Consider the following 72,089-nt stretch of genomic DNA (forward strand, 5'->3'; position numbering starts at 1 on the left):
ACAGAGGATAATTCAGAGCAGAAGTCTAATACTGGAAGTTTCAGTTGTCTGTTTGGAGTCTTCCTACTCCAGCATCTGTCCCAAAGACCCACACTCTCTGGGCAAAAGTTGACCTTTTTGGTGAATCTTCATTCTGTGGACATTTAGTATGAAGAGTATTCTTAATTTATGTTACTTACCCAACAGCATTTTGTTGCTTTAATTAGGTTATTGGAGTTTAATTATTGTTACCTGAAAGGATGAGTATAGTTGCTCCTGTGTGAGGACAAGCTTCTTATCATAAATTCTCTGTAACAAAATCTCTCTTCACCTTTCTGTTTTCTCTAACTCTGTAGATAGAAGAGCGGCAGTTATGGTTATTTAGGACCTAAGCCTGAAAACCCTTTATCATGTGGATATTCATTGCTCCCATGGTCTACCTATTTCATTGATTGTGCTAGTTTATTTTTTTGTAGGATCAAGTGAGCAATTATAATACAAGTAAAAATCACAGAAAAATGACAACAGTCGATTTAGAGTACAGAGAAGCGCTTATATCCCAAACCTCGTGGCACTTACCCCAAGTAAAGATACTCAATCAGAATCATTAAAAAGGGCTAGTCCTTCAGCAGCCTGAAATGGGTTCTTTTTACTTCAGAAACATTTCCTGCCATGCCTCACATGGACCTGTTTGCTCACTGTTTTGCTGGTGAGTGTTGAGGGGATGGATCCTGTTGGCAGTCACACAGGTGGCGACTGTGCAGCCACCCCGGAGATTTGTTAAATTAGTTTGGCTTACCAAGCATGTGGTTGGGCTCCTGCTGCTTAATTCCTGCCAGTGACTGATATTTTTTGTCCAGGAGTCATGCTCTTTACTCCGCGCACTTTTGTGCTCCTCCATATCAGCAAGGTGTTTTTCTGTTTTGGTTCCACTTGGCCCCTTTGGAGAGGGTGGAAAGCCCAGACACCTCTGTAGGATAGAGCCAGTAGCAGCTGCAGTGGAGGGATCCAATGTTTTACTAAACCACACGCAAGCCTGAAGCAGAGGAAGGGCTTTCCCCCATCAGAGCTGAGGGGAGCACAGGGCACCACACACCACCCTCAACCCTTCCCAGTACTACCCTTGTGCAGATGGGGAAGGCCGGGACCTCTCCTGGGCATTCCGACAGCTCCAGCCAAGGATGCAATGGCTCCAGCCCCTGTTCCACAGGAAGAAGGGGCCTGGCTGGTGGCCCAGTTTGCAGGGCTGCCAGTTCAATGTCCAGCTTTGTGGCTTTGTGCAAGATGAATGAAACAAGGTAGCACATCAGCGAGTAAACCAAGCAGAATTAGGAACGGGTCCCAGCCAGAAAAGTGTGGGTTTGAACCTAAATCACAAACCAAACTTTCCCAAAGGGAATGTTTAGATTCAGGGCCATCTCTTAAAATAAATAATGAATAAATAAGGTCCTGTATAGATTTCTAACTATGTCACTTTATTAACACTATAGATTTTTCAAACACGGAGGGGCTGTAAGAATTGCATATACATTTCATTAGCAGGGAATTTATGACTACAAGATTGCACTTAAGGTTTGCGCTGACGCTTTATGCACCCTTTTGACCCAGTCCCTTTACTATATTCTGCCCAGTATTATTTTTCATAAGTCAGGAAACGTTTTCCATATGTTTTGTAGCATTATCCAAAGGGAGTTTGCAGCTGTACTGTTCCTACTTTATCATGTTCGTACTGACTGAAGTGCAGACCCCTCCTAGTGACAGTACCCATCTGAAAGATCATAACAACGCATTTTTGGCACGTTATTGTTCTACTTTTGTGTCAAGCCTCCCCCACGGAACAAAATTGTTTCACAGTTTTTATTAAAATTTACTATAAATGAACAGCTGAAAAAATAAACAGAAAAGTCTGTGTGTATCTTATTTACTGTCATCACAAAAAGAATATCTCTGCTGGAACATTATAACATAACCTAACAGCCAAAACTAACTCACAGAAATAAGCAGAGACATTAGAAAGGTTGAAGGTCAGGAGAGTTCATTATTTTCAGTAAGCTTAAAAGGCAACAAAGGGGCTGGGGGAGAAGGGAAAAAAAAAGGGCAGGAGGAAAGTTATGGAGGTACATGGGAGCAGCAGATCTGCAGGAGGGGAAAACTGAATCAGGAACCTATGTGGCACAAGGCAACAAAAGGGATGAATGTACCAATATTTTAGCTATCACGTCTTTCTACAACAAAGAAAAGCCTCTATGTTTAGCTTTCCTTTGGAAAAACAAATACATTGACCTGAAAAGCCCTAAATAAAACCCCATCTGTGAGTTATTTGAATCAATTGTGGAACTCCACTGCTAGTTTGCAATATCTAAGGTCTGATCTCACAAGTTATTCTGTAGGCATGTGAGCTTTCTCCTGCAGGCTGACTTTCAGTAACTTTGTTTGGACTTAAAATATATTATTTGGGGAAAATTTTTACTGATGTGCCAAGGTCCAAGTCAAGATGTGGTGTAAGAATCTGCACTTTGGTTGATGGTTCCTGTGCCTCCCTGTACATGCTTTCACAAGATCTGAACTTGATCTCCTCGATATGCTTCAGTGGAAAGGAGTTTCTAATCGTAACTGGAAGCAGATATATCCAAAGAATCAGTTTTAGTAAATCCCACTGAACTCTATCATGGCAGAGAGACAGTATAAATGCTCCCCATGAGTCCACTAATGAAATGCCTGGCAAAGCCAAAAAGGGCAAAGAAAAAAATAGAAATCACAGCTGCAATATCAGCTTGAATAATAGAGCTAGGAACTGGAGAGTAATAAAAGATGAGCAAGAGGTCAGAAATAACACAATATGAAGGCAAAAGGAAGGAGATGAATGCTTTCCAAAAACTGAGGCAAAGAAGAATAAAAAGTGTTCTGGGTCATATGAAAAGCACACATAAAATGATTTAAAAGAGGAAAACTAAAAAGTACTGGGAAGACAAAAGTTAATTTATTTCATGAATTGTAATATTTAACACTTCACAGCTTCATGCTGGGATTATTCCCTGTAGAATCAGTACTAGGAGGCAGATCCCCAATGCCAAGTCCCTAAAATGAGCCTGAACAGACACTTCTTCGTGATTCCAAGTACTATTTTGAAGGATCTAATTTATTTTCCTTTTTTTCTTTTTTTCTTTTTTTTAACCTTATCCTGTTGGGGAATTTTGGTGCAAAACTTCTGATTTAATTGAGCCTTAACCTCTTCACTGAGAAATAATTGGTAAAGTTTATTTTAGGGGCTTTTTACTCATCACTGAATGTGCAGGCAAAGGAGAAGGCACTTCCATTCCCACTCCTAGGCTGAATCTGAAGGAGCCAAGGGGTACCCAGCAGAGGGCCCTTGGAAGTGCAAATGGTGTCTTTCAGGGGACAGCCTGAGTTATCTGGATCTTAGTCCTTCCTGTCATTTCTGCTTCTAAGCATTAAATCAGGCATCAGTTGTAGAGGTTTAATATTTGCTTTAAGATTTGTGGTATATTCCTGTAAAGGTATGTTCCAGACAAAGTAAAATGAAAGCTTTTATTTAACAATTTGTAGCTACAGTGATAATGATTTACTCTAATTAAAATAATAACAATTTTATTCTTCAAAAATAAAAACAGTATTTCTGGTTAAAGGAATAATGTTTAAAAAAATGTTAGCTATTGGATTGTATTTAATTGTATGTGATGAGCTCATCAATTCTTCACAATCAATCTACAATTATAGTTCAATTTTTGGTGTTTAGAAGAAAAAAACCACCGAACTTAATGTTTAAAAGTGTTAATTTAACCTTACAATGAGAAATTATAAGGATATTATTACTGAAACGTTCACTTTTTTAATGGGAATACACCAACACTGGCCATTACATAGAAGAATGAAAAAAAGCACTTTTAAAGGTAGAAACCTTCCGGACTTGAGGCTTAAAAGAAACACAAAATATTTTAAAATATGAATATTGAAATATATCTAATATTTCTAATATTATCTGACCGTGATTGCTATTCAAACACATTGCTTTGGCTTAACAAAACTTAGAGATTTTAACCCAAATTTAAAATTTCACCCACAGATAGCTTCAGCATAAGCAGAATACATAGGCACATCTCAGCCGGGAAATCTTCCACGTGTCACAGTTCTTGAATCAAAATATCCAAAGCACAGCCAGGGTGCTGCCTAAACATGTATGTGCATTTACAAACGAGTACACACCACGGCCATGGCCAGGGGTGCTGCCCACCCTCTTCTGCTTCAGCCCAGGAGTCAGGTCTGCTGCCCTTTGCTGCTCTGGGAGCCCTTGAAATGTTGGGCATCTTCTGCTGACACGTTGGTTTGCATTTCTCCATTTAAACACATTTTCACGCTTTCTCTTTGGACAGGATTGGCCATACAGCCCTGCTGGCAGGCTGCCTGTTACCTGCCTGTACCTCTGTCGAAATTAAAAACCCATCATGACATAGAGGCTGATGGTATTATCTCCTTAGCCTTGGGGAAACCACTGGAGAAGAAAAATGTCTTATTGAGATAGCTGTTTTTGGAAACAGTGGGGCAGGAGTGCTCCTGGTGTAGGTAAATGCCATTTCATTCCAGCACAGAGATGAAGAAAAACCTGTGACGTGATTGTTTCAGGTAACAGTATCTGACAGGACTTTCACACTGTACTACCCATCCTTTTCCACAGGAAATCTAATATTCTTTTTCCCCTTGCTGCCTGTTTATTTTCTTTTAATTCTAGACAGCAACAAACATACATTTAGGGAATTTTTTAAGGAAGACAAGATTTGTCCTTTAGGTATTTTTGTGTAGTATTTGTTATTTATTGTGGTGCAAATTACAGTGTCTTTGCACTGGATATCTAGGATAAATGTTTGCTACATAAATTATAAAGTGTATGAAGCTTTATTTTTCTCATCTAGCATTATTTGCACCTGAACATTTGTGATTGGTCTTTTTTCCTGGTTTGTTTCATTGTTTGTTTTTTTTTTGTAATAGTGAGAATTGATCTAGAAAGACTTGTTTTCCTTTTATGTGACATAACTGCAAAACTCATAGGTGCAAAGCCAAGCACATGCTGGTGTGTGTTCTGCTTTACATTATTATAGTTATCCTCTGCTTTCCTCTTTCAGCACAAATGTTTGTGCATATAAAAATGTTAACATACCTATAAAATACAAATACATTGCATGCAATTTTTAATGCTATCAAATTTAAAATCTCAACAAAGTGCTTTCAAATCAAATCATCATGCCTTTCAGGAAGTTTTGCCAAACCAGCTCCTGGTACTTTTTTTTCTTCCCTCCTAATAATAACCACACAGCTCTCAGTGGTCCTCTCTGCCTCCCAGGAGTGCTGGCTGCTCAGCACAGCAGGCGTGGTCCCACCGTGACCGTGGTACAGGAATTGTGATAACCTGGAAGTTATCAGAGAGCTGATTTGCCAGAATAGGTCCTTACAGCTCTCTACTTGTTTTTAAAGAGCCAAGTACACAGCCCTTAAAAATATTATTGCCAGAAATCTTGTTGGATATTAAGCGTGCCATGGAAATGCAATAAAAATGGAAAGGTAACATTGCCCAGAAAATCTTGAGCCAAAAAGGGAAGGGAAAAATTTGTTTACTTAGTGGTTATGAGTCAATGCATGGTGTAGAAATAAAAATGTTAGAGACCTTTCTTAGATAAGAGAAATCTGACATGGTTTTAAGGCTTAGACTCTAAATAATAATCTGAAAGCAAATAGAATTTTTGATCCAAGAAAAGCATTTTTCATTTCTTTGAGGTGAATAATTTTAAAATTAAGGACTGAAAACCTATCCTGTTCTTAGATAAATAAATGTCTGATCCATACCAATTATCAAAAAACTATTTGGATATTATATTATGTTTGCATGACTAGTGAGTACTATGAATGCTGTGAAAACTGTGATTTTTTTTCACAGTTTTAGATGCAGACTGGTTTCAACGGGTATTAAAGAGCAGTTTGTGTTTAGTAAAAAGGTATTTAAAAGTATTCAGTCACATCTGAAAACTTCAGACAGTAGCTTAAAAACTTACCTGAAAGTCCCAGGTTGCATGTTCTGTATGTTTACAAAACCAAGTAAAGAAGACAAAAAGATATTATTTTTTTTTCTTTACAATTTCATGTATTTATTTTAAGAAAGGGGAAAGCTGGAATACCATAGACCTCTTGGCCTCATTACATAGCCTGGAGGTCCATGACTCAGTGCCAGGGCCAACACATAAAAATGATTATTTGATAGATGAGAACCAGACTGAAAAAAAGATAAAAGATTCTTTTACATATGTAAGAGAATTGATCAACCTCTGATGCTCTCTGTCAGCTAATGGTGTGTCTCTGCCAGAGAAAGGTGAAGCCAGCATGAGAACAGAGGGAGGATGATGATAGCTGGAGAGCAGAACATCTTTGCTTTTTCACTAAATATGTTATCTCAACCATGGGATCATCAGAATCAGTTTCTTGGGGTTCTGGTCTAACCAGACCTTGAAAACACATTCCTTCTTCATCTGAATCACATATAGTGTAATTTCTTAAGGTTTTAGAGACTTTTTCTTGCCTACTGACAAAACAAAAAAAATTGAGCTGCATCTTTCTCAAATGCTTTTTTTTGCCTTTCAGTTATAAGACAGAACATAGGGAAGATCAGGACAGTAATTATTATTCATTGTGAAACAAATTTAGGATTAAATATTATTGTTTTTTCTTAGGTTTTCTTTCACAGGCAAGAGGGATATCTGTTCTACTCTGAAAAGTCTCCCTGCTATGATCCTGAGGATCCATCCAGTGTTCTGGATGTAGCATCATATCTGAAATCAAGCAATGTGCAAAGACACAGATTCCATTGTGTCAATTAACTCCTGAATCTTCATAGGAATCAAGACTCCTTTCTTAGGTAAGTTCAGTATTTGACACATAAAATGGAAAGTGATCTTTAGCTCTTGATTTAAACTCTTGTTTAAAGGAATCTGCCTTACTATTTATTGGGTTTGTAAAATCAAGAACATGCACATGGCTTTGGCTTCACAAAAGAGGACATGTGCTCTTGTAAAAAAAATTATGCTGTTGGAGAGAACAGCAAATCCCTTATTTACTTTTTATCACTGGAGGATGACTTGGGGAACTTAGGACTTTTATGCCCACAGGTCAGGTTTCATGTACATGGAGCTGTACAGTTTGCAGAAACTTTTTGCACAGCCAACAGATGAATTATTCCCACCATAGGGTGGAATAAGCCAGCAATAACCTACAATTGCTTTTGTTTTGGCTTTGCTTTCTCAAGCACTAGGCAGGGAAATGAAAGACAAATGGCCTCCTTTGGCATGTGCTGGCTGAAAGAAGTCTGGGAGGAATAACTGGGTATAGGCAGGTCTGGCAAGGAAATTTTTAGGTGCTTTAGGCTGCAGCTCCTATCTCCCAGCACTGACAGTCAATCACTCTTCTTTCCCTAACTTTAGTGATTGGAACCTACTGGATAAATCTGGATTTATTAAACAATAAATCCATTATTGTACGCACCAGTACTGCCGTAGAAGCTTATCAGTATGCACACTAAGTCAAGTTCAGTGGAGAGAACAGAAACTGTGACTTTTAAAGCTGTGTATATGTCTTCTAAGCCCATTGGAAAATGCCAATATTTCACTGAAACTTTTCAAGTGATTTTAACAGATAGCCTAAGATCATGAATGAAGCTAGGAATTAATTTACAGCATAAGTCTGTAAATTGATAAACCAGGAGAAGAACATTGTGATGTCATATTTTTGCCACAGATGCAAATATACCTGTGTATAATTTGTTGCATCTGCACACAGAATAAGTTTCTGCATCATTATTGGGATAACTCTTGCTCAATAGGAGTTAAAGGAACAGATTTCTATTTTTATAATTAAAGGATAAATAAGCCTGTTTAGAAATGTACTTCCACATCATGCAAAGAAAAGAAAACATTCCACAAAATGGACTGCAGCTCAGAGAATTTCCCCTGGCTAATTCAATTCCTGCAAAAGAGATGATTATTTGCTATCCACCTATATTAGGAGCTATAGTCATTCAGAAGGATGAAATGGTTACCACATGGTGTTGTAGACTAAGATGGTTTTACTAGATATTACACATTATAAAATAGCTGGGCCTTTTAACAAGCTGGTGATCCTTTAAGGGTGCAAAACCTTATATCAAAACTGTCAAAGAAAAAACACTCAACAAGAAGACCATTGGGATTATCTTCTGAGTACTTAACATGAATAACTAGACTTACAAATTGTTTATGGCTATAATAGCTGAAACTCTGGTGAAAAAACTGACTGCAATATTTTTTTATTATTATTATTTTTTTTAATATTTTTGCCACTGAGTGATCCTTATTTGTAATTGATGATGCAATCTTTTGGTAGCTCTTCTGGAACAGACACTACTACTATGCATCTTTGATTACTCAAACCTTCAAAAATGTGCTTTATTATAGGAAATTTTTATTATTAACTACTGTTACCATTTCTTTTTCAACTAAAGGTTAATGCTATAGAAACCTCAGATACCAAGCAAAAAAAAAAAAAGGGGAAAACCAGAGCAGCAAGCTCTTCAGCAGTTCTCAGGAAGAAAATCTTCTTCATTTGCAAACTGCAGTCTGTACATCCCTTGAGTTTTTTCAAGTGTGTGTTAAGAAATATACCTATACAGAAAAAAATACATCAAGGAATTGCTAACTAATTACAGGATAGTACATTGACTTAATCCCATGCTGTTTATACAGTCACTACATTGGGAGATATCTTTGCATAAAAGACATTGAATTAGGCCCATGATTTTGACTCAAATTCACAGACATAATTACTAGTTTCTGACACTAAATATCTGTGCTAATTTCCTAGCTTCGCATATGTTGCTGCTCCTATTGTGTCAGGGATTTCTTAGCATGAGAAAATACTGCAGAAGTCTTATTTTCTAACCTTAGATGTGGCAATTTTTATTAGAAATATATAAACCAAGTTTTTTCTTAACTAAATGTAGGAATCTGGTCCTGCTTCTATTTGTGCACTTCTCCTATCCTCTCCACTCAGCACATGAAGTCAGCAATACTTAATGGCTTATAAAATAAATAGCAAAAAGAATTTGACAGCTCACAAAAGCAATTAAATTAATTAAAACTTAGAGCTGTGGGCAGATGCCTTGGCTTGTATTATGTTACTTTGCTTAGTCAAAGCAGATTCCTAATGCAAAAAATCAGAAGGTACAGAAGATCAGCAAATAGCAGCATGAGCAATTTTCCTATGTTTTGCAAGAGACTTTTCTACTTCAACATGTTTGAAATGGTTTAATGAATTCAGAACAAGAAGGGGGCTGTTGCCAAGGACTTCTGGTACAATTTCATCTGGTCAATATCCAGGACAATAATATGTTACTGTGTACTTCTGTACATTTATTTTCCATAAATCACTACTACAACAACAGGACCAGCTTTGTTGACAAAGGGAATACATTGCATCCCACCAAAATAGTAAAACAGCAGCAACAACAATAGAAAGAAATTGCTGAAAATAAACTTCGGGCAAATAAACTTTGGGCAAATAAACCTGAGGCCCGTGCTGGTGTTTGCCTGCCCGGTCAGAGGCTGTTCCCAGGCTCCAGTTTGTACCTCACACTTTGGGAGCCTGTCATAAGCCAGTCTGAGCTCCCTGTAGCAGTCATAGCTTGAGCTGGGCTTTCATAAGACAGGATTTCATAATGCAGATTCATCCTTTGCCAATTATACTTAAAGCACAAGTCACTTCCTCATCTTCTCAAACAGTGCCCGTGCCTTCTTGCCATGGCCCACACAGGGAAGGATATTTTTGCTGTTTTCTGCTGATACCACCTGACCCCTAACACTGACAGAAAATGCTGTGGTCATTTTTGTGGTGCTCCCAGAAAGAGCTAAAGGAAAATACAGGCAAAGTTCCCAGCAGTCATATCAAAGGAATATTATTTCCACCCCTCAGCAGAGAATAGGAGCTTTTATTTAAACGGATAAAAGCTTAAAAATAATTATGTGAATCCAGAAGGAAAGCCAAGATGAGTATTACAACAACAAAATACAGGTTTTTTACTTCTGCCAAAGTCCTGTAATCAAAAATTTGATCCCAAATTTACTTTTTCAATGTCAAAAATACAGGTGACAGGCTGAGCAACCCTAAGTAAAAGGCATGTCCAGCTCAGACACTATCTATCAGTAGCAGTCTGACGACTGGCAGATGTGGGGAAGCCCATCCAAAGGAGTGAGCACAAATGGCTGCAGTGCCTGCCAGCATACAGATGCTCTTGTTGGGAAATATCTTGCAAAAGTTTGGCATCTCTGCTCTGAGGCAATTCACAGAGCAATGAGCTGAACAGGTGTCTCACATCACTTCTTATCACAGATTTTTAATTAAAGTTTAATTGTTTTATTATGTTGTCCTATTATTGGTCATATCTGGCTGTATCACTCATATTACTGAAAGACTCAGTACAATTACACACACAGCCAGATTGTCAGAAGTACAGAACTATTACTATCATATGGTATTATCTTATGTGCAGATTTTCAAAACATCTCATTATGGTAGGTGTGAAATTTTTAGAAATCTATGTGTCTTTCTAAGGTACTCAAGTAAGACCTGAAAATTTGAACTCAGCTATGATTACTGTATCATCCTAAAAACTCTCATTGTACTGTGCAGCAGCCTTGCAACCCCATTTGAACACATCTACTTTCCCTCCCAGTCCTTTCTAAGTCCCAATAATGTGAAATCTAACAATGTTTTATTTTCATATCAGCTAAAAATATGTCTCTGGGGAGGGTAAAACAGACCCATTGAATATTGCAATGCATATGTAGTATCTTGACAAGATCTGGCTTCTGATATTACTCTGGACTTGAGTTTCCTAACTCTCCAGTGCAATAATAATACAACTTGATTAGCCTAGCAGCTGCATTTAGAAAGATGATGTCAAGAAATAATCTATCCCAGTCTTCCAGATGCCTAATATGAACTTTTAGAAAGCTGTTTGGGTTTTCCACCGCAAGTGCACGTACAGAAGGTGTCAAAAATATCAATTGTAGACATACTTGACATATACTTTGTGTTTCCTTGAAGATACAGAGTTGAAAAAATAAGCTCTTTTCAGATAATTCATAGAGAATCAGTTTTGAATTTTGTAACATCTGTAGCTTTTCTTTTATGTCCTTCATCCCTCATTCTTCCTCTCCTTCTCTCTCTCTCTTCCTCTCTGTTACATCTTCATGAAAAAGAAAAGTCTGGCATAACAAGCAACCTCGATAACAAAGATTATTGTTGTTGCAATACATTAAAAGGTCCTAACCCTGCAGTCCTATGAAAACACAGCTACATTGAAGAGCTAAAGGGAAGGCTGAGCACTGGATCTCTATTAATATATCTTAACCTTTGGCAGAAGGTCTACCCCTGCTTGGGTGTATTAGTAAACACAGACTCTGCTTGATGAATAACAAGTCAGGATTCTCCATGTGCAATACATGGAAAAGCAATACAGTTTTATATATATATATATATATATACGTACGTGTAAATATATAGAGATGAGTGCATGAGCTACTCAACAGTTTGTTTTGTAAATGAGTACTAAAACTTCAAACAGCAGCTTAGTGTGATTTTAGACAGCAAGATGCATTAAGACAAGCACAATGCATTAAGTGTTTAAGTGTATTAAATGCCTTTTTTCCTGTTTACATAATGATATGCTGTGTTTATCTTAGAAGCGCCATAAAAAATTAGTTAGCAGGCATAAATAGAGTCCTGATAAAATGATACTACTTTCCAGAACTGCTAATCTGTCTTAATGCCACTTCAGTACAGGTCCTGTAACAGCTGTTAGAATTTTGTCCCCTGTAGGTCAGAGAGAGAAGATGGGAAAATCCTTAATAAAATGTTGTTAGAAGCTACAGGTGGGAAATAAAGAAGCTCTTGTGACCTGTAATCTTATTCCTTCATAAAGTCATGGAGTGCACAGCAGCTTCTGTGGCTGAAATTAGACAACACGCTAGCGGCTTTTCAATCTCAACTTTTGCAGTTCAGTTATATCATTTTCAGTGAAGAACAAATGAAGGATACAGCAAGCACTGCCCCTGACCTTCCTTGCTGTTTTTAATAAGCACATTCAACAGCATGAGCTTCTCTGTCTTAAATGAATTACTATATATCCATGTATTGGAAAGAAAATACAGTAGTGTTTATCTTCTGTATGCATTGTACTGTCAGATTTTAATTAGCACTCAGCTTCAGGTAAAGAAAATATGCTAATTTTAATAGTTTTATAATTATTGTGGGGCAGATTCCACTGTCCAAATGCAGAACAGTACCCAGTCTTGCACAGATTCTCCCCAGCTTCAGCCGTGCTAATGAGAGAGGAAGGAGTTACTGCCATGCCATTTTCCAAAAATGCAGGATAGAAAAATAGTAAGGAACAAGAAGCAGAAGTCAGGAATGAAACAGTGAATGGGTAATCTATTACCAAAACCAGATTATGTTATATGCTTGTGGAACAAGCACATTTCTATGTTTCAGAAACCCTACAATCAGCCTTCTATATGGATTTAATTTACCTCTTTTGACTATGGGTATATTCCACATGCCTTTATAAAAAACAATATATACTCTTTGGACATTATGACTCTTGCAGACTTCACCTTTGCATCCTTTCAGTCTTCCCTTTTGATATCTCCATTGCCTTGTCAGATGACAATACTGTGTAGTATGAAAATTAAATTTTTTTCCAGTGTATTTATTAAATAATTGAAAAAAAAAACCAAATTAAAAAAACCCCAAACCAACAGTACAGGATAATATACAGGATAATATACAGGATAATACACAGCTCTCTAAATTTCTATAGTAAATCTTATTCAGGTGAGAGAGAATTATCTCCTAATTTAAAATTTTAAGCTACCAGAATGAAATACAGCCACAGATAGCGTGAGCTTTCTTTTCACACTATTTTTATCAAAAGTATAAAATAACTTATTTAAAAATATTCAGCTAATATACTGTACTGCAATCAAATAGTTGCACCTTTCAAGTCACAATAATGTCCTTGACCATAATTATGTGCAATCACTTTTTAGTAAAATGGTGAAAGATTGTTGAAATATGATACAATGATAACTGATTGTCTCCTGATACAATGAGTTGTCATTTCTGAAAATTTAATGTCATCAAAGCTCTTTTTCCAATAGCACAAGGAGCACTATTGCTAATAGACTTCAGAGCTTGAAATAAATAAATCTTTGGAATCCTGTTGCATCTCTTGGGGTGTGACATTTGACAGTCTTTTATAGCGCAGAACGAAACAAGTTTGTGAGCTGGAATTCAATTGTGGTGTATTGATTCCTTGCATCAGTCATTATTCCCCGCTGATTGACAGCTGAAAATTGGTTACGTTAAGTATTTCATATGTTATATTGGCTGACATTTGCTTGCCTGCTCCTGTGTCAATATTGTTGTAAAGATCTCCAGCTCTATGAGATAGCAATATACACTGACTGTGGCTTTTGTGTGATGTTCCAGTGTTTTTCCTGACATAATTTAAGACATATTAAAAACCAGCAGCATCTTCCCTCTTGAGAAGCTTAATGCCAATATTATTGTCTTCCAAGGGAAGATCATGTATGCTCATAATCGGGTGCTAATTTTCACCCATACGCTCATGTTTAGGCATTAGGCACTATAACTGTAAAATTGAGCCTGCTTGATTGATTCATGTCAAGCCTCATCTCGGCTCCTGCAGTGGAAGTCATCCAGCTGACCCTTTTTACACTAAAAGAAGAGATTTGTGTTCCTTTCTTTCACCTGGAACCATCAAATTGACTGAATAATCTGTAATACATTAGTGCTGACATTTGTTAGGCAAGAATTAAACAAGACACAGTAATCATTCCCCTGAATAAAAATTGTGTTTGATTTCCAGCAGAGTTCTATTAAAAGGACGGCACAGCCCATCTCCTCCAAAGTGGGAAATGTTGAATATTTTCTATGTTAATGAATCAAATTAACACTTTAATGACAGATGGATGATCCCTAGCTGCTACTGACAAAAGCTGCTGAGGACTTTTGGAGGGGGATGTGGTTCCTGCGCCTGCCATGAGGACTACAATGAGCTCTATGGAAATCCTTCATGCTGAATATTTAAGGTAGTAAATGTAGTAAAGTTTGACCACTTACCTAAAAAGAGACAAAAGGAAGAATGGTGGTTCTCCTACAGCTAGAGCTGGATAGCCCCAAGAAAACCAGTGCTTAAAGTCAATAAGGCAAAATATCCTATTTACCTTCAACCTCAATAAATATGATGTTGCAAAAGGATCGAGTAGATGGTGCTGGTTTCCTTCTCCACCTGAAGTCAGAGGGAATACAACAGTGTACACCTGGCATGACCAGAGTCTGCCTTGGTGTCTTTGAAGTCCCAGCCTTACTACTGCATTTGTCAAGGTAAAACCACATTCCTGAAGGGATACCCACTGCTTGTCTGGTTGTGCTGTGCTCTCCACTCAGGGCCAGGCTGTAGTGGCATTATGGTTTTAATCTCAAGGTAACATGAAAAGTATCATCTGAAGAAACACCTGTTGGCTGTGTAGATGACTTGAGTGCACCCCAGAGGTGCATTTAGAAACATATTTTTTCCTTGTCCTGGTGTTGAGGCTAGATTTTTTTCCAGCTGGGTTCTTGGCTGCAAGCTGAAAGTGAAGATGGGTTCCAGAGGATGCATGGTCTGGAAATAGACTTTTGCTCTTGATTACAGTGTGTGGGAGAGTGTGGGAGCATCACAACTGTGCTGAAATGACTCTGGGCTGACCACATCAAAAATGGCAGTACTGGCTTGGCATAAAGGTGTATAAATTATATAAAGCAGGAAAAAAACAACAACAACAAAAAAACCAACCAAAACACACCTGACCAAAAAAAGGTCTGGAACAGTTTTCTCCTGCTGAAAAAGGGCAATTTCAGACAGGATCTTTCCAACTGCTACTTCATAACCATTGTGCCTTCTCGTTGCTTAGTGCTGAACAGCACTAGCTAACCCAAAACAGCAAACACTGATAGGGATTGCAATTCATTCAGAGCATAAGGCTTACCTGAAGCTTCACCTGAAGCCTTTTAAGGAGCAAGTAAAGAGGGACTGGTTTATGCAATCAGTCTTCCTAATGGCAGCTGCTGCCTATTGCATTAGGGCAGCTGCCCTGTGGGGGACAGAGAGGGGGTGGCTGGCTCTTAAAAACAACTTCTACTGCCTCAGGCTGCCTGGAGATGCTGCTTCCCTGGAAAACACTCCTGTGGGGGAATTTAAAACTTAAAGGTGCTTATAAAGAATCCCCTATAAAGGGGGATGTGATGTAAAAAGGAGCTTACTTCATTCTGGGTGGACATGCCAAGTCCTGAATGGTGTGAAGTCTGTGGGAATGTCCCTAACCCAGCCAGGAGGGCTGCAGCTGCTGGTGAGTGTTTTTGGAGTATTTCTGCTAGAAGATAGGGGAGGCTGCTGTGAGAAATGTGTCCTGATGTCTCTGTACTTGGTCTTGCTTGTCCCTCTGGAGAGAGGGTGGTTTATGGCCCAGCTACAGTGTTTCTGTTGGCTTTTGTTTTACCAAGTGCTACTGCTCCCAACAATGCTTCCCTGTAGCCTGCCCCAAATGCTGCCTCTGCTGTGGGGTGGGTTTCTTCTGGCAAAATGCTCGAACCCAGCTCTTATTCTGGCTTTGCCCCAGGAGAGTGGCTGAATTGGCGTTGCCTTACCCAGTGTGGTTTCTGCTATCACAAGTACTCTCGGGTTTGGACTGCTCCACTTGCAACTCTGCTTCTAGATGCACATGGTTGCTTCTGTAGCACTCCCTGCTGAATGTCGACCTGGTGCTTGCAATGCAGGGAAACAGTTTTTTAGCCTTCTTATTAAATATAGAAAACCTTGGAGGCATGCAGAACAACCAAGTGTTACAAACATGTAAAAAATATCCAGTTTCTCAATGCAGGCATTAACTTCTGAGCATGTGGCTTGTTTGCATCTATCTGGGGTGCAAAAGTATTTGTTGAAATGATTCCCAAAACATAAAATTTGGAGTGTTGCTTGCTTTCTGGCTTGTAATTTCCTCATTTAATTTTCAATTATGGAACAAACAAGTGCACTCTTATTCCTTGTGCTATACAACTATTAAATGGTTTTAATATTTCATAGCCCCAAACTGCTCATGTTAATCTGTGAATTTATTGTTATAAATAACTAATATGTGTATAATGAATCACAGCAACGATTTATAGAAGATTCATAGCTAGGAAAAAAAGTGTGTTGCAAAACACTTTGCAAGGGATAATACTGCAGCATTAGCTCTTTCATCCAAGGCAAACAAACATTGCTTGTGCTCTAGATGCCACTTCTCCTGGTTTTGCATTACATTCAGAATAGCAACTCAAGGTTTTCTGTGGGGGACTGAATCTTTTAAAAGCTTGGAAACAAGTTTTCCTGATTTGTGTCAGCTGATGCACACCACTGTGGTGTTTTGGTTGTGCTTGTTGAAGGAGGGTATTTTCAGCTTCTTGAGAGTCTGAAAAGGATACAGAGGGATGGGAAAGCCTACAAAAGCAGTGTGACAAATCAACAGTTAAATTTCTTGCCTGGATCAAAACACCAGGTTTTCTGCTGCTGTCCCTGTGTTATTGAGTGACCCCTGTCTATGGACTTGCATCTGATAAAGGGAGAGAAGGGAGTAAAATGGCATTGAAAGTAGCAGAAATTCTTACTATGAAACAATTTTATGGTTAAGTAGAAAAAATGGAAAGACGAAATAGCTAGAGGAATGTGAAGAATTCTGCACTTGATATTAAAAAAATCTAAAAAGTTAAAGGACAGAGTATTTTGGTTTCAGATAGGATGAAAAAAAAATTCATCCCCTAAGGGATCAAAAAATCTGATGGGCTTATTGAGAGTGCCATAGGATCCTAATCCCAGAAGTAGTCTGTTCTTTCTTTTGAAATATCCTGGACTAATCTCCACCAAAAAATAGGTTCTAACAGACTAGAGAGACCATATAATTACATCGGGGAAATAATTGTTGCCAGGCATTGCAAGCCTGCTGGCAAACTCAAGCTACAGCAAGACTGCTAGATCACCTTCAAATCAGGTGTGCAGCAGGAATTGTCTGCAGAGCAGACTCCACACTACCCTAGGCCTCTGGAAAGAAATCCAATAAAAGGAAGAAAGGAAATGGCCTCAGGCTGTACCAGGAAGGTTCAGGTTGGATATTAAGGACGAGCTCCGCAGAAAGGGTGGTTAGACATTGGAATGGGCTGTCCAGGGAGTTGGTGGTCACCTTGCCTGAGCTGTTTGGATGTGGCATTCAGTGCCATGCTATGGTTGCAAGGTGGTTTTCAGTCACAGGTTGGACTCGATGAGCTTAGAGCTAATTGACTTCACAATTCTGTGGTGTTACAAAGAGGATGAAGACAATTCCAGTTGCTCAGACAATTCCTTTACAGGCATGTTGATGCTGGGCGTAGAAGCAATATGTAGCTAAGGAAAGCTTTTAAAGATTTTTATAGAGTAATTGTGCCCAACTATATCAAAGCCAGCAGAGTGCTAGAAATAGTGATGTAAGCTCTAAAATATAAACTGTTGGCACAGAAATTAAAAACTCAGGTTTTACAGCAATGAGAATAATTTTCTGGAATGGGACCTACCCTTGGGTGGAATAAAGGAAAGTCTAATCTTATTGGCTAAAAAAGAACTCAAAATAAAGTGCATGGACACTCTTGAGTACTGAAATTTTGAGAAGTACCAAGTAGATAATGGAAAGGGGTATTAAGGTATATGAAATGATTCATGCTGAACAGAACTTTCCTCACAGGTGATAAAACAGTGTTTAACAATATCTAATAGGCGTCTTACCTCTATGTGGTTTCAAAATAACTGGATTAATTTTTATTAAGATATCTGACTGGTCATGGATTACCTGAGTTTTGCAAATGGGTCAAAGAAATTATGTTTTCTTATTAAATAGTTTCTCTTGCTGAGTAGATAAAACATTTACTGATCCAGAATGGCTTGGGCTTGAATGGCCAACATTGTGTCTTGGTATTTTTTTCAATGTTAGCAAAATGGGAATTTCTAAGGTGTTAATTATCAAAATAATAAATGTTTATTAATGTACTAGGGTAAATTCTCTATAATGTTTGTGGATGCAGATAAACTGTATAAAGAAATTGGTCCTTGCACTGGAGAAACATGGAAAACAGTGTTGCATGATGTGTAGGTAAATTTGCTGAGGAACCAGAGGTGTGTGGGGATCTTGACATGAAGCACCCCAGAAATTTCTATCAGTTTCATGAAAAATATGCTCCTCATGAAGGAGGATGGTGTCATGTACTGTAGTCCCATTCTTGTAGCTGTACTGCCAGGAGAAAGAAAACTGAGCCTCCTAAAAGAGCTTCCCAAGGAGGTCACTGTCCTTATGGCATGGCTTTTAGAAAGCTGAACATCAAAACACAGCACCAGAAGAGGATGAGGGTATTTACAAGAGGGTGATAATGCTGCTTCAAATGTAATGGGGTCTACCATCATAATCTTGCTTCCAGTCTGGCTGCTAGGTAATTATATCACAATAAGGAAAACCCTCGCTTCTTCATGAAGGAGTTCACAGCCTGCACCTTGGAATTGTGCCCAGGCTAAACTCACTGATCCCTGAAATCCAGGGCAAACCATCAATGAAACTTGGGAATTAATGGAGAGGGGTAAAAAAAGAACAGTAGGCATTATAAACAGTTCATTTTGATCCCTTAGTATTCTTTTTAATATATGATGAAATATAGTTGCTTTCTTGATACAGTGCAATAATGGCTTTTAAAAAGTAAGAAAAATCCTGTACTCTGGCAATGTCTGTGGCTTGCTTGTCATGTAACCAGCACTGTGCATGTTGGCCTTGAAATGCTTGCAGTGCCTCCTAGGTTCCTTGTGACAAATGGGAGTTGATACAAGAACTAGACAAATAGTGCAGAAAAATAGCAAGTGATGAACTCAGTAACATTTTCTGTAAGCATTTATTTGAATGTTTGTGTTTGCAAGAAAGTCTGTGTGAAGTGGCATATCCCTGGATGTATGCAAGGGTTCATGCCATGAACCTTTGCAAGACAATCTTGAGTTCCCTACTCCTGTTTATAAAAGGTTCAGTCAATCGATCAGGGAACAAAAGCAATAGTGCGTGTCTTAGGTGAAGAGTTAGCTGCCAAACAGCACACAGCAAACAGGGCAGCAGGTCTGCCTCACAAGGCAGTGTCAGTCTTTGGTTACATTGGGTTGGATTATCAGGGCATGGACTTGGGCAACGCAAGAAGAACAGATCAGAGGGTTGGGCAAGTGAAAGATTTCTGTCAGAGTTGAGTTAGTATTGTTCAAGTATAGAAAACTCCAGGTTAATTGATTCTGAGGTTTCTTTTCTTCTCCCCAAGAGGTAGGATTTTGTTTTTAAATTTTTTTTCAAAAGGACTGCTTTTGACATTCTGATAAAATTATGCCCTCTGATATAGAACTCAGCTGACTTTGAGATGAATCCTGAGCTGTGTAATCATCAAAGGCAGGTACTTTGAAGATTGCTCACCTTCTTGATCCATCTGAAACCACTTACAGGACTTTCATACTTTTAATTATCCACATTGAGTGGGTTCCTCTGATCCAAAGTAGTGCCCTGTCCTGTCACTTGGGGAAGAAAAAGAAGGAAGTAGGAGGTCAGGAGGTTAAGTCCTAAAAATGTTTCTGCTGATCTAGTAGAGCTAACTCTGCCTTTTGCACAGCAATGTAGCTGGTTCCCTACAAGAGCTGCCAGAACTGTTCAGTGCAATCATTTTATTGCTGGTATTAAAATTAATTCTTTAAAGAAATAATATATGGCACAGAGGCATTCTGTAGGCCTGACTTGAGTTATGGGCCCTGCTTGAGGTTCAAGAACATGGGAGTTAAACAAGTAGTTATAGGTCACAGTTAGTTCTGTGATACTTCAATTCTTGCATGGAATTAGCCCCAGATATGCAAAACATGCAAACATTATGAACATCAAATCAATTTACATTTGTATTTTTGGAAAAGCAAGTATTGAATAGTGCAGTATTTGTGTGGATTGATGCAGTTACTGGTGGCCAATAGGTCACCATGATGAGCTGTAAGCCTAGTGCAGTGTATCAGAGGAGGATGCTGATAGCTGCAAGCCCCACATCTTGTTGGGCATCCTTGTAGACAGGTAGCCATTATGGCCCTATTTATGCTCCTGAAATTGCAGAGTGTTCAAGCATCAAACCCCTGTATGCAATAATGCAAAGTTGGCTCCTTGGAGACCCACCTTAGAGCTGATGTAAAGGTCAGCTCTGGGTGCCTGTTTCATAGTACTCATGCAGTAACATATTCACCCAGTAAGGCTGCTGGCACAATTTTGATTACATTAAAGCTCAAGGACTGCCATGGAACAAAGTCAGCTCTGTAACTGCATTTGCACACATACCATTGCCTCACTGTATTCCCTCCACCAGCTGCAGCTCAGGATGTGCCAGATATCTTTTAGTGCAGAAGTCTGACTAAGGGCAGAAGTATGATGTTTGGGAGGTACGGGCAGTACATGGGGAAAATGGTGGCAGTGAGAGGCAGCAGGGTAGACTTTGCTGCACTCTTGCTGCCTGTGACTGTAGGGTGGTGATGCTTTTACAAGCATCCTTACAGTAACACTGAGCATTTTGCCATGCTAAATACCTGGGGTTTTTGTTCCCTTTTGCTGTCCTGAGAGATGTTTGCTTGATGCTTGTATTTATAGTGGATGTAATAGCCTAGAGCAATCTGTGTGCTGTAGAAAGAGTATATGTTTAAACACAATTCTATGAGCATATTTGTATATGTGTATATACAAAGTCCAATCCAAGTTTGTTAGTGGTGTGGGTTTAGTGGCATCATTAGTACTTATAATAAAACTGGATTCTGATACTCATTTTCTCCTAGAAATATTAGAAGCTGTTAGTAACTTAGCTCATGGTAGCCTTTGGAGATTGCAGTATGACATCACTTTTTTTCATGTATTTTGTCAAATGAGACAGAATCCATCCACCCTCAGTTAAGTAGCAAAATGATTTATTGTCACAGATTATAAGCACTACTTGTGCTAAAGCTTTATCTTGTCATTGGCCTGAAAAACTATTCCAATTAATGCCCGTTTGCACTTGCCCTGAAGCTGCTGAGGGTGACAGGCCTCAATTTCTGTGGCTGCCATCTGATAGCCAGTGCCTGTCACTAAAAATTTAACAGGTCATTCAATGCTAGTCAACAAAAGACCCATGAAGCCTCATTTCACACCAATTACTACTTAGAATATGTACATAAATTGATTTAAAATATTCTCAGGGACTCCTTTATTTCTATAATCTGGCCACACATGCCACTGTACCCTGGAGACTGGTCTGAGAGCATCCCTCCCCAGCAGGTCGTGTCTACTGCAGAAACAGTGCCCTGCTTGCCCCTGTGCTCAGCTATCAGACCAGGTCTGCCCTGGCACTGCTCAACTCCCTGTTTCCAAAGGGGCACTTTGGTTTTCTGGCTGAAAAACCTTGAGTTCCTGGCCAAACTCCAGCTGGGTAATGTATCTGGGGCCTGCTCTGTTCCTCCTGTTGCCATCCTCACCTGTTCAAAAGATATGACCCCCTCCTTCTTTATTGTTCTGCTTATTTTGGACACTGATGCTTTGTTATTTTTCACATTTCTTGACACATTCCTGAATAAGCTGTTATGATAGTTTGTTGAACATTTCAGGTATTTTCTTTGCAGTAGGAGAATAGGCTTTTATTATTTGTTGCTGGTGGTTTACTTAAATGTTAAGTTCCAGTCCTGAGAGTTTAAACTTCCATCTAAACTATTCTTTCATTCTATAGTTTTTACAGATAATTTGTAGAGAGGGACATTTTTTTAAAAGCAAATTTTCTTTATCAGTAGAAACAAAAAAACCCCACTAAAGATAAAGCAACATCTTGAAATCATGTCCTTTTAGTCCAGTAGCATAACTTTTAAAAAGATCTCTGGAAAATCAGGACAACTGCAGGGTGAAAATAATGCTTTGTTCTTACACAGGGAGAATATCTGCTTTTTTCTTGGGTTGTTTTTTCCATTTCTAAATTGCCATGAGAGTAAGTTGCCTGCAGCAACTGGTGGGCTAAGTATTCCCCATCCATCTCCTGAGTGTCACCTGCTAAGGTGAGGAGCCTGAAAAAGCCTGGACACATTATGTATGGGTGGCCTTTTGTTTATGACAGACAAAGGCAAAATCCTCTGGATTACTGGAAGATATCATATAACACACAAGATGGAGTTACTATTATTCTTTTCTAAGGCATATTGTGTTTCCCTTGGGCAGAGAAAAGAAAGTGCAGCCAATCCTGGAATGGTAGCTCCTATTAAAGATTTATGCAAGCCTGAATTATTTGGCTTTAAACTTTTTTCTCTTTTTAATAAGAGGGATGCTTTCTTTAGGCACAGCATACTGAAGGAGATGGTATCACTAGTAATCCTTGGCTTAGGCACAGAGCGCCTAAATGGTTTGAATTAGGTAGATGATGAGACTTTGATTTATTTTTTTCCTTCCCCTTTATTTTTTGTTTCTGCATTTAGGGTTTCACTGCAAAATTTCCCACTGAAGTACCAATTTGTTGGGTTTGCCCCCTGCCTCTAAGTCTTTTTTAGCTGGATTCATTCAGTGAAACATCTTTGAAGCTGTTGAACTGTGTAAATGTTATATTAACATTTTCATTTGCAATTATAGACATTTACTTGCTCTTGTTGAAATAGCCCTTTCAAGGGGAAGGGAAAAAAGCAGGAACTGAAAGTACATAAAGAAATGGAAAAGTAGCTATGTGCTTGATTTCATTTTTGAAATAAATCATTTCAGCTTTTAATTTACACTTCTCTAAGCTAGTAGTTAAGGATAGACAAACAAAGAATACTAAAAGAAATAATTTAATTTTGTTCCTTCATTACATTGGATCACTTAAATTTTTCCTGCTTGGTTTGCATATGGAGATTTGTCCAGTAAGTTCCACTTTCTGAATTTAAGCAACACAAAGGAAAGCTCTGGGAGGCTCATGTTCATTAGCCTGCAATTCACAAATTACAAAATGGCAAGCAATTGCCCAAAATCATGACAAATAATGTGAATTAGCTATTAGTCCAGAGGTTTCCAGCTCCTGTGGCTTGATCAAATTAAGTCTACTGTGCTTAACTCAAAGTGGCAACTGATCCTTTAGGAAAAAGCCCTACAAAATCTAAGACAAATTATGATCTTTTTTGGGTTATTTAAAACATCCAATACACTTACTAGAATAATATTTTTTGGCATTTAACTGGGTCATGTTATAATTTCTAGGCAATGTAGTAATTTCTGTGCATAACTTCCACAGAACTCAAATTAATCTGTCCAGATTTATTCTCACACTTTATTCCATGTTTTTGATACCAGTGATATTTGTCCTCTGAATACACTTTGCCATGTGATAATTGCATCTGTAGCAGGATTTCTGATGAAAAGTGCAGCTAATATTTCACCGTTAAGTTTGTGTGATGTGGCTCCTTCTCTATCTATCGGTGGTTATTATTTCAACAGATTATTTTTTTTTTTCTGCTGCCAAGCCAATGCCAGGAGCATATTTGTGTTGTTACTGTTGCCCAGCAACTGTGATCTCTTCACTAGGTCTGACAGTTGCTTTCTCTCCAGGAGAGCAGAGATGCAAGAAGGACAGATGCATTGATCCTCAACGCATTATCAGATCTTGTCACACACTCACTTTGAAAAGCTGATAGCATCTAATAATCTTACTCAAGGCTCATTTTACACATCATTGGGCTTTTACAGTTAAACTTAGAAAAATGTATTGTCTTGCTCTGTCAAGGCAGGGAGGTCAATAATTAGGCCACTTTTAATCAAAAAAATACCCCAACCAAACTGTATCCTTTTAAAGAGAATCTTGGTCCATATAGAATGCTATTTTATCCCATTTAAAGCTGCAGGTACATTAATTTCTCTCCAAGTCCTCACCAGTGATCTACATCTTGATTCAATAGACCTTTGTGTGGTGGAGCTTCTGCTTAACAGTATAAGCATGGTATCAATCAGAAAATGAGTCATATTCTTGTATTTCAGTCCAGGATAACTAGGAACAGTAATTGTACTATCCTCATAGGAATCTATTACAGGTGAAAAGACACTCCTTAAACTGTAGAAGGGATGTCCAAAAGAGAAAAATAGGCTTAATTAGATAAAATACTATCCTGAAGTCTAATAGGTCAAAATTAGAAAACAAATGACTGAATATTGTTAATAATAAATTACTCAAACCCAGTGACACGAAGAACTGCAGAATTGTCTAAGCCTGGCTAATAACTGAAGAAGAAAAAAAGCATTTAGGATTGTGAGGGCCATAATGAAAGGTTATTAAAGCCAATTTGATGATCTGTCAGCAAGCAGGACTTGCTCTGGAGGCACTTTGTGATGCTCTTGCCATGAAGCCTTGTGGCTTTGGGGACACTAGAGGGTACACATCAAGTCAAAGTTCCAGAAAAAGATGCTTTGGATCAAATCTGTAAAATAGATGCAACAAATTGACAGGGCCAGACAGAACTTACCCTGAGTTTTAAGGGACTCTGCACAAACTTTTTGAGCTGTGCACAAAAAGTGCACTTCAGGCTGGCCTTGCAAGCAGGGGATGGGAAGGTGGTGAGCACAGCCTGGCCCTTCTGGGAAGGGTTCAGGCACTACCCACAGGGTGGCAGGACTGGCTGCAAAAAGAATCTGGCATGATTATTATAAGTAAACTTATGAACACCTTGAATGTGATAAGTTAGTCAGCATTGCTCCTTCAGAGGAGGGAGACAATGAATTACAATTCTCATAGTCTTTTTCATCCAGTCACTGCAAAGGGAGGAAAAGAAAAAACATGCAAAGAAACCCCAAAAAACACTGAAGGAAGATAAGTTGTCATAGAACCAATAGGAAAAGACTTTCATGAAATGGGAATGGAAGAAAATGAAGATGAGACTGAAGATAAGAGGGACATGACAATTTCTGAAGAAGTTTAGGTGACTTTAATTTTTCAGTTTAAAAGATACAAATTGGGAATGCTGTTCACAAAAGCCAAGACAGTTATTGATTATGAGGGAGATTAGTTCAAAAACAGCGGTATTACCTGTAATGCATGAACTAGGGTGTACTACTAAAAATAACCACTAAGCAGCACATTTAAAACAGCTACTGCAAGATGTTTTTTTCTTACCCATGGTAAATCTAAAACGGTTTGTTTTCATGGCGGGTTATAATTATCAAACTTAGTGTTAAAGGATGCATTGGGTGCTGAAGTTTTTAAAGTGTTCCTATCTTGATAGAGTAAGAGATGTGTGTGTATATATATGTATATTGCCATTTAAATGCAGTAAGGTTATGACAATCGTCTGGAAGCAAAGAGGGTGTGTGATAACCCTCCACTTACATTTGGGTGAGTCAAGTGGGAAAGAGTATCTGGAGCAAGCCAAGGGGCCATTGCAGAAAAATCACATTTCAGTTCAATGGATGTGTTCGTGGATGTCTTAATTTATTTTATATCTATTTAGTTAGAGATGATGAAATTTTGCAAAAATCTGCTTCTCTCTTTAGGATGTGTTGGCCAATTATTGCACACAGGTAAAAAGCAAACACATTTGATAGTCAAACCTGGAACAGCATGTGTTAAGTGGAACCTGGGTTTTTGCAAATTATCAATGCTTTTTCATTGACCTTTGTCAATCTGACACCATAGACACCAAGAGAGAGGGTCTTTTCCAATGAGAATCCTGAACCAGTGTACAGCAGAGCTGGAGAAGCAGCAGCAGTTCTTTACAGTCTCTTGGTATGTGTGTACACACACGGGACCCAAAAATGTTCTATAAGGCTACAAATTTTTTTTCTACTATGAATAAAGGCTACATATGTATTACAAAACTTATAGCAGGTATTAATGGTTTTTCCTTTATATGCAAATTAGTACCATTCATTTAAAAAGCAAAGTTCTCTTTGCTTTTCTTCTGAAGAAATTCATTCACATTCTTCTGAAGAATCAGGAATTATGCCCTTGTGTTCTTTAAAGGAATTTGAATATAATGAGTGTTTCTTATTAGCTAAATAGTTAAAAGCCAAGCTCATGAATTAGTCCAAATGCTGATTAACTGCCCAAAAGATTGATCTGGAACCCCAAGGAGAGGTTTTCCCTATAACTTTCTATTTGTATCTTCATCACTCCAGAAATGCTATGTTTCTTACACAAGTAACTTTCCAAAGACAAACCCAGAACTGAAGTGTCTAGAAATATCTTCTAGTTGGAGAATGAGTAAAGTGTTGTTGTTTTCTTTAATAAAATATCTGTCTAAATATTGTATTAACATTTAATTATGGGAAGATATGGAGCTACTTGGGTAGCAAAGCTACCGTTTGAAGCACGGTTCTCAAATATGTCTAAAATCTCATGTTTCGGAGGTTTTAATTCCTGTTGTCTAAGCACACTGTGGTCTATACAACATGGTTAATACTCATGGCATCTAGTTAATTTTTTACATCCTGTGGATGCTCTAAACTATTGCTGAATAAGAGAAAAAACATTCAGGCCCCTTTTTTCTTTCAGCAACTCAGCAAACTATTTCACTTTTCTTGTTTGTCATTTCCCTGTCATGAGACAGGAGTACTCACACCCCCAGGTAATGGGAAGGTGGGGAGAAGGGGTCACATTTGTTTAAAAACAAATCTAAAGTGTCATATATTGGTCTCAGTTTTCATCTATGAAACAAAACTGTGAGGCCTTCTGGGCTTCGTTTGCTGTTTTGGGGGTTTTTTTAGAGTTCATGGATAACCAGATAAGGCAGCCCCTTCCTCCACTAGTATAAAGAATGGATGGGCTGTCAGCTGGAAAGAGAGCATGGGTTAGTAAAAAAAAGTGGACTCAATCCATGGGTAGTCTTGCTTAAGTTTTTTGTATTATCACTAGGGCAAAGGGGGAGGATTGGAAGGAAAACAGTGGCACAGGTTTAGAGATACTTGCAGGGATAACCCTCATTGGAAGTTCATGGAAGTACACTGGAATAAATATTAATTCCCCTGCCTGCAAAGCAAGCTGACTCCCAGTGCTCACCAAAGCTGAGAAGCTGGATGGAAATGAACTTTAAAGGGAGCTTGTGCAAAAGACTGACTCTTAAGTCATCATGCAACAGATCCTTAAGAACCAATTTACAGTGACTGAATATACTGTGCTTTCCTCAGCAGACATCTGGGCTAATATGGCAAATATTGCCAATTGGCATGGAAGTTAATAGATGAGGAAACATTCCTTAGGTGTTTCACCAAATGAATATAACATTACTCACTGAGTTTGTGCTTAAAACTCTTGAGCTCCCAGAGCTCAGATGACATCCCTGAAAAGAAATAACTGTTAACTGGACTTGAATGCCTTTTGCTACCTTTCTTAATTTTATCTTTAGCTCTTACTACTCACCCAGTTTTGGATTTGTTGGGTCACTCTTAACTTGTGCAGAAGCTTGCACTGGCCCAGATCCATTCCTTATCATTGGATTAGTATAGCTGCCAGTGGCCTCTCCTCCTCTCTTATGGATGTGTCATACAGATTTTTTTCATCAATTTGGCCTATAGTGATGTTTGTTATGTGAGATGGCTGCTGCCTTGCAGACTTTACAAAGGAGGAAACACTTAAGTGAACATTATTGCAGAAACTGTTAGATAAGAGTCCTTGCTTTGACATCAAGGGCAGAACTGCACAATCCCTCCCTCACATTGATTTGAAATGGCTTCATACACAGCCGAGAGACTTAATACTGAAGGGAACCAAATTTTTTTGTTTTAATATCACTGGCATTCTTTTAAAACACTGAAAGCTATCTGGTTCCTATTCAGGGAATAAAGCATTATTTGTGACTATTGACAGTATTCTGTTTCTTGATTGGTTATATATGGCTCAAGTCTCCTACATGAATATAAAATATTTAGGAAAGGTTAAAACCAACAAAAAGAAAACAAACAAAAAGTAGAATGTTGGCTTGTGTAAAATACAACTTTTTTGCTGAGACATCTGCAAGGCTATGCCTGGAATCCCTGCTGTCTGCCTTGTTCCACACAAGGAATATTTTGTTTATTACAGTTTAAGCAATGATAAAGTAGCCCATGATTGAGCTCTGGTGTTTGTTTATCTGTGTTATAATTTGAGGCATGATGTCATTAGGCTTAAAGGCTACGCTTAATCTGTGTTTATTCTTCTTATGACTTGATGTATTACTCAATACCTCAGTGTATTATTAGTTGGTCTTAATGGACTATTTTATTACTGCTTGAGCTTTTTCATGTTTCAGGTGACTTGCCTGAAGTTTCATGCAAGGCTTCTACAGTACCACAGAAGTTTCTTTTAGTTTGAGAGTATACTTGGAAAACCTCATGCAGTATTATATAAAATAGACATCTAAATTTTGTCACAGAAATTCTGATTGAAGGTAAACCTGTGAAAGTCCCATGGTGTTGGGGTTTTGGTTTGTTTTGCTGGGTTTTTTTTAATATTAAGAGACTAGTTGACAAAAATGAGTGAAAACATATCTAAAAAATTTGGGCCACATTGCAGTAAGGTCCTCAAAGCATTCCAACCAGATCTCTATGCTCAGAAATGTCCATCTAAAAGCAGATTTCTTTTTTTTTTAATCAAGTGTGAAGAGGGAAACAAAGAAAAACTACTGTATAAGATACTGTTGGGTGTTTTTTTAATCCTTCTATCTATCCCTAATACCTAACAGGGAAAGGCACTATACTACTGAAGCAGCTGTGCACTTGCACATCACTGTGAAAAGGCCAATTTACGTGAAATGCACCTATAACCATGAATATACCTTTCCTATATTCATTTCTATCTCTTGCTGTATTTCCTAAACTTCTTGCAAATCTTGTCAAGGGTGATTCTGTATGCATTTTTTATTATTAATAATTACATGTTTCTTTCCCTATTTCAATGTTATTATCAATGATCTTTGTAATATTCCTCCTTACCTTCTGACTCACACAGTCTAATACTTTTTTACACTAATTCCTTTCAAGGAAACAAAATATTTTGACAGCTGAGCCAGCCTGTTTGTTGTGTATAATAGACAAAAATTTTCCCCAACTGTTTAAATCTCACACACAATATTTTGGATGGGAGATAGAGAGTATAAGAACTGAAAATTAGGCTTTTATGGTTTGTAGTAAAACTAGAAATGAAGAGCAAAGTTTTTTTCACCAACCAGTGTGGGTCACATCTCCTGAGCCAAAACTCACAGGAGCCAAGATACCGTTTCCTTCCTTCCCACTCCTGTGCCTCCCCATATACTTAATTTTTTTGAAACCTGTGAAACCCTAGAGAGGGTTAGATTTATCCTCAGAGCAGTAAGAGCTAGTGCTTATAGAGCAGAATTTTGTGGTATTGTTGGGCTCTGACAATCCATTCAAGTTAAAGGTTTTTTTCCTTGTCATTCAAGGGATAATATTGACAGAATTTCTTGCCAAACTAGTCAAAATCTGAAAAAATAAAAAATAAATGTTGTTAATAATCTATAAAAACAGGTGGGGCTGATCAGTAACCTTAAATGAGCCAAATAATGGCATACTGATATTTATCAGATACTTGTTTTCTTGGTATGGTTATGTGAATCCCACAGAGCTGTCCCGTTAATTACAAACAGGGTACCAAAGCTGTGCTGAGATAAAACAGACTCTTGTTATGAAGGAATCTTAAAGTAATGGGTGGGTTAGTCTGTTAGAGTCCTTTCCTTTTTAATAGCATATTGACAGAATTCCCTTTTTTTTTTAAAGACATTTACCAGTACAACACATACTTAAATTTTCAAGGAAAAAAACCTTGACACAGCAAACCACAAGTTTGACTGATTGATTGCTGGGTCCCTAAAACTTTGGGATTGTGTGTTATTAGCTGCAGATAATCATCAACATACAGATGTCTTAGATATCCATGGAAGTGATGAAGGCACAAAATTCTTGTGAGAGTAAATGCATATTGACCACCTACAGCTATGTGCATCTACATTTTACAATGTGAATGAATTCTTGTAAATTTTATTGTTATAGATGTTAGTGCTAGCTAACTAGTTTTTTATCAGATGTGTATAATAAGACCAAGTTATTAATAAACAGAATATTTTTCCCAATCTTTGTGTGGTCTTTTTAAGGGTGGTTTTGGTCCTTTGAAAGAGTTACTGTTTTTTCTTGCATGTAATTGTATAATAAAAATTAACTTTTATTTAACAAAAAAGCTATTTACTCATCCAACTTTTACACTTTCAACTGCTTGTCTGAGGTCATTGGTTGTGCTGTGGCTCCCTGTTTAGTGCCAAACACATGAGGAAAACAGAAAATAATTGATTCACTGAAATGAATCCATGCTTAATTTATCTTCATAATGGCATTTTCAAATCTGAACAAAAATACTGGTCTCATAGCATCATTTTAATGCTAATTTCTTGCCCTTGTAAACCTCTGTCTAACCTAGGTGCTTGTTGCGTAGGAGAAAGTCTTTGGCAATATTGCCATGAACTCCAGAAAGGGAGGAAAGCATGCACAGAAAATGTAGTTTATCTGCTGCCTTATATCACTGAGACCTCTTGTCTGTGTATTTCTGTGGTTGTAGCCCCAGAAAAAATGGCCCCTTCCTGAATTGACTTTCCACGGGAAAAAACTGATTATCTCGCTGTTTGTGCACCCCTCAATCCAATTTCAGAGGGCCTCCTTACTCTCCTCAGAAGGTCAGAAAAGTCCAGAAAAGGTGGTCTTGGTTACATTTGATGCAAAGTGTGGAGGCTCTATACACCTGTGACTGAGAAATTTCTCTCTGAATTTAACCTCTGTACATGGTACAGAGTACCATGAGTTTTTACCAGTACCTGCAATCTTGTTTCATTTTCAAAGCTGCATGCCTGACTTGACTGAAAGATGAGTGAAACATTTGGGATACTGAGAGTACTGCTGGGGTTTGGAGGTGACAATGGGCTGCATGGTAGTCACAAGTTAGTGACGCTCCTGTGTTACCACCAGCCTGGAGCATGGAGAGGGGGAAGGGACTTACTGAAAAATTACAGCTGAACATAAGTAGGTGTCAGGAGATTTTGGTAGGGCATATACCAAAGCTATTGATTATGAAGAGATTTTCTGTTCAAGACTCTTTATTTACAGTGTAACTGAAGTCAACTATTGCAGTCCTAAAGCAAGGACTGTGATTTTTAGAGGGTTTTTTTAGAGTCTTCCATGGAGTCTCAAGCATAAACTTTGAAATGACATTGGATAAGAAAGGCAATATCCTTTCCTTTCCACATATTTGTTGTGTTGCATCCAGCTCTCTATTGCACATGGAATGAATGAATTTGGAGTTAGCTCTGGGATGTTCAAAGCACTGATCCCACATATACACCAGTGTAACCAACAGCAGAAATGGGGCTAGGCAACTTATTAAACTCTTCAGATGTTGAAACTGTCCTATCCACTGCCCTTTTTCAAAGTTACCTTATTATTGTCTAGTTTCAACAGAGCCTCACATGTCATTTTCAGTGCAATCTTTACTCATTTTTTCTCTTACAGTCTATTTTCCTTTTGTAGACTGTGCAAGTAGATTTTGCAACACCAAACACCAGAAAAATGCGCCGGGTTCTTCAGACTGATGTTAGAGAGGAAGATAATGTTACTCTGCAAACATGGCACTTGTGCTTCTGATGCGGCTAAAATATGTAATTTCATAACAGTGATTTCTTGGTTTGCACTTTTGCTTTTTGAAAAGGGTTAATAAGGGGTGGGGGTAAGATATATGTGACTTAAACAACCAGGTAAAGGGGTTGTTCTAAAACAGTATCACTGGAAGGTAATGTACCAGTGAATTAAAAGCTGTGAGGTGTAACAGGCTTCAACATCCTCTAACCTCACCAGGGAAGCCAGATCATGACAAAATGCTCAAAAATGCATTGCAAAAGAATAAAAACAGACCAAAAACCAACTAAATTAAATCATTCATGTGTATTCAGGGGTCTTTCAGTCATCAAATAAGGTGCTAATCATATCTTGAAATTTGCATTTCTATCAGTTTGGGACAATTTTGTAAGCGTGCACATGATTTTAAGGAATTACAATACTATCAATATAATTTCTTGATTAGGTTGACTGCCACTTTTTCTTTTTCATTTTTCACTCAGAAAATATTCATAGTTAACTGTTTTTGGTAGAGAGCAGAGGCCTGTGCCTGCTCTCCCTGACATGTTAGAATTGACTAGCATGGGAAGATGTCTAAAACACACGGAAGCTTCTGCAGATGGATGGTTTTGCACACAAAAGAATACTACCAGGCATAGCTACTCCTGCCTTAAATACTTCCAGTATTTCTCTACCACAGCATTAGCAATTGGTGGTTTACAAGCAGGGCTTTCATGCCCAAGCTCTCAAGATGAAGTGCCCAAGATTTTTTGCTGAGACTTTTGCTATTATTTCATGCACTTAAGTATCCTTGGATGGAAAACATCTTTAACACTCATTTATGTACAAATGCACACAGCTGATCATACAGACAAGAATGGAAAGTAAGAACACTGTGGTGAGACGTCCCTTCCCACTGATATTAGTATTAGAAATACTTGTGTTAAAATACTCTACCCTGAGATTAACCAAGCAGTTAATTATCAGGTAACTGCTAACTTTATTTCACTTTAGCTTAAAATCAGCAGTGTATGCTGAACCAAATGCCGTAGGCTTGGGCCTTAGCAGCAAATAAAAGTTTCTGATATGAAGTCAGGTGTGTGTATAGGTGCCCTTCCTACAAAAACAGACTTGTAGTTATGTTTCTGACCACTTTCTTCAGCAAAGTGTTATCTGTGTCTACAGCTTATTATTTAGATGGCATCTCTGATTCTTTACGCTCTAGAAAAAATCTGAATTTGTACTGGGGGGGAGGAATGGGTTCCCAATTTTGAGTAAAATGGAGTTTTGCAGCTCTCAGAAGTTGAATGATTTTTTCAAATGTGTACCTCTATACAGTATTAGCCTCCTTTAAGTTGTTTCAGTATGGGGGAAAAAATTCTTGTTATGTTTTTAAGAGGTTACTTTAGTCAGTTCACTGGTGACAATTAGTTTTTGGTCTAGTTAGATACTCTTAACTTCAGCCTGCTGCAAGTGAGGAATTTAATCTATTTTTAAAAGTGCTTTGTCACTCTAGTGTGACTTTGGCAGGTACAGCAGAGTTACTGGCAAAACCCTGGGATCTCCTGGTCCAACAGCAAAGTAGCAGTTGTTTTCAGGGTGCCAGGAATAAATGTCCCATTGGCTAGGGAAATCTGAAGTAACCTTTCAACTCTAGAAGTTTTCTTGCAGGAGGGAGAAATCAAAGGTATTTTGGAGTAACAGTTTGGGATGTCTTGCACTGCTGCCACCTTTTGTGATCCATAAATGTAGACTGTGGTGTTGATCTGTTTTCTCTCAAAATAAGTAAGCTTTCTTCTCCCCATAATCACACAGCAAAGCAGAGAACAAATTGTACTGTTGGTGGAAATTGAAGCACTTAGTCATTCTGCATTCAATGTAGTTTTTGATGAAAGTCCACAAAAAATGAAGAACTAGGTCAACAGGAATGATGAAAGCTTTCTATTGTGGTGTGCTGCTAATCATCCTCATGGCAATCATCTTGTTGATGTTAGAGACAGTTTAAACATTGTCTGTTCGAAGCTGAAGCGAAGCTCATTAACCATCCACTCTCCTGTGGTTATGCATGGCCACAATTCCAGTTGTGCAATTCCTGTGCAACTTGAAACTTCAAAAGAAGAAACAGGTCCTCCTCACCTGTGATTTAAGGAAACAAAAATAGTTTAGGTAGAAAGAAAACCAAAACTATACCTTAATTTCCAAAAACATCCTGTAATAGCTGGTGAGAGGAGTCCTGCTACTCTAGTGAACACCAGAATATATGTTTCAGTACATATTATGATATCATGTGCTAAAATATATGATTTCACTTCCATTATTAAAAATTAAAAACTCTTTACTTACACAAGCATGAATACTGTTCCCTGCCAAGGTTTAAGAAATAAGTAGTCCTTTTCAATCAATTATTTATCAACACTTTTAGATAACAAGTAGTCATATGTACTTGAGTTGCAATATGCTGCTTCAGACTTTACTAATGAATGAAATATTAAGCATACTTAGCGATTTATAATTCAGCTTCATCTCTGTAAACTGCTATTGAATTTCTGGCAATTTATAGTAAAAAAAAAAAAAGCTAATGTTTTTAATAAATTAACAAGTCAAACTGATTTGAGAAGAGAGGACTTGTTTCCAAAAATTAATAAATAAGCTGTCTGAAAAAAACTGGGAGAGGGGAAGAAAGTGTTGAATTTTTTTAAAAAATCAGGTATAGAAAAGAGGACTATTTAGTGGACAATGGTATTAAGTCAAGACACAACTGGGCAACACTGAAAAGAGAAAGATTTGCTGGTAAGCTCTAGCAGCTTAGTTCTGGCAATGCAGCCTGGCCATAAACTCAGTTTTAACACTCCAAATAACTCAGGCTTGCAGCTGCTTTACATCATCTGGGCACTGCAAAGAGTTGCAACAAGCCAGTTGCAGCAGAGCCATGAGTTGAGGCTCTTAGTAGGTTATTCTGATAATCTTCTTTCCACACAGTGAAAGGGCAGTCTTAATACAGAAGTGCAAATGACAGCTTGAGGAATGAGCTCAGTTGTCTCACCTTTTCATAAAGTGTGCATGCTTCTGCTTGCATTAAAAAACAGGGCCCAAATGCTCTTGGGCACTACACTTTTATTAGGATCTTTTTCTCTCTCTGCCCTTTCAGGGAAGCATGTTCTGTCTCAGTCTCACTCTCCTGTGTAAAGAATGGCATGTAAACACATGTCAAACTGCATGGGGTAATTATGTTATAGACAATGAGGATCACAACGAGACCATCACATTGTTGTGGTTATGAAGGGTTTTGTTCTTTTTTTGTTTGGTTGGTTGGTTTTTTAAGGCTTATTTTAGCAGAATGACATTTGCTTGTCCTTGCCAGTTCCCTCTGTTTCCAATCCACATTCCAGTTTGCACCCTCCATCCCATTTTGGTTCAAGCTGAAAAAAGCTGCAGATGATGCTTGCACAAGCTTTATCAAAGAAAATAGGGCTTTTTTGCATTTCTATTTCCACACCTTCCCAAGTCACAACATGCATGTTGCTCACTCACTTTTCAGCTGCAGATTTGAAAGGGAAGAGGCATTAGGGGACAAAGCTAAGTGGGGATCAATAAAGATGCAGAGCACAAATTTGAGGGAAACTAGGCTATACCAGTACTGTGCTATGTAACAGTTTGATTTACCTAATATTTCAGTCTGTTTTTCCATAGTATTTTAATATAAATTGACTTTCCTCAGCTGACAAGTTTAACTGTAATGACTCCAGATATCACCCTCTCTACCTCTTAATCATTTCTGTGATTGCAAGTTTTAGGTTGTGTTGCTCATTTGCCAAGCTTCAAGATGCAGGCTCAGCTCTGCCATGTGAAATGCCTACAGCCGAGTTTCCCAAAAGTATTGGTTAGAAAGCAGCACCTTGTCCTTTGCAAAGGGCAAGATTGTGTTGACTTTATCTCAGTTTATGAGTACAGTGCTTGACAAGTCATACTTGGAGCAGTATAATCTATAATCAGTAAGCAATCTTCAGATTCACTGCTGCTCCTGGGACAACAACTGTGGACACTGTCACTGTCACATCTGGGCTGTCTAAAGCAACAATGTTTTGGTGTTGCTGCATGCAACATTCTGACCTGTATGTGTAACATCTAGGAGGAAAAAATACTCCTACTATGGTCTGCTAGTAAAATATTTATTATGATATTTTAAATCAAATTACAGGTTGAACTTAAGCATCATCATTATGTATTTATCTTGAGATGCACTTTCATTCACTTAAAAACATGGTCTTTCTGAACCCTGAAATTCCTTTACCTGTAGAATCGAATGTGTTAGCCTTAAATGTGTTTTCTCTTTAGCTTGTGTTTTAATTGCAAGCACAGAGCAGATCATTTCCTCAGTGGTAAAAGCTGAACAGAGACTACAAAGGTGTCTCCTGTGGATACTTTTGAAATAGGAGAAATTTTTTTTTTTTTTTTCAGCACAGACATACCTGAAGAGATGTTGCTGGCAGAGGATGTAAATGCTCTCCTGTAAACACCTGGGACAGTAGAACATATGCCAGGGCAAAAGGGCAGGAGTGATTAAGACAATACATGATTTGACTGTCCTCACCTGATAGTTGGTTTCTAGTGAGGGATACACAGTTTTCTTTGCCCTGAAGTGGTGCTGAGCCTGTGTCAAGAGTGGGCAGATGTTACTGGCACAGTGACAAACCCCTGTACCTCCTACAAACTACACCTGTGAAACCTGTATGTGCTCTGTGCTGCACTTCTGCAATACTGATGCACTGCTGCACTTGGGTTAGCTCATGTGAGCTTTTAGAACTGCCTGTAAAGAAAACTGCAACAATTGTGTACAAACTCCAGTGGGCCGGGACTGCGAAGGAAAAGCTGCGGAAGCATGAAGAATCATTAATTTTTCCCATGGTGTTTGACTCGGTATGTGATCTTTTGGCCAGGAAAATACTTGAGGCAGCACAGTTAGTAACACTTCTCCCAGAGGCTGTCATAACCATGCTTTAGACACTGAGTCACAGATGTTTACTCAATCATCATCGCACACCCTGGTTTCTAAGAATTACAGAGATGGGGTTCAGCAAGACTCATTTCTTGAATGGCCCTTTCTGATAGCAGGCACCCCACATATAAATTCTCCCCATACATTTTCCTGCAGTTCAAATTACAGTGCTTGATTAATTGATTTGACTGAAGAGAATGCACCAAGTAAAGTTCAAATGGAAAGAGTGAGCAGCTGGACACACGTTCGCTCTCTTTCACAGTCTTGTTAGTTAATTTTGGCTGATGATTTCATGCAAACCGCTCTACTGAAGAGTATTCACAGTGCTGTCTCACTGAATATAGATAAAGTTCCCGAGCTGTTGAAAGTGTGAAATACATTTTGGAGAAGGCCAGATTCTAGTCCTGTTGATATCTGTGGGAGAATTGCTGTGCTTTCAGGGGATTGGTATTTGGCCCTTGATGTCCTCTCTAAAAGTTGATTGAGGTTGTAATTTTTATTATTATGATTATTTTTCCTACAAATGGGTATTTGGAAGATGTCTAGTACATCAGAAACATTTTGTTGTTGCACATATAAAATTCCTGTCAGCAGGCTGATTTTAGAAAGCTTGTTGAATGAGTTTTCTAAGTCATTCAGAAAGAACACTTGCTTTAAAAGTGTGGCTTATGCTCTTTAAAGGAAGTTGATATCATCAAATTTCAAAGGAGTAGGAGATTTGCTGCCTTTTTGTACTATAAGCAAGCTTCCTTCTGGAAGTCCCAAACCTAAAGCTGGCAAAGCCTGTGATATATCCTTGATAGCTCTTTGGTTTGAGCTTTTATTGTGTGCTATCAATAGGCAGAAGCAGGTCTTACTGATTCGGAATCCTGACTAGTCTTGAAGTCCTATATTATTTTATATCCTTCTCCCAGCAAAATTTTGCATTCAGTGCAACTTTAGTAAATGAAGTAAATGATTTTTTTTTTTCTAGTAAATGAAAATAATCTTCTGTATCGGGAAAGATTTAGACACTATATAATTATTATTGTTTCCATACATGTGAGAATGACACCTGTGTAGCCCCAGCCCACAGCTCTGCTACCTGGGGTTAACCAGGAGCTGGCTAACCTGGGGCTGCCCACTGCCTAAAGAGAGCAGCAGTGTTAGGAGGTGTCCCTGTGAGAGCATGCAGTGGCTGCCAGGGACACCCAGTCTGTCACACAGCTGCTGCTCTGCCTGCAGAGGTAAGACAGACACGTGTGGAAAACCTCTTGGCTCTTCCTCATGTGGATTGCACATAAACTGTGTGAAACTGCATCAGTATTAATTACTAATCTCAAGCAAAGTTACAAGGTCTGAGTAAAGAAGAGTTTTAAAGAGCAAATAAAAACACAGTAAAGTCTGGAAAAGTAGCTATGCGTCCTCTAATCATGCTCTGAAACGACCAACCTACCACTCAGATCCATGAAATGATTTTCCCCTGCAGTGTCGCCACATTTTCCTTCACTGTCAGACTGTATTCCTTCCTGGGAATTTTTTAGGGAAAAAAGGACAGTTTTGACCTGAAAGCAGAACACAGAAGTTAAGGTTCAGCTTTAGAAATGAGATGTGGTGAAGGATAATTAGTAGATCACACCAGCTCTAAATTGAAGGCTAAGAGTTTGCCTTGGTGAAATTTTAGCAAGTTTCACATTTCCTCAGGTCTCCTGGTCTCTCCCTCTCTCCCTCCAGCCTGATCTTCAATGATAATGTGAATATCAGTTGGGTTTATAGATCAGCAAACCAATTTAATAAAAAAGTTATTATCTTTCTAAACTATTGTGGGATATTGTGTAACACTGTTAGGGAATTGCAGCCCAGCTGAGTGACAGTTACTTGGACAAGATCTTCTTGACATTGTCTTTCCCCCTTTACTAAATTTTTGTGTTTTTTGAGAGAAATAGTCAACAGTGATAGGAAAATTTAGATTTCATTTTCACATACTAACTTTGTTTGTAAAGGAGGAAAAACTCTAGCTTCTGAAAGGGTAAAAATTTAATAAAAACTTCTAAGTGTGAATTTTGGAGGCATAAAAGTAGCTGATAAACCAATTTTGTAAAATCCCACCTTCTGTACTGTTACCACTGCAGCTACACCTGAACTGCACTGTGGACTTCAGCCAGCCCCTCTCTGGGTAATAGGGAATCTTACAGTTCTACGGACTTGGTACAGGGATGTCACCTTTAGGCACTGCTGCTCCTTTCCTATAGGGTGACTCCAGAAGGTAGTTCACTGCACTTAGGACACACATTCAGATTAAGCAAGTTTTCCTGTCTGTTTCATGAATTAAAGAATAGGAATGAAAAATTAGATAAGAGAGTCAAACTCCATCGGAGTTATGCCATCTCTGATGTGTTCATGGCTGGGCTGATGCACCTGGAGATGTGAAGCTGCAGGATTTACAGCAGCACAAGGCTGAACCTGTTCTACTCTGCAACAGGAAAGTGTAATACTTTAAGACAAATTAAGGCAACGAGGAATTTGCATCCAAAGTAACACATTCCATCAGATTTCACTCCTAAACTAGGTTTCAAAAATCACTGCGCACTTTCAGTGGTGCTGGAGAAGTGTGTGTGTGGGGTGCAGGCAGTGGGTCAGCTGTTCCTCCCCCAGAGTGCAACACCACGGGAGGACTGGCAGCAACAAAAAAGGTGTTGTCAACCTGGACAGATTGATACAAGGGATTTGACCTCTTTAAGTGCTAGAAAAAGGAAACCAAAACTCAAACATAGCATGCTTGTTAGTCTTTGTGTCAGATCAAATAATATGTTCCTCTGTAGACTGAAGTTTATTAATGGAGCTGTGTGGTTAAGGAAAAAAAAAAAAAAGAAGGATGACTAAAATATGTATATGTAGCTTGACAGTATATTTTCTTTTAGGAAAATCTGGAATAAAAGCAACATTTATGCACACTAAGCAGATGTTTATGATTAGTTCTTATTTAACATCACCCAGCTGGTCATGGATGGCTTTATGATGGGGAGAACATTTGAGAATGTCACATGTTTATATTAATTGAGAACATGGCAGTCATGATACTGGGGCAAAAGTGCTACATTTCCCATTTTAGGTAACACTTTCAAATCATATCACAGGACAGTCAAGCAGACTGTTGTCACCAAGTGTTTTCAATTTCCTATAATGACACTATGTATCTCCATACATTAAAGCTTGTTCTGCAGATTAGACAGCTGTGTATCTCACATTATATCAGTAAACATCATTTGTCAAATTGGAGGAAATCAGTAGATGAAACATTTGAGGTTGTTCTTCTAATTAGTTTAGAAAATACATAATTGCAAATACACTGTCTTGGATATAATCTACTATTGATAATGTAATTTTTTTTTTAATATTTTCTTTATGGGTCAGGAGATGGACTATGATATTTTAGGAATGCAAAATGATCATCAGAACCTTTAAACTGTTTTCCTGTTTACAGAAAACATGCTTTTACAGGAAGAGTGGCTACTGATTGCATGGGCACCCTCCTGATATGGGAATATAAATAGTAGTTTTATGCATGATATATTTACCATATCCCCAGTTATAAAGTTATGAATGCATGAAAGCATGTCTGCAGGCATACATGGGAAGCATTTAGCTCCTGGTTAACAAAAAATATTAAGCCAAAAGTGATCTTACTGGCTGAAGGATGAAAGGATAAATAAACCTGTGTAATGTGTTTCTGGATGAAATTTTATTCTTTGTTCAAAAGAATTTTGTAAATTTTTATCCTAAGTACATAAATGTTGTCAATACCAATTCCAGCTCAGAAAAAGACCACTCTTTGTTTATCACTCTTTGGAGAAAATTTGGAAGAGAGCAATCATACACAAAATAGAATCAAGGCTATTTAACTTCTTCCATGACCAACCTTGGCTGTAGAATTTGAAACTTTTTCCATTCTGAGGTGTCTTTCTATATGGTAGTATGAAACATGCATCAAAAGTATTCAAAGAGGTTATGTGGTTCTAATTTAAATAAGGAACTCTGAAAATTTTCTTTGCAGAATTGAACCTTAAAAAATCCAAGAAAAAAGGGAGAAGTCAACATTTTATTCTATTACATCATCTGCTTCATTTTTTGGTATCTGGTTTTCATTCCTTGAACTTCATGGACCCGCTGTCACATCCCTGTGCCTTGTTTTACAAACTTGGATGCAGAACTTGAAGCAGGGGGGCTTTGGAAGAGGAGACCATTTTGGCAAAACAAACCCAGTGAGCAGCCAGAGTGTTTCCCAGAGCCCTTGCTTGGCATTGTTGCTCTGAGCACAGGAGTGCATGGGAGTAGGGCCAGTGGGAGCTGCTCAGGAAACCCCTCAGGTGGACAAAGTGGCCTTGCAGGGACCTGGAATTCAGACCCCGCTTCACTGTGCCCAGTGCTGGTAAATCTGATACAGCTCCTGCTGCTTGATTGTTCTGTGGCATAATGCCTGATTTCCTTTGCCCTTTTGTTTACCAGGAAGGTGATTCCAGTTCAAAAGTGTTTTACAGCAACCCTCTCAGAAAGGAGTGACATGCGTGTGACATGAGGACAGGCTTCCTGTCCTCATACATGAAAAAGTTGTGTCACCTTCATGCCTTCTGAAGGCATGGCCCACAAATGCGACTCTTGGGAGTGGTTGGACAGGCAGCGAGCAACAGCTCCACACCTGCACATCCTGCTAACAATCAGGAAAAAATGAAGTATTCCTTGTGTTTCTATCATTCCTCAATGTGTTTGAAGTGGTTACAGTAATCCAGTAACATCCTCAAGTCAAGTCTTCAGTATAAGTGTTCCTTTCTTTAAGGTGCTATGCTAGAATGATGAATGAATATTACCCAGGACCATTGTGCTGCAGAGCTGCCCAGTGTGTGAGTGGCAGAGCTCTTCCGTACGGGTGCTACTGGGACTCTGGAAGCAGTTCTACTGGGTGAAACCAGAAAAGCACTTGTTTTGTTTTTAGTTACTCTATTATTGTTCAATGTGAATCAAAAGCTGTCTTTAAGCATTAACCTCTATTCCAAGGAATAAAATTAACACATAAAAGTTCCAATAAACTCAGCTCTCCAGCTGAAATAAAGGTAGATGCAAATATTGTTGTCTAAAAATAATAGACCCTTTGGCTTCATAAGAATATATAATTTTTTTCATATTTCATAGAATATATACTTGTATATCTAGTAACCTTCAGGAAATAGGTTTTAATTTGAATGTGGTTCAAAAGGCATGGAAATTATGCAAACAAAACCTCAGAATCTGAGCTATGCACGTTTTTGTAATGTTGTGTGAGTTTATAATTAAACCATGGCATATACATGCATTTTGTACTACGTGGAAAGGCAGTTCTAAATTGTGTTATTGCTATTTAGTGTAGCACAAGATAACTTTTTCTTCTTAACAGCTTATTTTGTGGTAATTAAGAGAATATTAATTTCCAGAATGACAAGTTGTCTTTTTCTGGTCTCATTCTCCTAGTATGTTTTATGTCGAAGAGTGTCGATCACTCATCTCCATGTGCAGACGTGAGTGCAGCTTTGAAGGATGAGGATGATGTTTCTTGAGCAATTACTATAATTAAATCAGAGAACAAATGAACAATTCCAGAAAGGAGTCAGTGCTTCCTTCTGTAGTACAAGCAGTTTATCTCAAAACCGGCTATGGAAGAATGCAATTCACTCTCTGGTCTGCAAAAATGTATAATTGATAGATATGCTCTTATATCTGAACTTAGAAAAAGCTGTTAGGATACTATGTTTGACAAATTGTTTAGCTTCCTGAACTTAAAAGCACAGTAAATTAAAGCAGGTGTTTCAAAACCTGTAAATTTTGGAAAGTGTAGAATTGAAGGAATGAATGAAATAAAGTAATCTGAATGGAAAAATAAAGGAATCTACACTGGCTTCTTTGACTTTCCAAACTTATGAAAATGTTTCAAATTTATTTTTTAAAAAAAACTATTTCACTGAAAATGGCCAGTTATTTCTCTAAAGTGCATAAATTTTAAATTTAGTTGGCCGGTTTTCTATATTAAATTATAAAAAAAGACAGAATGACCTTTTGACTCAGGTATGAAGATCATTATGTTCAGCTGATTTTTCCAGGCGTTATTTGTTGGGTTTTTTGGGTTTTTTTTCTGCTTAGTCAAAGAGTCCCACATCCTCCCTTCTCTTGAAATTTTGGAGAGTTTTGGCTATGGATTTCAGTCATGGCAGGACCAGGCCTCTCATTATTGATGCTTTCTTCAGGCATTCAGAAAGAAAAATGTTTAAATTCTTGGATTCTGCTGGAGATATAACCTTTGGAAAAGTTAGTCTCTATCATAAATATTAATCGTAGTGCAGTAGTTGGTCTATAACGTTGAACAGATGGGATTTAATGGATGGAAGGAGTCTGCTGTTATCAGTTATGAAGTACTGATTGCTGTCCACATTAGAATATTTACTTTATTTTATGGTAATTAGGTTTTAATACTCTGGCATCAGAGGACCTGTGGTGTATTTACACTCAGTAGAACTCTGCCATTGCCATGTGGGAGCTCATCCTGGCTGCTGCCAGCTCATCAGTGCTTGTGTGTTGAGTGTCCCTGCACTGGGGACCTGATTTCTTCCTCTGCAGGCCACCTTCCTGGAAGTGTTGTCAGCAGCTTGCTGAAGGGCTCTCACAACAGGCCCTGGGCCATGTGGTCTTGAAAACTCCTCCTGCTCTGTTCAATGAACAGCAAACCCCTGGGAAGCTTGTGTTTCCCTTCAGACAGAAACCTGTTCCCCCTGCTGTACCCAGCCAGGAACTTGGACAACTTCCCTCAAGGGCACGTGCTTCTACCAGCCATTCTTGACAAACTAGGTTGCATTTATTTCAGCAGTGCTAAAACAGTATATCCTGATGCAGTAGAAAACATGATTTAGAAAAAGACTTAATTTTTACAGAAGTTTACATGCTACTTTTCTATTTTTTTTATCTCTACATGATGTATTAAGAGAGCAGTGAATAATTTAGCTTGAAGCCCAGACTTTCACCCCTATATCAGCAGATATGAAAATTGCATCTTCCCCAATGCTATGTGAAGCTCCTGAATGTATGAATGTGTTTGACTGTAAAAATCATTTCATATGAGGTCAGGAAGCCCCATGTGTAAGTTCAGTGTCCCAGTCTGTTTAATTGCTAGTCCAGTACGTTCAGCAATGTCTCTGTTTCTATCTTGGGCCAGCAGTTCATATCCGAGTCCAGATGAGTCAAAGCTATCAGAAAAAAACTGACATATTCAGGAATTTGCTTCAAAATACGAGCTCTGGCAATCAGTCTGCAATGGATTTTTCTTAATATGTTAAAATATGATTTCACATTGCCTCTGCTAAATCGCTCATTTATTTTAGTTTCCTTAGTGGGTGTGTATGTGTATATATTCACGTGTGTGTGTGTGTGTGTGATGTATATCAGCAGACTGCTCTAGCCAAAATACTAACAGCCCTCAGTGCCAACGGTTTTAAATGATTCATCAGCTCAACAGGGAGATGTTGAAGCCACAGAACACTTTAAAAATAATTTTTCAAGATCCAAGAAGCTGTAGTTCTTCTTACTGGCTCCTGTGTTTGTAGGCAGGTTGAGCTACCTAGAACAAACCAGTCAGAGTATAAAGTACACAGGAATATAATTCTGTGCTAGTTTAGTTTTAGACAAGCTATATGAATAAAATTGGTTTAGATGCCCAAAATTCAGTTATGCAAACCTAAACGCTCTGGGTTTGGGAACCATTTAACAGATTTTTTTTTTATGCTACTAAGAGAGTTCTTTCTACAATGACTAACATACTAGTTGTAGTGTCACAGGCATGGCAATAGAGAGGCAAGCTATGGCCTATGCTATTGAATTATATTATATTAACAGAGAGGAGAATTCAGTTTAATAACATGCTAGATGTGTTTTTTCACATGAGTTAGGTTATACCTCTGGAACTCACATTCTTTGAAAAAGTACCTGCACAGATGGTTTGCAGACTTTAAGCACTTGGCTACAACAAAAATCTCTGTGGTTTTTGTGGTTCTGTTTCTTCCCCAAATATTCTAACATCCTATGATGTATTTAGATAATTGATGTCTTTTCCATCAGGGTGCAATATGCTTTCCCCAAAAAAGTGGTGAAAGCTACAAATTTGGAATCATTTAAATCAAGGTAGGTGGAGTCCAGTCAGAAAAAAAAAACCAAACACTTACATGGTTGTGCTGGTGCTCAGGCTTAGCATCCTTCTCCTGCTTCTAGATTCTGCGATTCTGCCACATGGAATTGCACTGCCCTCAAAATGAATATAAGAAATGGTATGACCATGGAATAGATAAGCCATCTCTTCTTGGCTGGAGGAGTAATAAGAGGTTCAAATTTTTAATATTCCTCTCAAATACACATTCCTTAGGATAAAGTTCCACTTAGTGCCTGGGAATGCCACTTTTTTTAAAGGAGGAATAATAATAACCTTGTTCATTTTAAAGTGAGAAATGGGCCTACGCATCTTCAGAAACTGTATCTGGGGGCAATTTTTAATGACTGTTAATCAGTTTCCTTTGGATCTTACAGCTGCTGCAAAACACTTTCCCAAAGAGCTTTATATTTTTGTTTAAATATGACTACACGTAGTATGTTTTTAACCTTATATTTGCAATAATTCCTTTGAACCTTTGGATTCTCAGAGAAACATCCCAAATCTAGATAAGTTTTCTTCCTAAATTTTATAAAGAGAAGAGGGATCTTTTCACATCATGCTGGACTTAACCTTAACCGTGTACAGGGGACAAATATGTTGCCTGGGTCAATGAATATCTATCTGCAGGGTCAGGACATTATTGGAGAGACTACTTTCTTCTGGAAGTGATGTCCTGAGCTTGATGGTTTTTAGGGTATATTTTCTTAAGTAGATCCGACTCCGAAATTGGTATGGAAATCATACTGAGTGGTCACAGAGGGAAAGTACATTATTTTTAATGCAGATTCTCAGTCTTGGACAGAATGTGTCATGACTTAATTTTAAATACAAAAAATCTTTTATTTCTTCTACTGTTCTCTAGAGGTTACTTCAAGTTTTAGAGTTACACATGCAATGCACACTGTTTTCTAACCTAAGTGTATGGAAGTTTTAAATTCTTCAGTTCATTTTAAATTTGTTTCTAAATTCTTGATCAAATAGGAAATTATAGTGAGAAAATTGTTTCCTGCTCTCTAGAGAAAATTCTTTCCTAATTCAGGCAGTCATCGTGTTTAGATTTGGGTGTGCTGGGGAGGATATGGGATATATGTGTATGAGTTGTCTGTGCAAAGGCAGAAATATAAAGCCTGAGAGTATTGGTAAGAGACAAATAAAAGGCTTCTCAAAGAAATTCTGCAGCATCTCATGTCACATTGGCAAGCCCTCTCTGCTATTCCAGCTCTTGGGAAGATGTTGCCATGCCAAATTATTGTGATGTGTCAGGCTCTTCAGTAGCTCAGTACAAAGTGTGAGAGTGCTCGCTGGACACTTGGCTGCTGGTAAAGAATTATTTTATTCATGACTGGCACAGTGCTTGAACCTCTACTGTCAGCTTCTGGCTCAGCTGACATCATTGAGACTTCGCTGTGGACTTCAGCAGAACCAAGGTTTCACCTCGGGTCGTCAGATGTGAAAGGTTAATGCATTAACCCACTACAGCATTTAGCTCCCTGGGCTTGATACCTATTTCAATATACTTTAGTGCAAGTCTGTAAATATGACATTCAGAGGTAGATCCCAAGAGAGCTGGGTACATCAGAAATGGCGCTAGTGTGAATAATGTGTATCACAAGGATTTGTGAGACTGTCAAAGGGGAGATATGACTTGCCCAGAGCTTGTGTTTGAGGCAGTATTGTAGAAATTGTAAGTAGACAGAGCCTCTAAGAATTTCCATATGAATAAACATACATTATCCAGACCTCACTCCACAAAATTTGCACTGTAGGCACAGAAGATGTGTAAAATGTTGGATAATGAAGACTTGTTATTCTTATTTTACAAACTGGGAATCAGAGCCTAGCAAAATTTACTGTTTTGCCCAGGAGCTCAAAGGATTTCTGTGATAGAGCTATGAGCTATGGTTTGAATCCAGATTAGCAACTCCCTTGACCAATTCCTTAATGAAATAAGTGCTTAATACAGCATAATAAAAACTATCCTTATTTAAAAACCTCTTCTGACAGCAGAGGGAAAATTAACCTGAGAGTTCTTCCAGTAGCAATATTATCTGCAAGTGATATACTTGCTCTTATGCCTGCTTTTACAACTTCATGTCTTGTCAGAAAAAAACTGATGTTTTTCCCATTTAACTGAACAGAAATTATGATACTCTCTATTTCATTGATTGGTTATTCCACAAATGTTAAAGTTCTCTAGCACACGCAGAACAACGTTAATGCAGCAGGAATGTGTAAAATATTGTGTGCATTCAAGTGATGCACATCTAAGCCAGAAAAATGAGGCTTCAGCTTGGACTCACCCATTAAGTGAACTATTTTCACTAGTGTGTGCATTTTATAGGGTAAATTGTATCTTCTTTGCACATCATAGGTAGCTCTTTTTCAGAGCTTGGGAAGCTGCAGTGCTTCAGGGATGGAACTTTTCTTTTTAAGATAGTTAAATCCTGGGATCTAGTTTCTAATCTCTCCAGTGTCCTGTTGTTTCCTTATTTTCCAAGGTGAAGAAAAAAGAAGGCATTATTAACTCTTCCTCTGCCTTCTGTCAGTGTAAATCAGGGAAACAGGTCCAGCCTTACTCAACTTGCATAGCAACTGTCAAGATGAAAAAACTATACTTTCCAGTGACATTTTTTATCCATTAGTGTTTCAGTAACATCAGAGGTTTTTAAAGAAGCTTTTGCAGCCAAGAGAATGTGGATCTATTTTTTAGATCATTGACTTTGCTTATTTAAACCTTTTTCTTTCCCTAAATAATTTCAATTCCAAGTTTCCTTCTATTTTTTTTTTTCTTCTGTGAAAAAGACCATGCAAAGGAAAAGTTTGAAAGACTTTTTAAATAGGAAAAAGTTTGGTATAAAATCCTGAAAAGCACCTGGACCAATTTAAGTCTGAAACTGTTTTTCTGTTTCATTAAATGCTCTAGGTCTCAGGTTAACAAGTTTATGCAACAGAAGTAATTGGGAATTGTTTGGCTTTGCAGCTAAAAAAATATCTAACCAATGAGAGCTGAGAGGCTGAACACATTATCTTAGTTCATTACAAAATTCATAACAGCTGATAAAAATAAGTTTATGGGAGGATCCAGTTTTGCAAATTTTAGTAATTACCTTTAAAATCACTCCAGCAAAACCAGTGACTTATAGCTAGTAAGCAGAAAAACCTACAGACTAATGGAAATCCTTAAGAAGAAAATGTGCATTTCATCAATAGTGGAATACCACCTAAGAATGTCTTTAGAGACAGCTGATATTCAGATTAGAAATTTTAAGGTGTTTTTAAGAAGGTCAAACTTAAGTAATAAAATGAACTTCACCTTTGCAAAACTACGAGAGATGTAAAAAGCTCCTATTTAAAACATCTTCAACACAGCTATTTTATGATGTTAATACTTAAGGAAGAAATTTAATTATCAAGTTTATACTGTTTTATAAACTGTAGTAATACAGATTTTATATTCACATTGTCAGAATTTTAGGATTACAAGTGCAAACAGACACAGATATATGGAAATTATTCATGTAAAATTCAATTCAAATACCAAAAGATCACTTCAATAATTGTCTGTGAAATTGTCTCACACATCACACTTCCAACTTTCAGCTGCCACCTTCTTTGTTCACTAGACAATGACAAAAAAAGCACAGACATATATCAGGTGAAGTCCTGGCCTGAAAAATCAAGTCATTCTACAAATTATGTTCTCTTGCTCCAGAAACCTGATTGCTGTGTAGATAGCTATACCTGACTCCTGTGAGAAAATCAATTCTTACTACCCTTTAATCCTGCTCACTCTGCAAAGCTATGGCAGCGATTTGAAAGGGAGTTCAGACTTTCTGTATCATCCATGCAGTTTTCTTATTTCTATCTGTCCATGCCAGCCATGGGTGGCAATAACATTATAAAGAGGTTAACTATGGCCTTGCTCAGCCTTTGAAATACCGACTAGCAGTAGCAATAAAAGTGAATGACAAACATTGAGGGAAATCTGCAGAGCTGAGAGGGGAAAGGACATTTTCTACTGAGTAGGCAATGACTTGAACCTGGAAATAAACAGACAGTGCACTTAGGTCCTGCAACCCCTTTTTTAGAGCTCTGCTTTGTGAGTTGCTTAAGGTGAGAGAGGAAATATCTGGGAACACAGTACCCAGGCATCCACTGAGGTAATTTTTTGCTTTTCTTCTCTGAATTGTACTTCTCTACTGGAAAGGGAAACTGGGTCTTTTAAAGATGTCTTAACTTGGTTCTTTTGGGAAGGGCTGTGCAAATGTCTAGGTGTCTTACCAAATACGATCAGCTGCAGTTTCCTTCCAAGTCCAGGAAAGAAATTGTAGGTGCTGTTTCTCTTGCAGTAATCTCAAGACATGAATTATGCTTAAAGGAGATCTTCAGGAGTGTTTAAGTGAAAATGTGCGTAAGTGAATTTGGATAGGAATTTGAACTGTTTTGAGAAATCTGATGCAATGCTTTGTGAAATCCAGGTATACAATTCAAACTGAAACCTCCTTCTCAGAATCCATGAATCACACCTCTGAAAACCTGACACTAGGCCAAAGTAGATGGAAGCTTTTTTAGGAAGCTTACAGTTGCATAATGCGTAATAGTCTTTTGACTTACTGTCTTGGAACTTGTAACCATGTGTCTTGTTTTAGTGCAGAGTTGATATTTGATGAGTAGTAAATCCAGGAGATATCAACACAGTTTGAAAAAGAAGTTCACAGTGCATTTACTGCTTGACTGCCAAAAAAGAAAAAATCAAGTGCATGGTTCTATTCTCTCAGATGAAAAGAAAATGGCTAGGGTTACTGGCTGGCTCTGTGCAGCATGTGAAGTACTGTAGTTTTACTGTGTGATAGTCATTGCTTCAGAACCTGTTTTCAATTACCAGCAAGTCCCAAGTGCTGCTGACTCTGTCTCAGACATACAGTGTTTAGCATTATTTGGAGCATTGCATAACACAAAATAGAAGGTAAAGCAAGCTCTCTGAAAAGACAATTTCCCAAGAACTATTAGTCTTCTAATCTGTGAGAAAATTCTCTTATTCTGAGAATGTAAGTGTTGAGACTGTGTCCAACTTGAAATCATTAGGCTCTATTTTATTAATTTGGCCTCTGTGATGCTGATCTCTACCATTTGTTTTTCTTAATTTATGTGCATTAAAGCATTGCCCAGAGGCTTGAGACATGTAGAGAGTGCTTTCAGAAGGACAGAACATCAATGCCTATCAGTGAATGAAATACTTAATAGGAGCAAGAGTTCATTCCTTTCCTTAAATGGGCAACTGAAGTCTTCAAAGGATATGTCTATGGAAGCCAGTCTCCAAACAGCATAAATGAAATGGAAGCTCACTATGGAGAAAGGAAGGTAGTAATGACTGTGAGAAGTAAGAATGAGAGAAGTAGCTGAGAAAGAAATGTAAAAATGTGGGGAGATATGACTTAGTGGCTATCAGAAGATTTATAAATATATGTGTTTATATTTTTTATTTTAAATTTTTTTTCTCCTAAATGACTGATGAGCAGATTGTGAGGGTCTGAGGCACAATTCAGTATAAAGGCTTCCCTACTCTACTCTCCATGCAGTTGCTCTACCCCTGCTGTGATAGCAAGATCATATGAATTACTAAAAGCTAAGCCATGTTATCTTGCAGTTATAGAATCATAGAATGGTGTGGGTTGGAAGGGACCTTAAAGACCATCTAATATTGACCCTGCTGCCATGGACAGGGACATCCTCCATTAGCCCAGCTTGTTCAAAGCTGCATCCAACCTGGCTTTGAACACTTCCAGGGATGGACAGTATTGATGTGGACAAAGAGTTTACAAGTGACTTGTTATTACAGGTCAGCTGCTGTTACCTGTTTTCATCACTGTAACCTAGACAAGCCAAGCCCTAATGGGAAAATAGAGCCAGAGCTCATTGATATGGATGAGAGAGATATTTCTGGAAACAAATACTAGTTTTGCATGTTCTTATTTTCCTACATGTCTAATACTGCTGCTGGTTCTCATATTACAAATCTGAACTCTTCCTAGTCAAACAGATCTTATTCTGTGTTGTTCTACAAAGGCTTTTTTGTTTGTGCAACCTCCAGGTTCCTATTTTAAATTAGTTCTTCCTCTATAGGAACTGTGTGGGGCTAGGGTGGAGGGATCATTCTGGTGGGACCATCTCACTGATCATGCCAGCATGTATGCTGGCAATGATTAAACAGTGTACTAACAATGACATGGCTGGTATTGCTAACATAAGTATTTCTACATTTTCTTCTGGATAACTTTATATTTAGGAGTCCTCAAGCTTTGACAAATTCTGGCAACAGCTATAAATCAACTTCATTTAATATCCAGTATTTCCCTAAGGCATTTTCTTTCAAAGGCTCTTAGTCTCCTCTCTGTACTTTTGGTAAATTTCCAGCTTTTATGTCCTTGCAATAAAATGGAAATAACACAGTTGGGTCTATATAAACGGCCATATAATAATAATATATATCAACGGAAACTTTGCTAGGAGAGGACCCTGTAAAATTTAGTTGTAACAGAGCTCACAGGCAGAACATACCAGACAGAACAAACAAGTAGAATGAGACCAAGAATATTCTTCATTTCAGATGTGAGTGTTGGCAACTGGACCCAGTCTACCTCTACACGAACCAACTGAAGCAGCTGAAAAATTATATAAACAAAGCCCCCATACTAAGCTAGAATAGATGTATAGTGTGCTGCACAGCATCCCAGAGCAGCTTAGAGAGAATGTAGGGTGATTGAAATGGCAACAGGGGACACAGGGATGCAACTATACTAAAATATTTCATGTTTCCTGGAAGAATCAGAGGCTGGATGTGGCAGGCAGTAAGCTGATTACCAGGCATCCCAGTACTGGCACATGGCAACACAAATCTCTGAGCCATTAGGCTTGCCTTTATAATTGTAAGGAGAGTTCAAGTAAAACAAAGAAAATTCAGCACTCTCCCTTTTTGGGGATTAGAGTTAGTTATTTCTGAACTAATAGGGTATTAGGCAAGTATGAACACACTATAATTGATTCAGTTATTTCCAATTGACTCTTTGTCATGAACTTCTAAAACAAAAGTATACCCATAAAATTACCTTCAGGAAACACCGGTATTGTTTAACCATAAACAAAATTCATCAGCATTTTTTTTACTCAAGAAAAAGCAACATCTAGGAAACTTTTTTCCTAACAGCTGAAAAAGAAAAATATGACAGATGGTTTCCATTTGCAAAAGAAAAAGAGTGACCAAAAATGTGTTTGCTTAAAACCAAAATGAATATAGCATACTTAAACTATATCTATTAATTCTTCAGCCTTTGCATAAGAAACTGGTTTTTATAGTAATGGAGCAAATTACTTGGTCAAATATATTTTTTTCCTGGTCTAAACTGGAATTTATAATCACTGTAAGACTTATGCAGTGAATAAGATGACTATTTCTATGCATCAGATTACTTTTACCTTGTTTAAGATGAATCATGGCCACAGAAGTTTAGGGAAAAATTTTTAGGAGTGGCTAGGGAGCTGGGCTTGTACACCCTAAAGAAAAGTTGGCTCACAAGAGACCTTATCTTTGAGGTCTCTTCCAACCTAAATGATTCTATGATTTCTTATATCAAATTATGATTTTAATCTCCTCTCCTTTACTTTTTTTGGGGGGGAGGTGGGAGGGGAAGGCAACTCGCTCAGTGGTTTTGATCCTTCTCTGAAGCACAGTATGATTAGGCTCCTTCAGAAGGCTGTCTGAATCATGACTTCTGCCTAAAGATTCAGGTTAAATGATGTTTGACCAAGATTTGAGTCCTTATCCAATCTGAAAAAAATTCCCATTTTTGGAAGTTCATGTTTCAGGCTCACTTGCAGCCAAAATTAAGCATAGTTTGTCCTGCTCTTTCCCTTGGAAACTTGCTGCAGTTCACCTTGAGCATCTTGGCTAGGCCAAATATGCAGCATTATCAGTTATTCCTTCTGTACAGTGAAACATTCATCATGGAAGGACAAAACACAAATGAATTTTGTATATATTCATACAAATACATCATGATGATTTGCTATCAGGGTTAAAAGCCAACTGATTTCATCATTTCCAGATGCAGTGAATCCAGGACTATTACATCAATATTTATGTAAGCAGAGTCTACAGACTTTGATTGTCAATTACTTTTTAAAAGCAGATTCTGAGATATCGCATTTAAAAGGAAAATATGAAAAAGAAACATTCAGTTGGTATATGCATTCTTTTGCTACTTTACATGGCAAGCCAAGAAATTCGAAAAAAGTGAGTGTCCTAGCTCACCAGTCCATTAGTGCTCATATTTTTATCCCATTTCTCTTGGAACTCGAGGTCAGGAGTGTTTCTGTGGTTGCATTTTTAGATTTCCTTTTTTTTTTTTTTTCTATTACTCCCATTATGTTCACATGACTGAGCCCCTGGTTTTTGCCTGCTTGGTTTCAGTTTAGTTTTTGTAGGATTCAGTAAAACTGCAAGTGTCTTGTTCATTAAAAATTGTATATTATTCAAGCAATACCTAACAATTGATTTTACCTTCAAAAGTGTGGAATGTGTTTGGATATGTCCAGACAAGGTTTGTAGTTCATTTATAATAACACTTCCCTTATGTAAAAGGGAGAACCTCTTCATCATTCAGAAAATGTAGCATTCTAGTAAGAATTGGATAAAAAGAGGCACTTAAGTGCAAGACAGGCATATTTGATAAACTGTGAAGAGATACAACCCTTTTCTTTTTTTTTTTTTCTGCACAAACAGAAGAGCACAAACTGGAAAACCAGACTGGGAATAATCTGCACATAAACAAATAGCAAGAGTCATGAATTAATTTGCTTAGCAACTGAAATGAGATCTACTAAATTTGTCCTACTTTCATGTTAGCCTATACTAGATGCTCTGGAAAAAACAATGTACCTTCAAATCTCTCTATATGTTATATATTGAGGAGGAGCTCTACTCTTTCAAGCAATCCCCACAAGTATGTCATATAAAACTGGTGGAGGTAAACTAATTTAGTCCTGTGAATGTTTATATTTTTCTGCACTGTGCCATGTGAGTCACAGATAACTGTACTAAAAGAATCTTGTGCTGGTACAATTTCAATCAAAGTGGTGTTGAGAATAATTAAATTCCAGGATGAAAAAGCTGTGAAAACCACTGGAATATTTAATAGTGAACATGACTGATACTGCTCCCACCCTGCCAATGCTTGAGTATAAGGCCTTATAGTAGTCTTTTGTAAGGATTTACAGGGTATCCAAAACTTTTTTAGTTGCTTCAGACTGACCTAAGCACAAGAAAGAATGCTGCCCAAACCAGTGAGATGCACAGAATCCACAAGGTCAAGGAGAGCTCTTCACTCCTGTGGATGTCAGGGAGCGTATTAACATATTCTATGCCATTCTGGGCGGGGTTGGGAAGAACCTTAAAGATCTAGCTCCAACTTCTCTGCCACTGACAGGGACACTAGATCAGGCTGGTTAGAACTCCATCCAAACTGGCCTTAAACACTTGCAGAGCATGAGGCACCCACAACACCTCTGGGCAATCTGTTCAGTGCCTCACTACCTGCACAGTTGAGAAATTTTTCCAAATATCTGATCCAAACCTACTCTATTTCACATTTTACACAGAAACAGGAATCTCAGTTTTGTGCATTATTTCACAATAATAGGTTGACAAAAGTAAATGGGCTTCTTTAAATCCTTAAAAGTGTTTGACTTATGAGATTCATCTTGAGCAAATTTTCTTGTTTCTTAAACCCCATGTTTTTCATACTGAACATGACTGGCATCAAAATTAGCTCAATTCACAGACAGAGAAAGACTTAATGGTAGTAGATCCTCTCTTCATTATAATTTCTAGTACAAAATCTTCATTTCTCTGGATCATACTCTTACAATATTTAAATTTTACATGAAAAATTATGAGGCAAGGCTAGATCATCTCTGTGGCTACAAATTTAGCAATCTCTAAACACTAAGTGATACTGAAACAGTTTAGTCTGTTTTGATGTCAGCATGTTTAAAAAGGTTGTGAAAAACTGGAAAGGGTAAAAAGGACATTAAAATGAATTAGGGACAAAGGGAGAGAATGTGCTATGGTGAGGGAATTAAGGAACTAATTTATAGAAAGAAACACAGATATCATTTAATTACAATGTTAAATGTCCTTATGTGAAGAACAGGGCTGGAAAATAAGAGTTCTTCCATCTTGTAGAGAAACATGAAATGATGTCCTACTTTAAAATGAACTAAAAAGGTTTGAGAGAGAATGACCAAGAAGGAGGGGAAACCTTGGCAGCAACGAAGGAGTCAATTTTCCATCTTTTACGTTATACTTAAGATGAAATACATTTCCAGAACAAATCCTGTACTTAAAGAATAACTTCTGGATTGAATGTAGGCACACTTCAGTTGCTTTTATTGCTTTTCTAGGATAGTGTAGAAGACTGATGTTTTCTAGATCATTAAAATTTTGTGGGTTTGTGGCAGTTTTTTTTGGTTTGGGTCTTTTGTTGTTTTCATTTTGCTTTGATTTTTTTTTAATTAATAAAATAAAGCTAGAACCATGGGACACCTTATATGCATACTGGGTTTAGTATCTTGGACTAACAATAATCTTACATAATCTTAGAGGTTTTCCAAACTGCTTAAATAATCCGTTTTGTCTCTCTTGGTCTCTTTTGGTTACAGGTCCAATTTTTTAGGGTTAACATGTAGTAGGCATTTCCTTTTTCTATCACATATTTCTTGCAGAAAGATAAGTTTAGGTGAAAAACTAAACCTCAGCTTGTTGTTCATCTTTTACCCCAAGCCTTTATAGATTTTTTATTTTTATGTCCTGAGATTTGCCTAAAGATTGCCCGGTCTCCAACACTGTTCTTCCTTCCAGTCTGCCTGAAAGGTAAATGTAGATGAGGTGCACAGCTGGCCTGAACTGGTGCTCAAATTGAGATTTTTGGCTGCTTCATGGAAAACTCCATTCCTCCCTGGAGATGCTTTTTCTTATCCTTAACTCATTCAGCATGGTATATCAACAGAAAAATCTAAGTGTATCTCTGGTTCTTTGCAGTGTCTTTCTAGAGTGTCCAAAGCAGCTAGAGGCTCCTAACAACAGCTGAGATAAGCCCAATCCTCACAGACAAGGACACAAGCCAGTACACTGGTACCAGAATTACGTGATGACCTTGATGCTAGCAGCATCTCCTGTTATCCAAGAACTCCTTGGATAACAGGAGAGCTGGCCTTGACTGCATCATGCAGAGGAGAGTGGTTGTAGGCTTGTGTGTGTGATTCTCCATAATCAGTTCGTCCCTTTTGATAGGAAGAATTTCTCTGGCAGACTCAGTTGCAGCTGAAGCTTCAGCACCAATGCAATGTTGTGAGAATAAACCTAGCTTATTTTATTCAGAAAATAAGATAGCACGATTTCCTGGTCTTTGAGGGGTTTGTAGGTTATTCAATAGGACTAGCACAACAAAATAGGAACTGCAGTATAAGCTTTTGGGTCTAATGGAGTTATCTATTTTTTTTATTTTTTTTTTTTTAGTCCTCCTTTTATCCTAGCGCTTTGAGATCTACTACTTCTGTACAGTCCCCACTCTGAACAAACTGACCAGTGTGAGCATGCCCCTTTCTTTTATCTTGTTTGGGCATTTTGCTGGGGTATAGGATAGGAAAGTTGTAGCATGTCCTGATTCTGTGACTGTCTTCAATATCTTGCTAGAGCAAATGGCCAAGCAGAGCTTGACAGCAGGCTAGGCGTCTGGGAAGAATTTAAATAGGAAAATGGGAGGTTATTACTGAGAAAGAGGCAGAGCAGGAAAGACTGGGCTTCATCAGGCTATGCATTTAGTGCAGAAAAGGTAATAGTATTTATGTCATTTATAATGATGCCCTTTCCACTCAATAAAAATTATATCAAGATCAGAAAACAAAGTGAGACTCAACAGAGATGCTCTGCTAAATAAGGATTTGCTTGCAGCTATTCACTCCTGGTAAACTGGCTACACAATTCTTGTAAAGGATCCATAGGTGCAGTGTGAAGCATATGTGAAAACGGGTAGGCTGAGAAATGTCATTATGGCCTGACAAAACACAGGTGTACCAAATGCTCGCTGGCTTTTAGATGTTTTGATGGCTTGTGTCACACCAAAAGCCTAGGTTTCCTAGTTTTGGCCAAATTACACCTCCTTTGAAGTGGAAGGGGTATTGATAGGGCTGTGTTTCAGCAAATAGTCTAATCATCTGTACTCACATTTTGGGAAAGTCTAGGCAATTATAATTTATTTTGCACATTCACTTTCTTAAGCCTGAAGAGTCAAGAGATAAAATCATTTTATAGCATGTTTTTTGTGAAAGGCTACAACTACTACTTGTTTTAAAGCATATATTGTGAGAAGTAATACCTTTTTGAATGTAAAATTTGTAAAATGTGCAGTTATTGCAGCATTTTTTTATATAAATGCCAAAATACAGCCCTTAAATTTTTTGCAGATTTTTATTTTAATCGGAAACTTTTCAGATAAAAATTTACATAGAATTACCTGTAAAAATGACACAAGAATGCTATTTTATAAGAATACTATATAATTAACAAGGATCTTAAGGATTGAAATTTTACCCACGTGGAAGTTTCATGAGATAAGAGCCTCTAATCAGTTTAGGCTCTAGTAGAAAGAGCACTACCCACAAGTATACAGAAATGCATGCACCTTTTTCACTTACGTTTAAATGCTTAGATATTCCTTACCTCTCCAAAATGCTTTCTAAATGGTCTGAGCATTGCAATAGCCATTGACTGCTGAACAACATTATTGATTAGTTTTAAGAAATTGCTATATAGCATAATATCAGTTATGTAAAAAGAAAAAAAAAAAAAAGCATAGAAATATATCCAGTCACACCAGAGTGCAAGGTTTAATGCCATTAACCACCACTGAGAGCATATTGTGACAGAGTCTGTATCGCCATGTAGCTACAGGACTTGCTCTCATCGGCACTGGGGACTGGAGACAGAAGGGGAGAGAGAGGGTCTGGGAATTATAATGCCTCATCTGCTCAGGTCATTCAGTGCCTTGCAAGTTTAATCAGGCAGTCTTCATCCTCCATTACACTCATTAGGTCCTGTTAGGTTAGTGCTCAATGTTGATCTGTATCTTGGTCAAGACAATTGTTGCTGATTAACTGTAATTACCAGTAATGGTCCCAACCTGCTTTCAAGCAGACTGCTGCTGTCATCTTGTCCAGGCCCTTGCTCTGTGATGAGCAGTCCAAATCTGCTATTTGCTCACTTGCTGTTTGAACCAACAAGTTGCTTCTTGTGTGGGCTCATTCCCCCACCCCTGTACCTGCCATCTGTAAACATCCCAACTCTGCTTGAGCTATGCAAAAATGTATAGGTAGGGAAAACAGGAATGACTGGTATGGGAAGGGTGAAACAGCAGAAGAATTAAAAATTAAATACAAAAACAGGACAGCTGAGGACTTAAAAGGCTATAAAGCTCAATAATAACAAAGGAATCAAGTGTTTTGTGATTTGCAGTCTAAAGAAATAAATTACAAACTAGGACCCAATCTCAAACTCTATCCTTGTGTGAATAATCTTCATTTGAGTCTGCTCTCCTATGTATTTCCATTAGATTATTTTGGGAATAGCTGTCCTTAGGATCAGAGTATCAGATCTTCTGTATTGCAAATATTGCTTAAGGCAATTTTAAGTTGTGGACGGTTTTCTGGTTAGCCTTGTGAAAGCCTCTATATGCTTACACTTCAAAAAGATGATAAATAATCATGAGTTGAGTCAGAATTTATAGATAATTGTGGTGTGAATGCCAAGGTCATGTAAATGTTTATGTTCCTGATTCATAGTTACAAATAATGCTTGCTAAATTTCCAAGAGAGTGTAAATACAAATACTTTGGGGAATGAAACACGACCCTACTTATTTATGCCTCTTTCTGCATCAGACAAATTATTATCTTAAAAAAGACAACCAAAAGCATTGTTACAGTTTGGGCACAAGGGCAGTGTGTGATGCTACCCTGCGCAGTCAGAATAATGGGCACACTTCCAAAACTCTGAGCACATATCCACAGTCATAACATCCAGATTTCAAGTGTGCACCTAATAGTGTATTTGTGAGACAAATTCAGTAATTGTACTTAGAGGGTGGAGTCCCACAGAGACTCCCTGTGGCTAAAACTCTCTTGTACATCTGTAGACAAGCCTGTAATTGCACCTTCTGGTAGCAGTTCTCAGGATGAGATAAGCGGTGTGGATGGTGTAAGCGCGAGCTCCCCCAGCCTAAGCTGTAACAAGCTACTGTGGTCACATAACTACCTGGCAGAATCTGGCTCCCACCTGGCCAGCCTGGAAGTGCTGCACAGTGGGAAGGCACAGCGTGTGTTCACAGGTGTGTGTGTGTGTGTACCTGGCCGATCTGACACAGGCAAGAACTGAGGATACTGGAACTTGTTAGAGACTCGAGTAACTCCATTTGTGTGTACTTCTAAATCATGCTCCAGGCTGTGCACTTAGTGTGATAGTCAAAAGAAAATTTTAAGGCAAGGAATTTATTAGGAGGAAGGATACAGTGAAGAAGTCCCAATATTTACCTATTTGCTCAGTGTGTATCTCAAAAATTCCCCTTGATGATAAGAGAAAGCCACTAAGGTTGCAAAGTCAAAGTCTTAAATGTTGCATCTATTTGTCCAGCATTAATTGCATTAGGAGTGAATCTTAAAGCACTGAATAAAGCCAGGAAAATTAATATTTTCAAGTAATGAAAGACTACATAATAGCTCAGGTTTTCATATACTTATATAATTATTTTCTAATATATTCAGCATTTACTATGCTCATTTAAAGAAACGAAAAATAAATTCTTTCTGCTGCTCTAGCAGGTCTTACTAGGAGTACAATTTGACTGAAGTTTCTAAGCCACCCAATATTATTGGTACCAGGATGCATTCAGAAGAATTGCCATTTTGTGTGCTTACCATTGCATGTTACTCCTTCATGTGGTAAGATGTTACAGCAGTCAATGCTGCTTTACAGCTGCTTTATGTCTCTGCAAGAGATTGGTATCTTTCAATGCAGCAAAATACAAGAACAAGTTTGGTTTTAAATAAACATCTGCAAAAAAATATTTTTCTCTAGAACAGACAGTGGCTGTAAAAGGGATTTGGCAAATTGGAATAGCACCCATTACCTGTTCGGTGCTGAGATGAGCTAGAGAGCTATTTTCCATGTAGTTTTCCTTGAAACATGTACATCTCAAATTTCATCATAAAAGAATCTTTTATATCACAGTAAAGCGCCTTCAATGTATAATACACATGAGGCTTATCTACATTTATGTACTCTAGTCATATTTGTATAAACAAATACACATTGCATAAATGTGTGTGTTCCACTTCTGGGAGTATTTATGGCCCTAATGCATGTGTACTTTCAGAATTGGCACGTTTATATACTTAAATATTTGTGCATGACATGTATGTGTTTTATAGATGCAGACATAAAACACACTACACACACTGTGTATTTAAATTTTTCCGTGAGGTCCTCTAAGTCCTTTTAAGTTGAAGTGAATATTTGGGCTGTAAAATCTAAGTCAATTTCTAGGTAAGAAATAATAATATTTTAGCATAAAGAAATTGAATGGACATGATATATAGTAAATACATTCATATTGTGACTGCCAAATTGCATTTCATTGAGATCATTGAGACTGGCCAATTATTTTTTAAACACTGGCAATAGCTTTAAAGGGGATTTTTTATATACATGTTCTATATATATGTTTGTGTGTATATACATTTATAAAGGAATGTATATTTATAGAGAGATGTGTATTAGATAGATTGCCTTTTTTTTTTTTAAATCCCAAAATCACTAACTCTTTTTGCAGTTTTTGGAAGGAAATGGAGCCTGCTGGCCAGGAAATCACATCCCAGAAAGATCACGTTCTTGTGACAATTTGTCATGGAAAAAGCCTTGTCTTTCAATTGAGATGTAAAGCTGTGGTCTTGCAGTTTGTGGTCAATGAAGATGCTTGGGGATTTTTTTGCTATCTCTTGCAAGAAAAGCATTATTAGCCCCTGAAGTCTTGGTTGCATTCCAATTTTAATAACTATATTTTGCCTACATAATTCCCACTGTAGCTTCAGGTGGATTGTGGAATTTTCTTCACTTCCTGTCATAAACTATTCTGTGGTGTTGCTGCATGCTGTGTAACAGCTGCTGTGCTCCTCTGCTACTGTTCAGTGCTTCTCCCCAAACTTCTGACCCTCTTTATTTAATCTTACATCATCTTTTGCTGAGTTTGTACCAGTATTTCAAACAGCACATATTACAAACCATTACCAAATGGGGGTTGATACAAAAGCTTAATATAGTATTTTCTAGTTGCATCTTTTAGATCTGCTCGACACTCTATACATAGTCAATTAAAGACTTAAAAAAAAAAAAACATTAGACGCAAATACAGATTTCAGGGGGGCCCATGTGCTCAGAGTCTCATCTATTAGCGATAAATGGGAATTAAACAGCAATTAAATGCACTGCAGACAGGCTGAACCCATGTAGTGTCATTAGACTCTTCTTGAACATGGAACATGTAACTCTCTTGCAGGAGAAGCTGAGGGATCAGGGCAAAAGGAGGGCATTAGTTGATTTTAATTTTTTCTCCCCACCCTCCCAACAAAATAATATTTTTACTGGAATTTTGGTCAAAACGTGTTTACAATTTTTGCTCTTTTCTGCTCTAGTTTTAGGGCTTGTATTTGAGGAAAAGAATGTTTATTATTTACACTTTTTCTCCAATAATTTATTTCTTGATTAACTTGAGGATTTTATACATTTTTGCCAGTTTTCAATCTGAACTTTTTAATTCATACATCTTCTAGTTTTTATTTAATAGCCAGAAGAGTGTCTTTTTCTGTTTAGGATTGATTGACAGTGGAATATTCTGGCTAAGAGCTAGAGTCAAACCACAGACCGAGACACTGTACAGACTGTACATCCTCAGAGTCTGCCAGCAGACCGTTCCTTGCAAAATATTACCACGTCTAACTATGAATTCTGGAATAACACTTTCTTGGCTACTTGTAAAGACAATGTAGAGTATAGTCAGTAAGTTTACATTTCTTGCCAGAAAAGCATAATCCAATGCTTGCGCTGATACATGAAAAACCTTTGCGATGATTATTTGTCATCAGTTGTTGTGCATGTAAGAACAGTGTGCTTTCATTCATCAGCATACTCTGCGCTTCTACATCCTCTGGGCCTCATTGTTCCCCAGTTTGATGAAGCAGGGAAATCGCAGCACCTTCTAGCAGTGTGCATTCCTCACTGTGGCAGTGAGTGGGTGCTGCTTTCTAGGTGGATTCCTTCTTGCTTGTACTTCCTTCTAACTAACTGTACTAACTAACTACTAACTGTACCTGTGTCAGTTGTACCTGCACAAGATGGAATTCCAGTGGTTGTCCCCTGGATGGGTAGTACTCTGAAGCAAAGGCATCAAAATTACTGGTTTCTGCCTGCAGCTGTTTTTGCAGGGGGTGTGTTGGCAGAGCTGCAGTGGGGTCATGGGCTCTATTAGTGCTCAGGCCAGGCTCCTGCCGTGCCTCTGGAAGGACAGGGTGGCAGCAACTGAGAACCCCTTGCTTGCATGGTAGCTCACCAATTCTAGGGCTTGCAACAAATGTTTGTTTGCAAGACAGTTTTATTTCATATTAATTATCTTCCTACCTTTTTTAGGCAGAGCAGAGATGGAAAACTGTGGACTGGTAACTATTTGTGCTAGTTGTGTTGCTTTACGTCACAAAAAATCTGCAAAATGAATTAGACCAAACTATACACTAACTGTGAACAAGCCTGAATTACTTGGAAAGAACTCTCATTTGTTTATTATTATCGTCACGAACATCCCTAAATAAATATCATTGAGACTGGCTTTTGGCTGTCATTTTGAAGGACTTCGTTGCTGCTGTTTGATACTTGCAAATAAGTTGCAAGAAAATAATTTGTCATGTAAAGAAAATAATATATTTTTTGTAGAAAATAAGATATATGTGAAAAACATATGGCCCAACTTTTTTGCACTCAACCCTACTGCTACGGAGGTCAGCGGAGAAAATCCCATCCTCTTCCCTGGCGGTGGGCGATACTTAAATATTTACCTCCGTCTGAAATGGTAGACTTCGCGTTATTTCTGACAGTTTTGCTGCGGTGATTTTGTCTCCGGTCTGCGTTTCACTGTGGTCAGGGGTTGTAATTTTTTCTACAAATCCTGTTACTACGGCGCGTAGCCCTGCGCAGCGCGGCTGCGGGCGGTGTGGCAGGCCAGCGCCGAGCTCTCCAGCCGGGAGCTGAGCCCGGGCTGTGCCCGCGCCCGGTGCCCGCCATTCCGCAAGCGGCTGCTGCCATCTTGTGCCTGGGCCGGGAATGCGCCGGGCGAGCGGCCGCGAATCGCCGCCGAACCCCGGCCGAGCGCGGTGCCCGGGCAGACCCCGATGCTCCCGGGCAGACCCCGATGCTCCCGGGCAGACCCCGATGCTCCCGGGCACCCCTCGATGCTCCCGGGCACCCCCGCATTCGTCCCGGCGCCGCCTCCCCGAGGGACTCGCGGCCGGGAAAGCGGCGCCGCACCCGCGGTCCCTGAGGGCAGCGCTCGCTTCCCCGTGACGGGGCCGCGGGAGTGCCAAGGGGAAAGGCGCTCCCTCTGTGCCAGGTTCTGCCGCTCTGGTTTTGTTTCGGCTGCCTGGCCACAGTTGATTTGTGCGTTGGATTGTCACACTGTCAAGATGCTTTTAATTTTAAAAAGCTTTTGGTGGTGTGGCACCAGCCTGATATTCGGGTATTTTTAATAACAAGATCGGCTTTTAAAACCTGGCGTAAGCAGATGTTTTGTAATTTGCTTTTTAATGTGGAGAAGCGGGGGTTTGGTCTTAATTCAATTTAGAAATCTTGCTGCAGTTTTCCCAAGCTAAATCCTGAACCAGGATGGTCCCAGCAATGACAACCATAAACTTAGCATGACCAAACAAAAAAGAGAAATATTTTCCCCTTAGAATGAACAACATAAACAAAGGTAACTGAGAACTGAAGAACTTCAGTATTAGCCATTTATATATGTCTTCAGAATGCAATTCCTAAGAAGTAAGTGTACCGTGCCAGTTTTTACATGTATGTAGTTGACATCACACTATCTGTTGATAAAGCTGTAAGCGTGCTTAATGTGAAAGTGCCGCATTTCGACTTGGCACTAAAGCTTTTGCTTAGCTAAGTGCCTCTGGTCAGCATGGGCAAGCTCTAAAACAACAAGAAAAGAATTTTCTCAGATCTGTGCAGCAGCAATCGTCTCTAATATCCTACTCCCCTGGATCTCCAATGAGAAGAGAGCGAGCAGTTTTACAGTTGATATTTAAAGCAAAAAAACATTCTTCCTATCCTAAATGCTGAAGTATGTTTTCTCCCTTCTGTGCAGCTGGATTTTGGATCTGGGAAATGTGTGACACTTTCAATAATTGTGGCATGGCTTTTGAGGGTTGAGAAGCCAGTTTTGGGAGTCTCTTTTTAAGTATTCTTCTGAGTTTGAAATCTAGTGTGGGATGTTTTTTGTGGAATTTCAGGAACAATACTCTGATATTATTTTGATCTCTACTGTCTCCTTTTCAGCGCAGATGCTGGGGAGCTGATAAGCAAAAAAAAAAAATCCAGTGGAAGGTCAAAGAAGATGATTTTGGAGAAGCGGCATCACCTGCGGTAAGTGAGGAGCAATGTTGGGGGAAGGATGAAGTGAGTCAGCATGACACAGATGTGTCCACTTGGAAACCACAGCAAGATCTTCCCACTGCACTGTGTGAGCCTCTTTAAAGCAAAATCCAGACAGATTCTGTTTCTCTATAAATCTTTCCCTTCTTTCCATTACTAGTTGGGTATCGTTGGCTTTAAGCCACCTGATTTTACTATGATTTATTAACTGCTATGCATTATATATGAGATTCAGGTTTACTGAAGAGTTACCCTTATGGTCAATGTTGCATACAAATCAGCTACTGTTGGAGAGGTTTATTGCATCTTATGCAGCTAGGAGTTTTGTTAGGCAGTGTTAGAATTTTTGATTCGTAGAACAATACATTTAAAAAATCCTCATCTGTATTTCACATGATACATGTATTACAGAGAGTTCATCATATAGTGCTGTTTGTATTATGATCATTCTTTAAAACCTGAGTACTTAGGGGTGGGAAGATGGCATGTGGCACACTGACATTTCACAAAATTCCTAATTAGGACATAAAGTTACATAAATTGTTGTTTATACCAAATAGTACCAAAAGAGAAAATGTTCTATTGGGTGGAAATATGACTTGCAAAAGTATCTGTGATTTATATGTTAATATGGCACATTTGAGAGATGCTGCTGCCTGAACAAGTTGCGCTGTTGTAGATTGCTCACTGAGGTTCTTTCTCACATGACTTGGTGGAAGCCCTGAAGTAGAGTTTGGCCTTTGGTTATACCCCTGTTGGTGATTATTCCAAGGATGACCAGTGTCTCTGTTTCAACACCAAGTATTGTTTTATGGCATCTTTGTTTTTTCATTTGCTGCATGCAGATTAGATGTGATCTAAGGATGAGTAAGTAAATCTAGGGGGGGCATGGGGGGAGAATAAAAAGGTTAATTTTAAACTCACTATAAAATAATTTTAAAATGTGAGCATTTTTCAGCAGTTTGGGAATTTAGTGCAAAGGGTTGAGGGGGAAGGGCAGGAAGAAGAAAGAGCTTACGCCTTTTTTAATTAAATAGTACAGCAAGTTGCAGAGGCAGAAATTACCATAGGGATGTTAAAAGGACACCGTCAGGATAAGAGATAGAGTTTCACCACACCTGAAATTTTGCAGTTATATTCAAACCATAAGCAGTGTAACCTTTTTCAGACTGATAAGTATTATGAAGTGTTAGTGAAGAACGGAATTATTGTTAGGTAAAAGCTTTGTGTGCTACACCAGAGTTAAGCAAATATTCCTGATATTATTTCCTTCTAACAGATACTCCCAACAAACTACTGAAATATTTATAGACACGATCTTTTTATGTAAGTTTTCCTTTTATTACACTCTGTTATTTAAAATTAATTTAGTAGTGGAAAAAATTGAAAGAATTAGTGATTTCAGACTCCTCCACCAAATTATGTTGCAAATGTAGACACTGTTCCTAGAAGGTAGTTTATAGAGAGCCATGTTATGAGAATATGAATGACAGGAAAAAGATTCTTACTTCTCAGGATATGAATTTGGTATCGTTTCATGTGTTCCAGATACAAATAGGCTGAAAGCTTCAGGCAATGTAGCGTTGACTTTCCTAGCACTATTTACTTATGGTTATATTGTTTCATTTTGTTTTGTTTTGTTTTTCCAGAAGAATGAAATAGGATGTTGGAAGAGAAAACTTTGGAGGGGGAGGGGCTCTGCAGTAATGATATCTCTTTAAAACAATTTAAAATATTTAACAAAGCAGAGATTACCCAGGAAAGATTTCAGATTACCTTTTTAAACTTCTTTTGAATTGTTTTATTTAAGGGATGTTTCTGCATTGGACATATATTTGAACATAGAAACATTGTTTTCAGAAGCCTGTCTTATTTTTTATACAGATGAAATAGAAGATATATTTTTTTAAAAAAACAAACAATGAAACAGATTGAGTTTGTCTAAATGCAGGGCTAATTTTGAAATGCATTTTGCTCTTCTTTCATTGACACTTGGAGCTGGCCCAAAGTCCTCTATCCTTGGTGAAGCAGACACTGTTCTACAGAAACAAACCTAATTAAACTGAGTGCTAGTTGTGGCAAGGACATTTAGGAATTCACAGAGTTCAAGCAAACAAAACAAAGCATTGGTTTTCAGATCTGGTCTCGATAACATGCTGCACAGGTTTTTTCCTGATGTTTTTTTGGAAGGTTTTTTTTAAGAACTGTGGTTGTATGAGAAGGCAAAAATGAGGCAGTCTTTAATAGCAGCAAATATTCTAATTGTATGTCATTGTTTCTGTTTCTTCTCCATGTGTTCTTTAAGATAATACTCTCATAAGGGAAAGTTGGTGTAGAGAAATCAGATAAATAAAAGTGAAACATTTAACGGATGACTCAAATGATGTTATTAGCTACTGAAATGATATGTCTTGATGAAATCATAGCACTGAGGCAATGTTTTGACTGGATTTTTCAGCTTCCTGTGTGAGTGACACAGTGAAAATGTCATGGCTTCTTACATTGGCATTTCAAACACTCCTTGTCAAAGTTAGTGGAAATATAGCATCCTCTTATGCCCTTGCCATCTGAGTATAAAAGGCAAGGCAACTCACCAGTTCATCTCTAATCTGCTTGCAGTCCTCATCCACTTCTTTGTATGTTTTCCTACTTTAGCTGTGCCAAAGAGTAAAAAATGATCCCTACTGAAATACAGTGAAAAGCGTATTTTGAGGACAGCACTAAGATCACAGGAAACCTCCTACCTGTGCTGGGAGGGTTGAAATAGATATCTGTGTTTCTTGAATGAATTATAAAGTAATTATGTTATTGTTAGTGTGTTATTGACTGAGCAGGACAAAAAAAAAGGAATGTATGGGTAAATATTGTGATATTGATATGCATTTGATTATAATCATGCCAAGTATAAAATTTTCAGCTCAGAACATAATTGTGAAGTGTTCCAAGATAATCTGAAGTCATGGTGCTTTTTTAAGGCAAAGATATTGGCATCTGATATGGTGATCTTGTGCCATGATGTTGTCATGAGAGAGGTTACTATGTAGCAACAATTCAATATCATCCTTTGGACTTTTCTGATAGACCACTTAACTATCTCAGCTTTTCCAGTGATCATCTCATTTATCTAGGATTATTGCAGTGAATTTACTGTTTGGTTTTCTTCCAGAACTGAAATGTCAAGTCCGGTGTCATGTATGCAGTAGCTTTGTGCTGTGAGAGCTCAACAGATCCACCAAAAGCTGCTAGCAGTTGATCTTTGGATAGAGCTAGAAATAAATAAATCCTCTTTAGCAGATCAATATTCATCCCATTTAATGCTTGATGTGAAACTTGTGGATTTGAAGTAGTGATGCTGATGTACAGCTAATCGTTGAAATGGGCATTAGGGCTTTTATAGCATGGCAACATATTGTCAGACAGGAAGGAGGAAAGTGTTGAGTGCATCCTAAGGTGGGAGAAAAACTCTGTAACAATATTTAATTTAATGCACATTCATAATCCACAGAATGTCATACACTGCAATGATTTGCTAGATTGAAGATGAATACTGTACATCCAGTGTTTATTCCGGGAGTTTACTTCATAAAGCAGATGATTCCCCCTTCAGTGGATCTTTCAGAGTCTAAATATAATCACCCAGTCGTATTTCAATACATAATTTTCCTTTTTAGTACTCTCCACTCAACTAGTGGCTTATCTATCCCCCTATATAAGTACATGGAGTGCGTGCTTCCCACGGCACAGAATATATAAGTATTAAAGTATCTAGTAATGAACTTGTGTATACATTTGTGTGGGTCTGTATTACTTGTTTATTAGTTTTCTGTCTAGAATTTGTATTGTACATATTTTGGAGAAAAAGAAGGAGAATTTCCAGAGAAAGGATAAAACATCAGGATAAAAAAAATTCTGGGACTGTTTCAGAACATATTTGAAAAGGTTTTGTGGGTTGGCTTTTTTTTTTTTTTTAAGATGTGGTTTAAAGAGTTTTTTTCTTCCCCTTTAGTCTGCCTTAGTAATTAAATACTTGAGGCCATTATCTTCTTTCTTGAAATGAATAAATAAAAGCCTTGTTAAGTGAATAATTATACTAAACCACATACTGGCAAACATAAAGAAAGTTGAGGGTTGAATTTTCTTCTGTGCCAAAACTATGCTCTGATCTTTATTGTCATATGTGTCACTCTAAATAGCTTCCTTAGATTTTGCCACAGTGAGCTCTGGCATTCAATTTCAGCTGCAAAGTTTCCAGATGCTGTGCTGGCCAGTATATACCTTGGTGAATCATTCCTGTAAGATGATGCAAGCAAAATGAGCCTCCTTGGCAGACCTCAGTCCTTTGGCAATTGTAGGAAATAGCCCATTCCTTTTTCAGCAGGGAAAAAAACTTCCACTTCATTGAGAAGTCTCATCATCTTTAAAGGTGAAGCAAAAAAATGCCATTGTTTTGTTCTCCCCTTACATTAGAGATTCTGTTATAAAACACATGTATGAATATTATGTAAAATGACAGAATATGTGTGTATCACAATTCTTTGCCACTATCATTAGTTCTTTGGCCAAGGAAAATCTTAAACCCGCAAGAGACATACAGAGCAACATGTGTTGATGCAATGTGTAGTGGACTTCTACCCCTCTGAACACAACTTGAGGGGCTGTAGGGCTGTTACCTTCCTTCATAATAGCAAATCTATATTCCTTTTAATAAGTCTTTCCTGGGTCCAAGTTTGTGCAAAATATCTGTGTGGGAGACAGTGAGTAGGATTAAATTTATCTACAGAACAGTAAATCACTGGGAAGGAAAGAAATGCCTGGTTATATTTCATACCATGGGAGGGAGATGGTTTGGAGGGCATAGGTAGTGACAGAGTAGGAACTTCCTGGGTTACTCTGTCTCTTTCAGTGAAGGTTAAATAGTCTGGTTAAACACTCTTCTAATCCTGCTTCAGTGCCCATGATGAAAAGTGGTGTGGACAATAGGTGTTTCCTGTGTTGTGAGGAGGGAGTACTGATACAATTTTCTCATATTCACCAACCTGGTTTTTTTTCCTGATGCCTTCTTGCATTACATGCAGAGCTATTGCTTGTTCTTTGTTCTTAACAAAATGTAGTCAAAATAAAAGATATTATATTTATGAACACTTCTGTAAGCTTAAAAATCTTCAGAACATGACAAGAATAACTGTTTTTCTGTCCTATCATGAAAAACAAAAAAGGTCAGGAAAATGTATGTCTGCTTTTTTCCCAAAGAATAATAAAGGAAGAGCTTTGCTGCTCTGGGAGCTAAACAGAATGTTCTGCCCCATTGAAGAAGCAGAAGTGTGTCTTGGCACTATTAAACACAAACCAGAACAAATGTACACCCAACCCAATGGAAAAATACCCAAAACAAACAAAAAACCCCAACCCCATCAAGACCCCCAAACAAACAAAAAGCAAGAAATCCATTATTGTTGATGCACCGTACATTGTTCTAAAGTGAGAATGTACAACTTACTGTGTGTGGAAATGTAAGGTCTGGTCAATTTCTTACTGTCATATTCTCTTCTTTTTAAGTGGGAGAGGGGAGCTGGCTAATAATAGGAGTTCTGTTGGAAAAGCTAGCATTGACATCACATGGACATTAGTGACTTCTGAGGCAATGAGGAGTTTCCTTTATTGGTTTTACTGGGGGCTGGGGAGTTAGCCATGCTGCGACAAGGCTGGCCTGATCAGTGTGTGCAGGTAGATCATAAATTCAGAAGGAGAGAGAGAGAGACTTTCTGGTCTCTCCATCATAAGAGGGTGTTTCACAGGAGAGCTGACCAAGTGACAGTCATTTGATCACTTTTAAACACAGTGTGTGACCTATAGAGGTCTGTTGAATGCTTTGAAGACTATACATTTGTCATTTATATTTGCATGTAACAGCCTGAAGTGAAAATAGGGGCCAAGACAGGGGTATAGGTTCACACATCCTTCCTTATTCCGCTGCCCATATGTACAGATGATCTCAATCTGTTGAAATTTGCAAACATGAGGTTCTCTACCATGTGTAAGAGGTGGTCAGTCTGGTCCTAGATTTTGATCTGTTATTAATTATGTTCTTGGTAAATGTTGTTTTCACATCTATTAGTCACTACTACTGTGTTTAAATACTGAGAAAAACCATATTTTAAAAATAACTTACTGATAATTTTAGCAAAGAGATAAAAAAATAGCTTTTTGGTTTATTTTCTGGATTTCTGAATCAACTCTTGCTCATATTGAAAAATAATCAGGTCCTTCGCCTTGCCTCAGTGAAGTTGTTTTAACTCTGATGATGCAAACCATGCTGTTTCTTCCCAATGCTGTACAGAGACTGGGGTTTCCCACTACTGAGGGTTTAAATCTGACCCTAGAAAAAACCTTGACACTATGGTGAAGCCAAGGAATAACTAGGATTCTGCACTGTTCATTTTTTGGGGGGGTGGGGGTTAAGCATTCTTTGAAGTTCGACCTACATAGCAAATGTTTTGGTATTTTTTTTAAGTGGCTGTTTGCCAAATTTTTGGGTTTTTTTCATTCTGCTTTCAGAACGCATAGGCGGGTTGAGACAGGAAGCGCAGCCTGAAAGGCTCGGCCAGATCCGGAGGGATTAGTTGCAGCAAAAGGCTGCTCTGTGATCCTGAGTTACTTTCTTAGTAGTATGGCAGAAAAAGAAAACACGCATTCTTGTATGTGTCCAGATCTTCATGCAAAGCAAATCCAGCAGACAGATGGAAAATTCAATCACCCTGATAAGGCATTTAGGAACATTCTTGTCAATATAAATGCTGATGGTGGTGTCCTTTTCTTTTGGGCTTTAAGAACCGGGTGATTTTTATGAAACAAAGTTTCTATTTAACCATAGTTTCCAGTGATGGCACAGCAATTAAGTTTTTCTGCTCTGGCTTTTGGAAAAGCTTATGTTTAAAGGGGAAATTAATACTTTTTGTTTAAGGTAGAAGTTCAAAGGTAAGTTTTCACGTAATTCAAGATGGGTTGAAAATGGATAGAATGTATTTCTCTTTTTTTTCTTTCTTTTGTTTAATTTTCCTTAATGGCCAGTAAAAGAAATTTCTTGGAAGTGCAAAGACCTTAAACTTTTGTGTCTAGCTTCTTAAGTGAAAAAAGGAAATCCTGAGCCTCTCTTTACATTAACACCTAGTTAATGTTAGTGTTTTGTACCTCCTTACAATGAATGTAGAGAAGTCCTTGGAGTTACCTTCAGATAAATTTCTGTATACACTAGAGAGTTAAAAAGATTCTAGGTTTATGTTCTTGCAGGCAAATGTTTCTT

This window comes from Poecile atricapillus, chromosome 4, assembly GCF_030490865.1.
Source record: "Poecile atricapillus isolate bPoeAtr1 chromosome 4, bPoeAtr1.hap1, whole genome shotgun sequence".
NCBI lineage: Eukaryota > Metazoa > Chordata > Aves > Passeriformes > Paridae > Poecile > Poecile atricapillus.